This window comes from Crocodylus porosus, unplaced genomic scaffold, assembly GCF_001723895.1.
Source record: "Crocodylus porosus isolate Cpor-Errol unplaced genomic scaffold, CroPor_comp1, whole genome shotgun sequence".
Taxonomy (NCBI): domain Eukaryota; kingdom Metazoa; phylum Chordata; order Crocodylia; family Crocodylidae; genus Crocodylus; species Crocodylus porosus.
In genome coordinates, this window is record NW_017728934.1 from 3,059,731 (window position 1) to 3,113,506 (window position 53,776).

The 53,776-nt window shown below is 48.6% G+C and overlaps 1 protein-coding gene across 2 annotated transcripts; it reads left to right on the top strand.

The window, feature by feature from the left end:
* Positions 1 to 2,248: 2,248 nt before the first annotated feature.
* Positions 2,249 to 46,992, top strand: CUNH1orf106 (chromosome unknown C1orf106 homolog). 2 transcript variants are annotated; one of them, XM_019546305.1, is made up of 9 exons: positions 2,249 to 2,373; positions 22,396 to 22,546; positions 26,529 to 26,653; positions 27,107 to 27,229; positions 32,651 to 32,879; positions 35,356 to 35,409; positions 35,723 to 35,978; positions 41,775 to 42,495; positions 44,501 to 46,992. In XM_019546305.1, the coding sequence occupies exons 2-9, from the start codon at positions 22,492 to 22,494 to the stop codon at positions 44,591 to 44,593; spliced, it is 1,656 nt and encodes a 551-aa protein (XP_019401850.1). In that variant the 5' UTR covers positions 2,249 to 2,373; positions 22,396 to 22,491; the 3' UTR covers positions 44,594 to 46,992. The 2 variants fall into 2 exon arrangements, with proteins under 2 accessions (XP_019401850.1, XP_019401849.1); XM_019546304.1 differs by lacking the exon at positions 2,249 to 2,373 and adding an exon at positions 10,179 to 10,330.
* Positions 46,993 to 53,776: the final 6,784 nt, after the last annotated feature.

Here is a 53,776-nt window from a genome sequence, read left to right on the forward strand (position 1 = left end):
TGCCTATTGAGTATGCCAGCGGATGAGATGGCTCATGGTGTCTGACACCATCAGATGTTCCAGGGACATCAACGTGGAGTGCATTGCGAGCGAGTGCCAGTATGTGGACACCAGCAAACTACTGGCTGGAAGCAACTTGGAGGAAGCAGGCTGATTTCTTTTTCCCCACCTTCCTTCCCCCACAAACAGATCATGAGCTAAAACTGCTTCCCACCTGGACTGTCCATTGCCCCTGCAATTATACTCCACATGCTGCTGTTTGTACCTGCGTATGTATCCCTTAGAGCCCACAACCCTACAATAATGCAGCTTCCTTGCACAGGGCCTTTGTATCTTCTTCCCTCGGTAAGCATCATGCTTTCAGCCCCCTTATCCCTCACCCTAACTCATCCCCTACCTAAGTAGGCTGCATTCTCTCTGCATAACTTAGTTGCATCCTCCATGCACCCACCCAGTACTATGCAACTACCCTTCCCTGGGTCTGCTGTGTCTCCTTCCACCTCTTCAACTCTGTAACTTCCTACTAATATATACTAATAAACTAAATGTTGTATGTAGCCAGAGTCCTACTGCCCCCTTTTGTTGGCAATTATTGTTTTTATCAATGAGTTCCCTTGCACTCTCTTTGCTCAATAAAAGTTGTTTTTCTAACAGCCAGCTCTGCCCTGATTCCCTACTTGTCTTCAGCCCATCCTCATGCCCCCCACCTGCCCAGGCCCCAGGCAGTACCTGCCACCCCCTCCCCACAACCAAAAAGCATGAGTCCAAGCCCTGCCTTGAAGTCAGGTGAGCACATTGCAAATGACTGAAGCCTTCAGGCTACTGAAGTTTACTGAGTTTGGACAAGTAACAAGGAATGAACTGAGAATGTAAACCCCATATTGGGGCTTGGACTAAAGGACAGCAGTTGGGTTTGGTAGGGCCAGCACCTGGTTGCGTAGGGATGCTGGGGAGTGCACGCATTTATTGGAACGGGTGCATGGTTTCTTAATGTGGCTTAATGTGTGTGATGGAAAGTTTTATGCTAGACGGGTTGTGTATGTGTGTGTACTATAAAACATTACTAAGCTTATATTCAGGAAGCAAATGAAAGTAGGAAAGGGACAAAACCCTCAGCCACACCTGGGACTCCCAAAGCATTTGCCCACTGCAAGGCATGCTGGGCTGGGTGCTCACTCCCACCCTGGTGTCCAAGCCACTACAGTTCCCACCGTTGTGAAGGAATGAATTCCCCCCCCCAAAGGATTTGATTGAGGATGTGGGCACACATTGCAGAATCATGCTTATTACTGGAGCTGGGGTAGGAAGGGTTTTTCTCCCAGACTGATTGGCCCAGGCACTGGGGGTTTGCTTTCCTCTGCAGTGTAGAGAGCATAATCCTTTTCATAGAAGAGTCTTCATATGTTTCATAGACATTAGGGCTGGAAGAGACCTTGTAAGAACATCAGGTCTAGCCCCCTGCCCCAGGGGCGGGAAGCCAGCTAGGGACAAAACATCTCAGCAAGGTAAAAGTCCAAATGTTTCTTAAAAGTGTCCAGAGTAGGTGTTTGCATCACCTCGCAAAGTGGTAATTTCGAGATTCCTTTAACAATTGCCTGCAGAGGCAGCCCCTTCCACTGGTGTTTCTGGTAAGTTCTGGTTTTAACCCAGCTCCCTGCCTATTGCATTTTCTCAGTTACTAAGTAGCACACAGTTGAGCTGACTTTCCAAATAACTCATTAATTTGCCATTGTGTGTGCTGACTAGCTGGCAGATTCCAGCTAATCCATCACTAATAGAACATTAATAGCCAGCTGCCTTGCACACTTTCCTTGTGGGCTGAGCTGAAAAAAACTCTCTGATTCCTTTCTTTCCAGACTTTCACCCTGGGTCTCTCAGAAGAAAAGCAACCACAGGGGAGGCATTGTGCTGCTTGGAAGAAGTACTTCCAAGACTCAGTGAATTACCCTTTCCTAAGACTAGGGCTGGTGGGATCTGAGCAGGAAATGGGGACCAGGAGCAGGATCATTATTCTCTTCTCTGCTAAAAAAACAATACAGTGTTCAGAGTAACAACAAAAATCCAAGGCATGATACTCCACCCTGGCATGTTTTCTCCTTCGCAGTGCTACTTTAGTGAGGCTTGAACGAGTTTGAAAGCATACTAACCAGCATCTCCCCCTCTTTTCCTAAGGGATTGGTATGCCCCAGGGACAGATGTCTTTAGATCTTCAACCTTTGGGATGTAGCTAATGCCTAGTTAAATTAAGTAAGGGGGGAGCTTTGCAAAAGCAGCAGTGTGGGGTGATGGAAGCAGTGTAAATGAAATTCCTTGGGAGTGATTAAAAAAAAAAAAAGGCAGGAACCAGCTACAGGACTAGTTGCTTTTTAGCAGGTAAGTGAAAACAAACTTGAACTCTTTGTGAAATCTGATCTGCCTAAAAGTATCCTAGCAATTTGAACAGGAGACGTGTGCAGTGTGATCCCCTATAATTAAAGATGTTGCTGTTTGAACATGTTTTACTCAGCAGAAATTTGGTGGCCAAAAACAGTTGTTTGTTTGTTGTTGTTTTTTTTTGCAGTAGTAGTTTTTCCCCTGATGGTTTCCCTCCTAAGAGTCATGGAAATGTTTGTTGCTTGGTAAAAATATATCTTTGAAACGTTGTTCACCTAGCACCAGGGCTGGAAAAAGGAGGGAGAGGCAGATGAGACAAAGACAATGGGCCAGATTCTCAGCTGGTGGAGATGAGCTGAACTTCATTAGTTTGAATGGGGCTAGTCCAATTCACACTTTACGAATTCAGGCCAGATGGCTGGAAATTTCATATTGGCTACTTGCAGGAAGACATCCAATCAGAAAGAGGATTTTTTTATTTTATTCCTCTAAGATCACTTACATAAGGAGACTAGTTTGTTCTGTGCTGGCACACATGACCCCTGGGAAATTATTAGTTCGGGCCAACATGCTTGTCCTTTGCTCGCATTGTAAGAAGGGAGCAAGGATTGAAGGACTTATGAATGGTGCCAGTCTAATTTAAGTCCTTCAGCTCTGGCCTTTTAATTCGGTGCAGGAATGAAGTGAAGCATTACTCAGCTGTCTCGGCCTGAGACTTGGAAAGGCTCTGAACCTGGTTACTTCTTTGCAATGGATTTGTATAACTTCTCCTTTGTTTCTTGTTTTGTGGGTTAATGTGCATCACGTTTTAGGAATCCCAGGGCCAGGTCCCAAGCTGGTGTAAATCAGTTTGGTGTGGCTGGTGTTACTGGAGCTAAGCAAGCTTACTCCTGCAGAGGATTGTGACTGCAGTAGCATTTGAGAGCACTAGACAGGATGGAGACCTTATTGTAATAGCCCAGAACAAGAAAGCAACACAAAATTAGTCCCTCCCTGTTCTTACAGGCAAAGAATTACTAATCCTGAGGATGGGCCAGGCCTGCAATATTTTGATTTGAGTTTCAAATTCCAGGAAGATGCATTCTGGTCATTCACATTGAAGTCAATAGGGAGTAAATGCTATGGTTTTCAGTAGCAACTCTGAATCCACACCGATGTGACTGAGACCCAAATCTGAGTCAGTGAGTGGACCTCAGACAAAAAAAAGTCCAAGTGTGAATTTTGGAATCTGTGTTGGGACTCTGAAATTTTAGGAGTGAAGAGGACTGAAGCTATAGCTGGAGATCCAGGTATTAAAACTCTTAAAACTGAGATCAAGGCCTCTGCACTAGGCACTAAATATCCACACAATCATAGACAGTCCCTAACACAAAGAGCTCATGCTCCAAGACAAGAATGGGGGTGGAGAAAGGAAATACCACTAGCCACATACAACAGGTGGATAATAGGGTCAAAGAGAAATTCTGGGCAAAATCCTGTTTCACTTTACATGTCCCAGTGGCACTTACCCACAGTTATAAATGCCATTTTGGACACTTGCACACAATGTATAACTACTCCATGTGCACATGGCTATTAAGCATGCTCAGTAAGCTATATGCTGGCTAGCCAGGTAGGTGGACCCATGCACTCGCTCATAAATGAGTGCAAGTTCCCAAACTTTTGCTGGGTAAAACAACAGGTGTTAGGTGCTGGAGGGAGGGGGCCCCCATGCTTTAGCCCACTGCTAGAGGCACTCACCTGCGTTCTAGACCTGCTCATCCAAAGGAGGTTTAATCATCTCAGACTTCCCAGCACAATGCTCTAATTACCACACCACAGGAAAGTCACCTTCTAGACCTCCTTTTGCAGCTGGACCCCAGAAAGAAGGCACGTGCTTGAGGATGCATGGCTTAATGAGATGAGCCTGGCTTTAGCCTGAGCCACTGGTTCCAAACAGAGCAGTGCAAGGGCACCTCCTGAGCTGCAGGTTCTCTGAGCCCCTCTGGCTGGCACTGCTCTGTTCCTCCTCCTGGGATGGAGGCAGGAAATGGAAGCTGGAGAAGGGAGGGGGAGCCCAGGGACCCTGGTAGCAGCAGTAGAAGCAATGAAGGGAGAAGCACCTGGACTGGGAGCCATGAGTTAGCCTGTGGATCACATCCAGCCCACGAGTAGCTACCAGTTGGACAGATGTGACCTACAGGTTGGGTGGCTCTGTCTTGGAAAGTAATGGCACAGAGAAGGACTTGGGAATCATAGTAGGTAATCACCTACATGTGAATTCTCAGCCCATGCTGCAGTTAAAATGGTTAGTGCAATCACTGGATGCATAAAGGAGACTATCAAATAGACACGGAAAAGTGATCTTGCCTCTGGACACAGCAATGGCAAGACAATGACTCATGCAGTGCGTGCAATGCTGGTATCCACATTTGGAGAAGGATGTGGACTTACTGGAAAGATTTCAAAGGGAGAGGGCAAAAATGATTCAGAGGCTGGAATGCAAGCCCTGTGATATGAGCTTTAAGGCACTCACTTGGTGCATCTTACCAAACAAAAGATTGAGAGATGACTTACTTGATCACTGTGTGTAGTGGAAGTTATCTGATACTGGGGGCTTTGCAAAGGGTAACCTGATCCAGTGACTGGAAGCTGAAGTTGGGCAAACCCAACTTTGAAATAAGATGCACTTTCCTAGCAGTGCGGGTGTTTAAACATTGGAACTGCTTCCTTCGGGAAGTGGTGGACTCATCATTGCTTAGAGTCTTAAGATTAGATTAGGTGTTTTTCTAAAAGACGTGCTTTGATCCAAATTCTGGGGAAAAAAATCTGTGACCTGTGTATGTTTGGATGCAGGGGGACCAGGCTAGTCCCTTCTGGCCCTGGTGTATGTGAATCTGTTCCTGTGTTCGTCCTTTTCTTTCATAGGCTACAGAAAGAACAGAAGGGTTGTTAATGTGCTTTGTTTGAATGAAGACAATTACTCTAATGATCAGTTCTCATGCTTGAGGGCTTCAGCTGGTTACCTGCAGTTGTTTGGACTTTCTCCCCCTGTTGCACAGTTGGCAAGATGTATTCTGCTTGCTTGTTTTGTGTTCAGCATTCTTTGAAGCCTCAAGGATTAGCTGTGGCTGAAGACAGGGCATGGGGTGCTCTCCTGAATCCCATCCCCATATCTCAGCCACAGGACCAGCTTTCCTTTCCACTGGAGCTTAATGGTTCTCATCTGATTCTACCAAGATGTCCCTGTACGTTTCCCGTTAAACCTTCATTTGCAGCCTTCTCTGAACACAGTTAAGAAATTACCTCGCCTATACTCCTGACCCTTAATCCTGCACTGCTGTATCCAGAGAGTTGCTCAAACATACACCTCAATCCCTACCACCTGCCAACATACCCACGGAGTGACCGCTACAGGCAACTTAACCCTTACCCCAATAACATGCCTACAGTGTGCTCCCCCAACACCCTGGCTCTCACCACTATGCCCATAAACCCACAATGTAGTAGTGTTCAGATGGGGAGATTACTCAGGGATAGCGGGTGCGGTTGGTGTGCATGGGATATTTGGCAGGGTACAGCACATGCTAATGTTGAAACTTGGGATGCTTATGTGTAGTTTGAGGGTGTTTTGGGGGGGTTGACAGGCACAGACCTATAGAAAAGGGGGTATAGGCTTGGAAGGGATGTTGGGGGAAAGTGGGGGGGCAGGGGGTGGGGGAAGTAGGAAGAAGTTCCTTGTATTTGGCTATAAATGGTGGTTGGGAAGCATGGTTTAGATTGGCTGGAAGGTTGGTTTGCTTGTAAAGGGGTTTAGGCAGGGAAGAGGTGGTTGCGGAGGGAGGAGGGGAGTTTGAGTTCTCAAGTTTCAGGATGCTCTTAAGGGAATCCTATCCCAAGGTTATTTGTGTGTTTATATTGTCAGCTGCTCTGGGCCTTTTGGATAGGACAGGATGTAAATCAAATAAATAAATACATGTAGATGCAGGCACCCAGTTCTTGGGTCCAGCAAGCGACTTCTTTCAAATCTGCCTCCTTCAGCTGGACAAGACTCTGCCATTGAAGTCCTTCTCTTGGGCAAGAGCCCTGCTTTGATCCATCCCCTGTTGCCCAGGGGCTGGGCACTCTGCTACACCTCTGACAGAGGAAGGGGAGCTGGCATGGATGTGTCTGGCAGAGGAGCAGAAATACTGGGGCAGCAGTAGATTTTTCACTGCAAATCCTTATCCAGTACAGAGTATAAATGGGGAGTGCTACATGGATCAGTATAAGCCTGGGAAAACTGCATTCACAGTGAAGAAACTGGTACTGTTGAACAGTTCAGGGCCTATTAAGGTACTGTAGCATTTGTTTGCTGACAAAGGGTGAGTTGGGTGTGGTAGCTTAATCTTTTGTCCAAGGACATTTCTATTTTACAGGCTTGGAAATGGACTTGTAAAAGGCTATGACCTGCCTGGGGGGGCCATTGGCATATGATGATGCAATGAGGATCACAAAGCAAGGAAAAACACATTCACAATTGTATGTCCAGATTTTGCAGCCAGCTGTTTGCTTCAGGAGTCCCGTCAATGTGGAGTTGGCAGATGCACGGTGAGGTCCTGACGTTACGGGTCTGAAAGCTCTGCGGCAATCTGTTGACCTTCGTTAGTCTTTGCTGTCATTAGCCATGGGGTCCAAAGGACAGCTCTGCGTCATCGAGATGTAAACTCGTTATCCAGGGCGCATCATGAAGAGGCAGTCTACATTATACCCCACCTGCCTGAGGTCACCAAGTTTATCGGTGTCAAGAGGAGGAGGCCTGGCTCCCAGGGCTCTGCTCTGACCTTTGCCTGTACTATTAGCATATATAGTCTCAAATAAAAAGCCATATTTATGTGACCAAAGATCCAAGCTCTGCTGATGGATTGTCTCCATCCAACAATATTTCTTACTGTGATCAGGCAGCTCTTGAGTGTAGGCAATAGGGAACCCACTACTGAGCTGGTTTGAACTATGTCTTACCTGAAGGGGACAGGTTGTGGACAGGTGCCACACTGTCTTCACCCCATGACTTCTGTTTGTTCCCGTGCTATGGTGGGGCAGAGAGCACAGCCCTTCCCTGACAATCGGGTTAGGCTCTACTGACTCATCATGAGCCAAACAGGCCTAGGAGGCTGTAAAAGCAACAGCTGCCCAGCCCTAGCACTGTACGCAACATGCTGTTTATGGCACAGGGAAGATTAGCGCTGACATCAGCAGTGTTTAGCTGAGTCTCCTCTCCCTGGGTTTTGGTATCTTGGAGATCAACAGCCTCCGCCTGATCATTAGCAAACAAAAAACCAGTCCTATGTTTTCATTTGCTCTGTCTGCCAAACCTGTGTGCTGCACCTCTAACCTGGGCGTCATACATGACATACCTGTACTGCCCAAACCTCATGTAATTTGTCCACCCCTTGGGGAGGAAATCTCCTTTCGATATGTGCACTGACCATGGTGAGTGCTGAATGCATAATAACGAAGACCTGTGAGCTTGTTTCTCACCAAATGTGTCGGTGTGATGTGTCACTGTACCTAGGTTCTTGTCCATGAAAGACCTACCATAACACACCAGACTCAGGGTTAGTTTCCCAGGAGAGCTCTGCAGATTTGGTCACAGCGCTTTGGAAAATTCAGTCTTAGACTTACACAATTTCCGAGTGCTCATCTAAATTTTACCTGGCAAAAAACCCATCCCTAGGGGGTATTAGCTAGAGAGGGAGGAGGCCAACAACATTCCAGTGTTTTAGCCCCAGTAGCTGAATAGTTGGCCCTGCATTCAGGAAGTGGGAGACCCAGGTTTTAGCCCTCCCTCCTGGGAGATTAAACATAGAATCACACTGTATATCTTTGTGACTGCACACTGGAAGGGGTGAGACTAACCCAGTGAAGACAGCACAACACGGCCATCTGGGTTAGTGTCTTTATTTTGAGCAGGTACCAAAACTGAAAGGGAACCTGGTGCCTGTGGAGGCTTGCAAGGTTGCAACATCTAACAAAACCGTACTCTATACAATAGTTATTGAACCTCGCATCACAAGAACGTAGGACTGGAAGGGACTTCATGGGGTCATCTAGAGCAGGGCTGTCCAACTGGTGGCCTGGTGGGTTCCACATAACCCACAAGAGATTAATTTGAAGTCCCTGGTCTCCCTCTCCCTCTCCCTCTCCTGGCTTCCACTTTTTGCCCCTGCCCCCATGCTGTCAGGGGAGCCTGTAGTTGGGGAGCTGAGGGTGAAGCCAGGGCATCCATGAATGCAGTTCAGCAGGGAGTGCCTGCATAATGTGTGCCTGCAGCCCTTGGCCACTTAGAAGTTGGACTCCCCCCATTTAGGGTGTAGGCAAACGTGACTAGTTTAAATGCAGTTTAAACCCGAAGAGGACAGACATACCAGACCAGTAAACTGGTTTAAAGGTTCAAAACCCTACCTGGAAAAAATGTTCTGTTGAATCAGGCAACAGTAAACTGGCTGAGTGTTGTGTGTGGACACCCAAGTGGTGGAAGGAGCACCACAGGTCATCATAGTTCCCTGTCACAGCCCCTGTCTGGGGACTTATGCTGCATGGAGCTGCAGTGATTTCAAAGCGCTTCAGCCAGGAGATGCAGCAGGGGCTGTGTGTTTTCCCACTGTGGCAACTCTGCTTTTCTAAACAATTCAAGCCCCTTTATAGTTTCAAACATTACACTTGTCCTCACGCTGAGATTTGCAGAAGGTAAGGGACAGGGGAATTGAGCTTGGTAGTGTTACCTTGATTTACACTAAGATGAGAACAGAATCAGTAGAGCCACTTCAGTGTCACTGTGGTGAACAAGAGAGGAAGGCTGCCTGCTAGACTCGCTCCTGATGCGCTAGGTAAGTAAGAGGGGAAGCAGCCTTGCGATGCTTCCTAGACTGGTTCAGACCATTGATCCTTCCAGTCTGATATTCCCTTTGCAACGGTGGTCAATACTTGTTGCTTTAGCAGCAGCCATCTTCTCTGGCTAGTTATACCAGAGGTGGCCAGCTTGCCGCATGGATGCCACCAGTGGTGTGGGCAGCGTCTGTGTGTGGGATGTGGCAGATTGGGAAGGAGTCAGGCAGCAGTGGCAGATAGGGCTGGGAGCAGCAAGCAGAGCAGCAGATTGGGCAGAGAGCACAGGGCAGGAAGCAAAGCAGAAGACTGAGCAGGGGAAAGGGATCAAAGTGGCATTCAGAAAGGGTATGGGGCTAATTCGTGGCCCATCTGGCAAAGAGGTTGGCCCCCATGGAGTTATACAGTGGTGTATCTTTAAGAAAGGTAGCTGGGATTCATTCCTTTCTGCCCCCTCACCTCCCCGGTGATCACCTTATGCAATGCAGCCCGGGATCAGGTTACTCTTGCCATTGCTTGCACAATCTTAAGGATAGTATGTGTGTCTGAAATGCTCAGACCCTCTTATTTTGCGGGGTACGACACAGGTGGTATCGCTTATATTGTGACTTGTAAGTGTTACAAGTGCAGAATTTGGGCCCAGTTGGAGGTGCTGGCCTTGGGGTGATGTGCTGTTCTCAGTACTAGGATAACATGGCAGCTGTACACCTGGATTAGCCGGGCTGCTGCACCTGGGACATGTCGAGCATGGTGTAGGTTTCCTGCTACACGTGTGAGAGAACTTTTCTCTCTCTCTCCCTGCCCCCCACCCCTTTGCCTGGTATCAGGCTTGTGCTTTCCCTCTTGCTCCTGTAAGGCTTTGGCTGCGTCAGTCCTTGTGGGTGGGAAGGTGTTTTTCACCTGCCCCTCCCCTCTCATTCAAGTCGAAACAAGTAATACGTTTTCCTGACATAGCCAGAAAGAGAGTGAGGGGAGAGTCTGGGAGAAGGAAAGAGTTGACCGAGTAGAGAAGCAGAGGAGCGATCAGCACAAAACAACCTCCTGCCGCAATTGGATTTACGAACCAAAATCACTGCCTGCTGCCAGAGCCTCGCTGGATCGGGAAACCCAGGTAAGACAGTCTTTCTGCTTCTCAGAGGAGAGAAAGTGGGTTAGGAGGTTAAGGCACTGCATCCTGCTTGCTTGAGACACACCTGATCTGGCAGGGTGTAGGGCAGCCAGGAGGAGGACAAGAGAAAGGAAATGAATGGGAAGGGAAACAGAACTTTAATACAGACATTTTACTAAGCCCTGTAATTCTTCCAGGCCCATCTCTTGATATTGAACTGTGTTTTTGATGCATTTCTTCCCGCTGAGCATTGAAATGTCCCCCTGTGTTCAGCTGGGGCTGAGGTAAGGTGGAGAGAGTGAAAGGAAGAGGCGAAATGCAGCCTCCTTGTTTCCCAGAAACTTTTCATATGCAAGGAATGTTGTTCTGAACCATCCCTTGCATATACGCACGTTTTGGGGAAGGTCAAAATGAACAGCTTTTGGAACTGGCAGAGCAGTTGTAATGGGAAAGGGGATGGTTACACTTTTTTTTCCTGATACAGAGCAGCACTGCACTCTTAGTGACTGCTTGGGGCAATCTCCCTATTTATTTATGATAAGCAGCATTTGAGTAATGCTCAAATATACTGAATTCTCTGGCCAGATCCATCATACGCCACATATGAATAGAACTGTATGGCACTAGGTGAGTATCATTAATGCATCACCTTGGGAGATGATACCACCTGTTGTCCTTTCCTGGAAGACCTTCACTCCCCATAGCCTGTTCTTCATCTGTGTGTGAATAAAGAGGGTCTAGAACTGAATCATTCGGTGATGATTTTTATTTTTGGTTTTGTTTCTGCCAATCAAAATCCTTACAATAAGAGTTTGCCCTGATGCAGACCTGTCTCCTCTGGGTTTGTCTGTGCAATTGAGATTAGTTCTGAGTTCGGCGGCAGAGGTACCAGTGCTGAGAGGGGGGAAGTGAACTTTGAGTATAGAAATGGTGGGCCCCTCTGAACAATGTATGTCCAGCAGATAGTGAACAATAGGGGTGGACCGGTAACTACTGAGAGGGCAGTGCTGGCAGGGAAGCTACCAAAGTGATCATGGATTCAGATATTGCAGGAGGAGGTAGGAATAGAAGGAGGGATGCAGTGCCAGGCCTGTCATGAGTGGTGTTCCTGATGCATTCTGGGAGGCCTCAGAGGTTTAGGAGCCATAGGCCCTGGTGCTGTCACTTCATGTGGACTAGGAAATAAAACCGTGAACTAAGTGTTGGGAGGACTGGGCTCTTAATCCCAGCTCTAGCACTGGCATGCTGGGAGACCTTGGGCAAATCTCTTTTTCACTTTGTACATCAGTTTCCCTTCTGTGAAATAGGGATAATAATATCAGCTTCCTTGGTAGCATGCTTGGAGACCTGTGGGTGGGAAATGTTAATGTAAGGGTCGAAGGCTATTTACTGTGGAACAGTACAGGGGATGTTATTAATGTTACTGATATCCTGGCTCGCTTTCATGAGGTCTTGTCTCTTATTTAATGGAAGGCACTTCAGAGTCCCACTGTGTGAGTGGAGGTGTCCCTTTTTTGTTCCACTTGGGTTTCCTCGCAAGCTGTGTCTATGACCCCATTGCTGGGGTGCTGAGGAGGTGCACACGCAAAGGGGTCATTAGGCATCCTGCCCTGATGGGAAAGTCGACTGTACTCGGTCTGTTCTCATGACCAGGAGCCTTTTGGTGCCCTCACTGTCATTTGAATACATGTCTGAAAGGCATCCTGTCTCATCCCCACTTGCCTCTGCTGTGTTCCCCCTTCCTAACAGGATATGAATGTACAATCGGCTATACGTCACTTGGGCTGCTGCAGCTGATGAGCCACACCTGGTGTAGCTCTTTCAATGCGAGTAATAAGGAAGAAGAGTTTTAGTGTCCCGTGAATCCCTCCTGATTAACCTTTTATTGATGGTAGTCCATGGTAGCGGGTAGGTGATGCGTAGGCAGGAGTGGAGGGTAGATCACTACCCATCTCCATAGGTACTGGAGCTTGGGGGCTGCAGTGTTTGCAGGAGAACATTTGGCGCCCGTTCTCATGGGTAGCTCAGTATAAGAGGACCCAGGATCCTGGGGCTTTATGGTCACCATTCATTCGTGGTCAGACTGTTAGACCCTGACTCCATGCAGCGCCCAATGAGTAGGGAGACGACAGTCAACCAGAGGGCCACAGCAGTACCATGTTTTGTAGCTGTACCACGCCAGACTTTTCAAGGTGCTCAGCATTCAGTAAGCACTGACCTTACAAATTCTTCTGTTCACCCTTAGGACCACATTCCTGGGCAAGTGTTGTCTGTCTGCAAGGGGCTGACACATATCTTTGCATGTGTTTGTGCAAAGCAGAGAGCCTGGTACTGGGCTGGAGCTGGCCTGGAGAAGACTGTAGGCACTGGCTGGTGGTGGAGGTGTCTTTGAGTTGGCAAGTACCTTATGGAAGCAAAGGCAGCAGTTGACTCGGACAGTGGCTATTTGCTTCTTTTGATTTTTCGTTCGGGGGGGACATGGAACAGGGGCTTCTTGTCAGCTGTTGGCATGTCTGATGAAGTGATATGACGGGGTACAGTGCACAGTTTATTCCAGCAAAAAGTCAGGTTCCAAAGGGCTGAAGTAGCAATTTCCAATAAACTTCTTGGAGGGGATAGGGAGAGAAAGATGAAAATGTTATTATTAGTTCTATGATGACAGTAGCCAGAGGCCTCTGCTGAGATCAGGGGCATCAGTATGCTGGGTGCTGTACAAAGACACATCAGTGTGGTCTTGGTCCTGAAGAATGCCAGACCTATAGCCTGCCCTCCCCGTAGTGCACCCCACCTGTGCATCACCAAGCCCTGTACAGACATTAGTGAATTTTCCTTCCCAACCTCCCTGGTGAAGTGTGTCATTAGTTCTAGTCTTCAGATGGGGAAGTAGAAGCACAAGAACGTGACTGAGATCATTTGGTATCTGGCAGAGCTGAGAACCTAGATCATCTGAGTCTCAGACTCCTGTGATGGCCAGAAGCCTGTAACAGAAGAAAATTAGAAACCAACTAAATGGTTTGAGGCTCCAAGTAAGTGGCAAGGCCAAGTGAAACCCGGCAGGAACTCAGTGCCATTTCTTCTCATTAGTGACTTGGGATGAATGTTTTGCAGCAGACGTTTCCAATGACAAAGGGGAGATTCTGAAACACAAACTTTTTTGCATATTCCTATTGATTTCACCAACTTTACTCATGAAAGGGGGAAAGCAAAAAGAAATGCTCTGTAAAGAGAAACATTTTGTATCAACCTTTTTCAACTGAAATGTTTCCGTTTGAATTGGTGTTTTCCCTTCACTTCAAAAAAAAAAAAAAAAAAAAAAAAATTACAAACTGTGAATTCAAGATTAACCCAAATTAATATTTTGTTTGGTTCATTGACTTTTTTTTTGAAGAGTTCATTTTGGATCAGCCAGCCACAGGTTTTTTTGGTTTTTTTTTCCTTCAGTTTTTCAGAATTGTAGGTGCAGTGAAACATCAGGTATCCCCGCTGTTTTATGCAGCACCTAATCTTCTGTTCTTGCATCAACCCTAGCTTTCCTGAGCACCTCAATCAAGGCAGGATCTGGCCTGTATAGGACACAAATGAGCAGCTGATAGACGGCTGGTGAAATGAACTCTGTTTTCATTCATGAATTAATTGTGGCTGAAGCATTGTGAAACTGCCTTATGAAATTTTGCCTGGGTTTCTTGGGTACAAAAGCAAGGCATGAGGATTTCGTTGGGCCGGGGGAGGTGGCAGAAATAAAGGGAAAGGTTTCTTCCTACAAAAGGAAATGTCTCCCCCACAACTAAGTTGTTTTCCCTGCAGCTCCAGTCTTCGCCTCATATTAGGTTGGTTTATATCGTCCTCCTTTCCCAGTGCAGTATATAGGAGGCTGCAGATGCTGTAGATAGAAGCTAAATAAAAACTGGGCCCGGTGCCCAGTGAAACTGGCCCTTTCTTCAGCTGAACCTGGGCAGAAGCAAACAGTTTAGCTGGAAAGGGTTGTTTCTGTTCCTCCTGGGAGATTGCAGTAGTCCTCTCAGTGCTATTGGGGTATGTGCATAGAGGAACATGGCTATGATATCTTGGCTATGCCATGCATGTAGCAAGATGAATGTGGGATAAACCAGACAGAAGGGAGCTAGCTGGAGGATGGGGATATGCTAGAAAGAGGTGGACAGGATTCAAGGATGGGGATAAGGCTGGGAGAGAGGGCCAGGAGTAGAGGATGGAGGTGGATGGGGGAGTGGGTTAAAGGGGTTGAGCATGGATGTGACCTGTTAGCAGGAAAATAGAGAGCCCCCCCCCCCCATCACAAGCAGTGATTTAGAGCTGGGGGAGCTGGCCAGGGATGGAAGAGTCTGTGCCATGGCAGGGCGTGCTCAGTCATAGGGGCCAGGCAGTGCAGCCCCACACCCAGCATCTGGCGGACAAGAGCGGAGCAAACTGGTGCTCCCAGCCCCCCAGGGAGTCTCTGCCATGGCAGGTGCAGCTCTGCACCTAATAACATCTGAAGTGGGTGGAGAGTCAACTGGCTAAGTAGCAGCTCTGCAGAAAGGGACCTGGGGGTTGCAGTGAAAGCTGAATATGAGCCAACAGTGTGCCCTTAAGGCTAACGGCATACTGGGCTGCATTAGTAGGAGTGTTGCCAGCAGATGGAGGGAAGTGATTCTTCCCCTATATACGGCACTGGTGAAGCCACATCTGGAGTACTGCGTCCAGTTTTGGGCCTCTCACTACAGAAAAGATGTGGACAAATTGGAGAGAGTCCAGCAGAGGGCAATGAAAAGGTTCAGGGGCTGGGGGACATGACTTCTGAGGAGAGGTTGAGGGAACTGGGCTTATTTAGTCTGGAGAAGTGAAGACTGAGAGGGGATTTAATAGCAGCCTTTAACTACCTGAAGGGGGTTCAAAAGAGGATGGAGCAAGACCGTTCTCAGTGGTGACAGATAAGAGAATGTGGAGCAATGGTCTCAAGTTGCAGCAAGGGAGGTTTGGATATTAGGAAAAACTTTCTAACTAGGAGGGTGGTAAGACACTGGAACTGTTTACCCAGAGAGGTGGTGGACTCTCCATCTGTGGCGGTTTTAAAGACCTGGCTAGACAAAGCCTTGGCTGGGATGATCTAGTTGGGGATGGTCCTGCTTTGAGCAGCGTGTTGGACTAGGTGTGACCTCCTGAGCGCCCTTCCAGTCCTAATTTTCTGTGATTCTGTGGGCACCAGGTGCCACCCTCAGGGGACTGCTGGTGCCAGAGCTGGCACGGCCACAGCAAAAGTAGCAGCAGCAGCAGCTGCTGTCAGCGTGCAGAGAGCCCTGGCAGCTGAGACTTCCCTTGCTACCCCACCTTGGGCACTGAATGAGTCAGCGCCACCCAAGCACAAAGGGCAGAGCGCTGCATGTTGAGTGTTTCACAGTGTGGGGCCCCTGTGCTGGATAATGTTAGGGTATCTCCTACGCATGCTTTGCCAAGGGTTCGGGCAACCAGTTTGGAGCCCCATTTCCTAGGCTGGTGAACCGGTTTTGGAAGTCTCCATTTTTGAGGCCAAAACTAAGACACTTAAGCCTGACTTTTCACATCTGCTGTGCACTCAAAAGTCCAGGGCAAGTTAGGATGAGTTGCAGGGTCTACCACCCCTGGCATTCAGGCCCTGGCTGTCTGAATGCAGGCACCTGGAAACAGGCCCCTTGATTCCAAAGCTGCCCTTGGGGATTCGGCTGCTAGACTTCCTGCTCCTCATCCTGGATCATAGGAAAAACAGAGCTGAAAGGGACCTCATGAAGTCATACGGTCCAGTGCCCTGCTTAAGGCAGGATTGTCCCTGGTGATGAACCATCCCAGCCAAGTGTCTGTCCAACCTGTTCTTGACCATTTCCAGGGATGGAGATTTCCACAACTTCTCCATGTTGCCTGTTGCAATACTTGACCACTCTGACTCAGAAAGTTCCTCCTAATCTCCAAATTCCCTTTGCTGAGTCTGAGGCCATTGCTCCTAGTCCTGTCCCCTAAAAGCCAAAGAAAAGCCCATCTCCATCTTCTTTATAACCACTCTTCAGGTACTTGAAGACTGTTATCAACTCCCCTATCAGTCTTCTCTTCTAAGTAAACCTAGTTCTTTCAGCCTTTCCTCGTATGTCTTGCTTCCCAGGCCTGTAATCATTTTTGTTGCTCTCTGCTAGACGCCTGCCAGTCTGTCTATCCACATCTTTTTTGAAGTGTGAGGCCACTCCTCCAGGAGGTTAACTCTCAAATGCTGCAGTCTGGCAGGGGAGGTCATGCTTGAGCCCCTAAATTCTCTCTTGCTGACTTGTCAGTCTGCTTAGTACTTCCATGAGAGCCTGACTTTACCTTCCTTTTTATTATTCATGCCTCAGTCACTTCGGACTGTCTGGCTGGCTGTGACTCCTTTTGAGAGGGTGCGTGGGGGAGCAGGGCATCTGGAAAGCTGCAATCAGCCCTGCTGCTAGCATGAGAACAGGCAACTTCCCCCTTCTCACCCAGTGCTTTCACTGACCTTGGTTCCACCTTGCCTCTTGCATGCTCTGGGGACCTGCCTTTCCACCCAGCCTTCAGTTTGGTACTCTGGCAAAAGGTTGCTTTGCTCCTTTTGCTTTCCTCCCTGGTATTGTGACCATGAGCCTTCCAGCCACTGCATGTTCCCCTGGTATGTGTCCGCCTGTTGAAGACATTTCAGCTACTTGAGATGGTTTGCAGTGGTCAAACATACAGAGCCAATTCCCTCATCTCAAAAGGCAATGCACATGCATTGTGATGGCATGTGGTGCCTGTGTGAGCAAGACTGTTTAGGAGCAGGGCTTACAGGAAACCTGGCTTGGAGAACAAATGAAAAATAACAAGCAAATCCAGCCAGAGTAAAGTGACTGATTCTCCAACTACAAAAAAGTGTGAACAAACATTGTCACAAACCCATATGTGGGGGGACCACTGGAGCCCCGAGCAGTGGCGATGTGTAGGGGGTGCTCGTGCACCCGCTGAGAGCACTGGTGCACCCCCTGATGAGCCATGCTTTCCACTTAGGTGACAGGCAGAGGGGGAAGGTGGGAGTGCCAGTGCCCTCCCCTGTGAGCACCATCTGGGGAGTGGGGGCACCAGATGAAGTGCTGTGGCCACTTCTGGGAGCGCCGCAGCTGCTTCCCAGTCAGTGCAGTTGTCCCCCAGTCGCTGACTGGTCGCTGCCGGGGCACGATCCCCCCGACTAAGGTGGCACCAGTCACCCATTGCCTCGAGGTTCTCCCCACTGTGCTTCCACTCGCCTTAAGAAACAGACCTAAGACCTGAAAGAGCTCCCTATCTCTGCACCGCCATTCCTCTGGCCTTGTACGTGGATCCTGCAGCTGCAGTGATCCTGGAGCGGCCCTTGTATGTGGATCCTGCAGCTCCATCCTTGCATATGGATCCTGCAGCTGCTGTGCCCCACCCCTCTCTCACACTCACACACACACACACACAAACGCACACTTTTGGGTAATGGAAGAATAAATTATAGGTCCCTCTCTCCATGGAGAGGGCCAGGCTGGAATATCACCTCCCCAGAAGTCACTCCTTCTACAGGCAACCAAAAAGGAGACAAACAATAAAATGATTTATTATAAAAGCGGAACAAGCATAAGAAACCAGTAACCATAGGTTGAGATACAGGCAGAGATATAAGAGAAACCAACAAAAGCAAATACCAGAACATTAACTTGGTCGTACCCAACCCCTTAAATCCAAAGATGAAGTGCCTAGCTAGCTTCAGGGATCTAAAGGCAACCTCTGGTACTGACCATGCCCAACGGGGACCTCTCTCCACTTGGGTTACCCAGCCTCCTTGGCTGACGGGGGGTTATTATAAAAATATATCTCTATATATACATAAAGTTTTATATATCGCTACACTCCTAGTCACACACCAAAAGGGAAAACCATAATCCCATCACAAAATCCCCAGCCGCGCACCTGTACAAAGGCCCACTGGGCACCCAAAGCCATTACAATATGCGTGCCTGCACACCCACACACACAAGCCCTCCAGTCTCTCAGACCAGACACCACAGTCCCTTCATCCCCGCCCCAATGACGGGGTTGCAGACTCGGATCATCCATTGTCCGTGTCGCTTTGCCCCAGCTCCCGCTGGAGGACTTGCTGCTGCTGTCCTCAGATCGGGTCGTCTTTGCATCCTCTTCACTGTCACGGTCTGTTTCCCCGCTGTGGGGTGGTTCCTTGGCTAGGGGACGCGGGCAGAGCTCGGAAGGGCCCTTGTACCTGGGAAGACTGAAGACAAAAGCCAGGTTTAAGTACCTTTGCCAGTCTGGCCCTGAACATATGTCACCCCTTCATTTCTAGGGGCTCGTATTATGCCAGTCACTTCCTGCCTCCTCCCAAGGTGCTCATGTACCAAAGTAAAATCTCGCATCCTTTTTAGACATGCAGATTTGTTAATCTGATATGCAGCCTCTCCTGTATGACAGTTTGACCAGCTAGGTGCCATCACAAACCAAGTCAAATGCTAATTCTCAGCCATTTCCTCTTCTAAGTGTGAACAGTTGTGGGCTGTTATGTCAGATGCTGTAACAGACACAGATAAGAGAACAACAGAAGCAAACACAGCTTCACGCTACCTATTAGTAGAGACCAACCACCCCGATATTACACCTAATTTGGGAAATATCCATGGTGAAACCCCCAGAGTAACTTTGTCTCGGGGTACCTCAGTGACAACCGCAGACCCAGTTTTCACGTAGGTACGCTTCATTTCTCACACTTCTATTAAAGCTTCATTTCAAAGGGTTTATTAAAGCTTAATACATGAGAGAAGCATGTTGTAGGCATGAACAGTGTATGTTACTGTTACCAACTCATCAGTAATAGTTGGTAGGGATGGTTGTTGCAAGCAATTTACAGACCTATTGGACAAAAGATGAAACCCCTGTTAATTGTTTGTTGGCCTCTAGTGAGCCATTTAGAAAGGGAACGCTATCATAAATGATACGGTTTACGAGATGCAGACTGTATGTAACATGGTGACTGCAGTGATGTGACCCAGGAGCTCCTTTCCAGCTTGTGCTCTGCAGATAACTATCATAGTATGACCGAGCTTTCTGACATGGTGAGGAAATTTTGACTCGGTTACCTGAGGAGGGATATGAGGTATGTGTGTTCTTCAGTGGGTTTCCTTAATGCAGTGTTTCCCAACATTTTTCAGACTCAAGGCATCCTTCAGAAAATGCCAGGTCTTCATTTTTGCTTGTTTTTTGATTATGGAAAAATAATACAGCAATTTTGTTGTTGGGAAAAATGCAGAAAGCCCACAACAGGTCAGAATGTTTTTGATGTTGTGGATTCCTATTTCAAATCTCCGGGGTTATCTTCCGAATTATATTTGCACGCCTAACAGTGCGAACTCTGCAAAGCGCCTTGAGACGCCCTTAAAAGAATCTCATGGCATTGCAGGGAACTGCAGCCCCCTGGTTGGGAATCACTGCGCCAATGTGTCCTCAGATCCTTCCTTGCAAAGCAGGTTAGTGTCACTATGTCACAACTGAGGCTCAGAAAAGGAAAGTGTTGATACTTTGGCCATAAACCTTTTCCTGATCCACACCCTCAACCTATGCTGCTGAGAGGATTGGTTTTACCTGCTCTGTGCCGCCAGGGAATACCCACCACTCACTCCAGAGTGCCTTCAGTCTGCACTGCTGTGTCAGGGTGACATGAGCCAGACTTCACAGGGCTTGCAATCGTTGTGCTTGTGTTGAGATAGCAGCTGAAATCTCCAGTCCTGGACCAGGATCCTGCAGCAAACGATGCTGCACAAACACAGGATATCCAAATAGTCCCTGTCCCAGTGAGTCTACCCAGCCAGTTTCCCCTGCTGTTCCTGTAGGTCTTTCACTTGTCATTGTGGAAGACAAAACTGCTTTAAATAACAGGGCAATGTGGGTGTAAATGGCTGTCAAGGATGGGGTCTGAAACTAGTCTTAACTCACTTTTTGAAACTGCTCACCTGGTGAGAACTGAATGAATAAACCAAGGAAGTCTTGCCCGCTGCCACGCTGGTGGCTTGTGGTTTCCACTCAGAATGAGGCACACTGTCTGGCTTAGGTCTTTTTGAACCTAAAACTCAGAATGAAACCCAGTGGCTGTGATTCCCATGTGATCTGAAACTGAGAGGTCTGGGACCCTGTGAACCAACCCCCTGGAGCTGCAGGATGCAGCCTCACAGCTGTCAGCTGGGAGATGTCCTCAGCAGGTTTCCTCCTCCCCGTATCAGCTCAAAGAGTAAATATGTTAGATCCTTCTGCTCCGATGCCTCCCGTCTCCTGGATGTTTTCAGCACTGCAGACTGGCCAATGTCCATCATGAGCAGATACACTTAAGCTCTATCTAATTTAGGGGAACTGAGACTGAGTCAGATGGGGGGTGGAAACTGGGTTTTACAGCAATACTTCCTCCTTTAATAATCAACTGGGGTCATGCACACCGAGGCAAGGCTCATTGTGCACTGGGTTGGTATATCTACATGAGGACTTTGTACCAGTGGACCCATAGCAATGTAGTTAAATATGTTCACATTCTCCCCCTTTATGCATAAGAGTTTCTCTCCCCACTCCCAGGATAAACTCCAGACAGGAACTCTGGGTGACTTGTGCAATGGGCTGACTCATGCGGGGGCAGGGGAAGAAGCCTGGGTACGCAGGCTCAGCCCACACCAGGATTAGAGCCATTGCCCGGAGAGCAGCTGCAGGGTGAATAGCAAGGGGAGGGACAGGTGGCACTGCAGCAGGAACAGCCCTGCTGTCTGGGGACGCAGCTGGGCTCCTGCAGGGGAATTGCTGCTCACTGTGCAAGACTCCACTCAGCCAAACCGTCCCTGCCCGCCCAGGGTGGAGCTTGCTTGCTGTCTGTCTGCAGCTCCAGAAGGAACGGAGAACTGCAAGGCAGGGGAGAGGGGAGCGAGCAGGTCTAGCACTCTGCCAGGAGCTTGCAGATGGAGGAAGGGAAGCAGGGGGCACAGCTGTAAGAAAGAATAGGCCCGTGAGCCCCAATGATGCTCCCCTCCTGTGTCCCGAGTAGCCTTAGCCACCACCATTGACTCTCCCAGCTATCTGTGTGGTGAAACACTGGGAGCCCTTGTGGAAACCTGCTTGTCAGAGCTAACATAACTGGGACTTTGGGCTTTAAAAGGGCCAGGCCTGAGTGGAACCTGAATCTTGCCCCTTTCCCTCTTCCCAAGGATGCAGCTTTCCTCTCAAGCTCATCACTTGCAGCAATTGCCCGCAGGGGTCAAGGCAGCGAGGTCGGCTGCTGGGGGACCGTCTCCCCATTGGCAGGACTGGTCGCAGGAGGGGCACATGCCCCCACTGACAAAGGCGGCATGAGTTGCCCGTGCTAGGAATGGACTTTGGCTCCAATAAGTATGTGTTCTTAGTGATAAGTTAAGGGTGTAAACATTTCAGCTGAATGAAGGCCTTACGTGTGTATGTGTAGGCATGTGTGAGCCTGCAGTGTATTTACATGAATGGGTGTGTTTCTGAGAGAGTAAACAGTCACATTGGACTTAAACCATCAGTAGGAATACAATAGATCTACACAAGCAAGCACGTGCACTCACAATAGATGTCAAGCCTGTCGCATATCTTTGACACAAGCGTGTTTGGAAATCTGTATGTGCTTCCTAGAGATCTGAACCAGGGGTGTCAAATGTATGGTCCAGGCACAGGCTCTGTCTGGCCCATGGTGCCATATCACCCAGCCCACAGGGTTCCAGAGGGGCTGGGAATTCAGAGATGAGGTGAGCTGGGAGGTGAACGTCGGCAGCGGTGGGGGGGTAATATAGCCATCGCTGCCTATGCTGTCACTGTTAGGTCTGGGTTCAGCCAAGGAGGTTCCTTGCAGTCCAGGTCCAGTCTGCAAGCAGATCCAGCCTGGGAGCGCAGGTGAGTTTGACACGCCTGATCTACACAAATGAGTGTGTGTATTCACAGTAGAGTTATACAAACAAGTGTACGTCTGCATTCACAGTAGATTTATATGCATATACATGTGTGCGAAGCACTTGTGAGTCTTTCTTTCATCTTTGTTTAAGCAGGTGGAGCTCACGGTTGACCATACAACAGAAGCCTCCACAGGTCTTGGCTCAGTGCCCTATCTGTCCAAGTTACTTCCTGTTCTCCTGACCTTGACCATGGAAGGCAAAGATGAAATCAGTGACACAGACAGTGGGATCATACTACAGTCAGGTAAGTGACTCATGGTGGGAATTCCAGTGCCCTGCAGGAGGATGCAGTTGTGTTGTGCTCTGTCTGGAAGTGCAGTCCATCTTCTGGGAGCTCTGGGAGGAAGGTGCACAGGTAGAGGCTAGTGTATGTCTTTGGGGAAGTCTTTGGGAGTTCCCTTTCTAGCTACCAACTGGGGCTTGATTTCGCTGAGCAAGGCGCTGCTTTTCCAGGGGGATTTGGGGGCACCAAAGTGCCAGTACATCACCCACATGCTGTGCAGGATACTGTAGACATTTCTGAGCTAACTAGCTCAGGTCCCAACAGTCATCACAGCAGCTTGGAGCTCAGTGTTGACTGCTGTCATACGACTATTTGTACAGTTTCGCAGGTGGTTTTGTACAGCTTTGTTGCTGTTGCGGCTGTGGTTAGACTGTGTATCCTGTAGTCACGCAGTAGCTACAAGGCAGACATACTCATACTTGCCCAGTCATTGCAAGCCAACCTAAAACATTGCATGGGAACATCGTGTAGCTGACTTAGAAAAGCTTGTGTGGTTGCAGAAGGAAGACCAAAAGCCAGAATATCACCTCTCTTCTCCACCAGGATTGATATTTTAACTAGAAACCTCAGAAGTTATCAGTGATTTGGGCACATTGCCCAAGAATAAAATTTACAGCTCTAGGAACACAACCATATGGGGTGAGGAACTTTTCTGCACCTTTCCACGCTCTAGCCCCATTATCTCCAGCTCCCCCCGGCTGCTCAATCAGAGCTCTGTCCTATTGAGAAGCTGGCCTCAAAGGAAAATACTAGTGCAATGAAAGATGAGATGTCAGTCTCTCTTGCCCAGGGAGTCACAGCACTCCTTGCATCCCATCTGAAAACCCTTTTCTTACCCTAGCGGTTCATTTGTCTAGTAGTCTGTTAAACTCAGCAATGTTTTCACTCGCAACAATTCAGGCTCCCCACATTATCTGGGATGACCTGGGGCTGGTTACAGCCAACATAATCATTGCATACTCCAGCTAGGGAGCGTGCAGTGATCTCTGGTTGGAGGCTCTGGAGATGGACCATGCCAGCACCTTCACCTTATGCTGCTCACCTGGGTGCCGTGGAGAAGGAGCAGCACTCAGTTCACATGCTGATCAGGGAACCAGTACCTAGAGCTGTGGGGCTCAGCCCTTTTGGCAGGCGTATGACAAATTTGCCCTGTACCCCCCCCACCCCCCCATGTGCCACTCCCCTCCCCTCGCCCTGCCAGATTTACTGCTCTGCTTTCTGCTCCCAGTCTTCTCTACTGCTGTGCTGCTTGTCCCCTCCACAATCTGCCTGTGCCATGCACAGAGGCTGCCTGTGCTACTTCATAGTCTCTAGGGTTGGAAGGGACCTGAGCAGATCATCGAGTCCGACCCCCTGCCATGGCAGGAAAGATTACTGGGGTCAAATGACCCCAGCAAGGTGTACATCTAGCCATACTTGTGACACCCGTGCTGCAGGTCTGTTCCCTAAGGCATTGTGGGAAATATTTGAGCTGGCTGACAACTGGAATTTCTATCCCTAGAGACATGCCAATGCTTTTAAATGAGCTTTTCCTCTAAATGGAGATGGAAACACAAATCCTTGAGGTCTTATGTTTGTTCAGCAGGGGAGCAGCCTCTAGTAAACCATGGGAGATGTCTGGGGCTGGTAAGGGAGGCCCACCCAGGAGAGGCTTACCAAATTATAGGTACCCATCAGGCATTGCAGTAGCTCAGGCAGCCACAGATTAGGGTTGAACTGACTTGAAATGAAACATTTCCATTTGATTTTACAACCCGGATGTTTTGATTTGCGTCAGTCTGACTGAAAACAAAATGTTTCCTTTGATGCGCCAGAAAGCAAAGCAGAACTTTTCAAGACAATTGATTGTTACCCCCCAGCAACGCTGGATGTTGCATGAAGTGCCTCTTCCATGGAAAAAGGGGGAAAATTCCAGGCTTCCTTCATAAATGCACATCTGTAACGAGTGAGATGATGTGCTTAAAGAGTCTGATCCTACAAAAGGATCTGGTAATTATCAGGAAATGAAACTTGAGGGTAGTGGACATTTCCCTAGATTGGACCCTGAACCTATACCTTCATTTGAGAGCTCTGTGAGGCTGGGACCTGTCTTTGTGCCTGGTCAATGTGGTCCTGACTTCTGGTTCATGGTCCTTAGGTGTTATTGTAACAGAGACAATAGGTTATAGCACCCTTGGGTAACCTAGATTGTGCCAGGGTGCTAAATGTTAATGTTTATTAGGGTTGGGGCAGCAGCACAGAGCACCCTGTGGTGACTTGAGCATCTTCACAACAATTAGTCTGGGCAGAAGGTATCCAGGAACTGCACTGCATAATAGTACCTGACACGTTCAAAATGCTTATCAAAGTTGATTTAAACTACTCAGTTAAAACCTTGCAGTGGCCTTTTCTGCAAGTCATCTGTATTACTGTTTGATGGGGAAACTGAGGCACAGAGCAGGGAAGTAACTTGTCCCAGGCTGCAGAGTCACTTTTGGTGCCAGCATTGCTTTGCTCCTTCCCAGTGCAGTGGAAACTTCCATTCTTCTGTCTGCTGCATTACTCTGTGCCTCATCCTGTAGCCCTGGATCAGCTGCATGAAGGGAGGTGCCAGGTTAGGGCAGGAATAAGCTGCTCCTTCTCCTACAGGTTCAGGACTTCAGAGACTGCATGGGACATGGGGCCCTGAGTCCTAAAAGCCCCAAACTGTCACCTGTACTTAGGGCCTAGCTCAGGAGTGGGCAGTTATTTCTTCTGAAGGGCCACTTAACGAGTTTTGGTGAGCTGTCAAGAGCCACACACAAAAAGTCTTTTAAAAGATATCATTTTAACAAATTATAGATAGAAAACAGATCATATACTAAAAATCAGACATCTACTATAACATATTTTAATTCTGTTTCAAAAAAGATTTGTCCCAATGTATGTTTCTTTGAGTAGTATATATAGGGGTGATTGCATAATAGCTCAAAATAAAGTCTTACTCTTGTGTGTTGTGGGGATGTGGAGAGGGGTGTGGAGGGTGGGGAGTATAGGGGCGTGGGGTGGTGCATATGTGTGTGCAGTGGTGTGCATTTGTATGGGGGGGGGGCTTCCCATGTGCTATGCCCCAGGAGCCATCTGGGGGGAGGGGCAGCAGGGCAGGGGGGCATGCATCAGAGCTCTCTCAGGTCATGCCCTGCAACTGCTGTCCCCTGTCCCAACCCCATCCGTCCATCTCATGGTTGCCCCTGTGGCACTCTTCATGGGGCCAAGCTCTGCCTGCTTCCATGCAGGACAGCCCATGTTGAACACCCAGCCCCAGCCTTGGCCCCAGGCAGCACACAGCTTCCCAGAGGGGCTGCTCCCAGTGCAGCTGCAGCTGCCTGGGTATTGCTCAGCTATCCCTGCCTCCAGCGGCTCCTCCTCCTCCTCCTGCCCCTGCTGCACTGCTCTGGGCAGCAGGTAGTGCTGGAAAGTGATGGTGGTGGCCATGGGGACATGTGCAAGGCATCACACACCCAGCCAGCTGGGGGCAGAGGGGGAGGAGGGGAAGCTGCAGCCATGCATATCCTGCCCCAGCACACATTCCCAGCTCCTGCCCCAGCGCACATCCCAACAGCCACTGCCACCGCTTCCCAGTGCTACTTGCTGCCTGGAGTGGCGTAGTAGGGGCAGGAGGAGGATGAGCCACTGGAGGCGAGGGAAGCCTGGCAGGACCCAGGCGGTTGCAGCCGCGCTGGGAGCAGCCACACCGGGAAGCGGTAAACAGTGGCCAAAGCCATCAGGGGGCACAAGCGGGAGTGTAGTGTGGACTGCCCTGGGCTGGATACAATTGATTGGTGGGCACCCACCCACAAGCCAGATACAATCAGCTGGTGGGCCAAATCCAGCCCATGGGCCATATTTTGCCCACCCCTGGTTTATCCCCATTATCACCAGCTTCCTCTGGCTGTTCAATCAGTGCTCATTTTGTCCCCAACAGGCCAGGTAAGCCCTGTGTCACCCCTGAAGGACCTGACCAAGGCAGTGCACAAGCAGCAGAAGGCACTGGAGGCACACCTGGAGGCCTGCCTGCAGGAGCTGAGAAAGCTCTGCCTGCGTGAGGCGGTAAGGGACCCTCATCACTGGTGCAATCACATGGGCTTCTTGGAGATGACTTGGCTATGGCTAGGTGTAGAGAAACTAGGAGCTCTGCTGAAAATCACACTGCCTGGCCATGGGAGATGCAAGGATGGGGATGGGCATTTCTAGCCAGACCCAAGTCACATGTTCCCCCTGCCCACTGACTGCAGCCTCTCCTCGGGAGCCCCAGTGGCTGGAGTCAGGTCCAGCAGGAGCACTGTAGGGTTAAACAAGGGGTGGAATATCCCAGACAGGGTGGCAAGTGCTCAGCAGGTCGTGCATGAGGGACCGACTGCCAGTGCTATGTCACCACTGGCTGGAATCACCTTCTTGTTGAGAAGCTTCTCCATTCATCCCAAGGAAAGTGATACCCATGATGTAACTCCTACATTCACTAGAAGATGCCTGTGCCACTCTCACTGCCCTTTCCCCACACAGGAGCTAACTGGGATGCTGCCACAGGAGTACCCTCTGAAACCAGGAGAAAAGCCCCCAAAGGTGCGTCAGAGGATTGGCACTGCCTTCAAACTGGATGAGAAGACCATTGTCTCACAAGGAGCAGTAAGGGCCTGGCTTGTACTACAAAGAGATCCTCTCTCTCAGTTGGTGTTTGGTGCAGGGGGGGCGCAGGTAGACCAACACTGCAGGGCAGGCTGCCTAAAATAAGTGTGGAGGTTCTTAAAATTCATATGACAGTCACCAGTCCTATTACTGACCCTAGTTGGTGGGCACCAGTCCAGAGCTGGCAGGTTCACAGCACAAGAACCGCCACTTGTGCCATTGTTGGTTTCTTTAGCATAAAGGCTACAGAGGCACTGGATCCATAGGGAAGAGACCATTCCAGGCCAGGGTGAAGCACCACAAAGATGGAAACAAATTCCCCTGGTGTTGTCCATCTTGTACCTGTTGTATGAAGGGAGAACAGGGATGTCCAGGGTTGCCTACCCCATCAGCGCGAAGAAAAGAGATTTATGGCTTTAGCTTTGGCTAGGTTCAGAGAAGCTGTAGGAGCTGTCCTGGACATTGGGTTTCTTGGCGGTGGGAGATAAAAGGTTGTGGAGGAGCATTGCCTTAGTCTGTCCCACCCAACTCTGTCCATCTCTCCGTAGCCATTTGTGAAGGAAGCAAGCCCAGCACTGAGAGCTAGCTCCAGGTAAAAGGAGAGAAGAATAGCCCTGCTAAAGGGTCTTCTTGGGTGCATCTGCCATGCAATTAGCATACAAAAATAAATGCTGGCACAGTTCGTGTTGGAGTTAATGGCTCCCGGGCACAGTGTCTATACATGTGCCCAGGACCACACCAGTTTGAGCTAGGGTGGAGCAGCCCCAGGCTGGCAGCAGGCTCGGGGGGTCATTCCCATCTCCAGGTTGTGGTGTCAGGTGACAGATAGGGATGACTGAGGCATGAGAGTGCCCAAAGAGTAGAGCTTTGTGGCTAGGCCCTGGCCCCCTGTTGCCTGAGCTGACCAGGTGCAAGTTAGGCCCAGGTCAGCATTTACACTTGTGCTTCGGTGAAGATATTTTTGCTGTGATAAGATAGTACTTGTCCCCGACACTACCGTCTTATGGTGGTGAAACGTAGTTTGCTGCACTCCTGTAGCACCGCACATGTTGAATGTGACAATTTACACTGCAGCAAATTAATCTACTGAGCCATTAAGCACACATGTAGATGCATCCCTTAATGCTTGGTTTATAGAAGGGCTCATTAACATGCAATGTTCTCCACTTCTTTCTATCTCCTGAAGCTCATTTACCCAACCAACCCAGCTGAGATGGCATGTCTGACCCCAGTAGGAAGCAGCTTAAGGCATGGTGCTGAGGATGGTACTGCTTATTCTCTCTGTGAGTAGTGCAGGGTTGAGGCATAGGTGAGGATTGTATTTGCTGCTGATCTGAGACCTTGCTTGATCCCTGCGCTGCCAGCATACCCAATCTTTATCTATGTGGTACCTTAGTAGAAGCCCCTTCACTTTCTGTTGTGGGCAAGGAGGGTATTTCCTTCACAATCCCTCTACCTGGGAAACCCCATATTGGAGCCATCATCTGGTCAGCACTAGGGGCCTAGACCAAACTCTCTCCAGAGCCTGACTCAGGTTCTGAAGCTGCCTGCTTCCCAGGCCAGATTATGCTGCATATGTAGCACCTCTACCTCTGCCAGGCTCAGGAGATGAGAGAGCAGGGCTAGGAAACAAATCATCCTCTCCTGTGCAGCTGCCATGCAAAGCCACAGTCACTGTGAGTAGTCAGGGTCTATATTCTGTGGGTCCATCTCAAATGCCAATAATGCTGATGCTTCCATTGATAGCATGTGGCATGCACGTATGCTGAGCTGTCCAGTGTGCCCCTATTCCTGGACCCTTGTTTGCAATGTCAAGGACAGTTTGGAATCTGGCTCCAGTAGCTCACAGATAATTCCTAGATGTGAAAGCCACCGCAAACCATTAGAGAAGAAGGATGGTCTAGTGTTAGAGCACCAGACTATGCTGAGAGGTCCTGAGTCCAATCCCTCCTCTGCCACAGACTTCCTGGGTGACCCTGAAAAATACCGCAGAGAATCTGAGCCTAACTGACTTGAGGACCTGGTTGTCAAGGGATGACTAGGATGTGGGTGGTCACTTGGAGCTTGATACTAAGTTTTGCAAGCCAGGGAGCCTGGACCAGGCACGGTCAAGAGGTAAAAGCAGGGGTCTGGACTGCAGCCACAAGCCAGGGGGTCAGGAGCCAGTAGTCAGGAAGCAGGGACGCAGGCTGGAGTTAGGGATTAGGAACTTGGAACCAGTGGACAAGAACCTGGAACATGGGTTCAAACCAGGCCAGGAGCCAAGCAAAGAAGCATCTCTCCTGTTGAGTAGTCTACCGAGTACTGAAAGGGCAGATGCTTATAAGCAGGCAGGCACACTCATTCAGGTAATCCAGGCTAGCTGGGGGTTAATTAGCCTGCCTGCTGCCCTGACATTAACAACTCCCTTTTGGAAGGGAGGATGTATAGGAGCATCCAAATCATTGGGAGTTAGGTGGCAAATCCTGTTTGAGGAGCTTGCCCTTTGCCTCTCTAGGTTTGATCTCCCTTTTTGTACAACAGAGATCGGGGCACTGCTCTGCCTCCCAGGAAGCACCACCACGATAGGGGCAAGAGAGGCTCCTCTGATACATCATGGCGATCTTCAGTCAGCCTTGCAGAGGGAAGGAATTATTTTTTCCCCTATTACATTGGTACTTAATTCAGACCCGTGCTCCAAGACTTCATCTGGGTCTTCCAGTTTGGGGGATTCCTCTTTCCCTCTGTGTGCCTGAATAGTAGTTTCCATGCATGGGAGTAGTATTTTTGGTTCTTACACACTTGTCGCAATTCAGTTCCCCCTACACTGTGGACATATAAGCATACACATGTAGACTGACCATGTGTGGGGCCCAAATATGGGCATGTACACTCAGGTCATGAAAATGTAGCTTCCCCATTGGGAACAAGGGTCTAACCTAGATCCCAGGATTTCCCCCATCTAGGGGACCAGGCACCTTACTGAGCCACATCCCTTCTAGCTTGCTCGCCTGATCCAGCAACCACATATCACCCTCTCCTAGGTGTCCAGGGAGCCAGCTTCAGAAAGGGCACAGCAAAAGGTCCTGGACAATGCCTAACTTCTGGTGTGGTGGTGTAACAAGCCGTTATTGCAATGGTGTTGGGACGTTGGGATGCCCCTCAGCCTCAGGCCTTGGTCCGCTGTTCTTCTGCTTGTTGAGTGAAGACAGAGTAGGTTTCACCCTTCAGATAACTCCTTATCCCAGCAAACCTCCACTTTATCTGCCCCAGACCAGATCTTGCAGCTCCAGCAGAGGAAGTTTGCCAGCTTTGGGGGCATATGCCCTTTAGTTTGAAAAATATGGTAGGTCCTCACTCCTGTAGGAGTGAAATGCCTGTAGCTGTAATTGCTCTGAAACCACACCTACTGTAGACAATTAGTAAGGTGTGTAAAACAGCAAAAAAGATTTATGGCACAAGCGACATAAATCATACAAACAAGTTTAACTGGAAGTTGGGAAAACAGAATGCCAGAAATGAACAGAAAGTTTACCTTGCTCTGCTTTTTTTCTTACTAGAAAGCAATCCTTTTCCTCTGCCCAAGAAACAGTTGTCCTGTCCTTCTTATGCCAACTCCTTTGATTTTCTTCTGTAACTAAACCAGATTATGGAGCTCTGCTTCATTCTCCTGCTGCTGAGTGTGGTCTTTTCCCCTACTCCCTGCTCTAGGCTGCAGAGCTCTTGTGATTGCCCAGCAATCTGGGGGCAGAGATGCTCCTGGGCTGCCAGCTGTTGCTCCTTAGAGATCACTCCAGGCATCGCTACTTCAAGATCATCCCTGACCAATGCGTGTTTAAACTGTTCTTGAAAACCTCCAATGATGGAGAGTCCCACAGCTTCCCTAGGCAGTCTATGCCACTGCCTCACTATTCTAACCATGAAGAAGTTTGTCCTGCTATCCAGTTGAAACATATTTTGCTGCAGCCTCTCGCTATTTGGTCCACAGCCTGCTCTCTGCAGGAGAAAAGGTGTTTTCCCTCCTCCATAAAGCAGTCCTGGGGGCTGGAGTCACCCAGGCGCTAAGGCACACAGTTGTATAGCCTAGAAAGGTTGCAAGGTTGACACCATAGCAGAAGTGCTCATGGCGTGACCCTGTCAGATTGCAATGAATCTGCAAATTATACTAAATACCATGTCACAAGGACATGAAAAAGAAACAAAAGCATAACAGGCCTTTAGATGTTTGAAGGCAGCCATTATGTCCCTTCCTAATTACCTTTTCTGTAAGATGAACATATCTAGTTCTTTCAACCTTTCCTCATGTGACTTGTTTTCCAAACCCTTAATCATTTTTATTGCCTGCCTCTGGGCCCACTCTAACTTAACACTGAAAGTTATATCACCTTTCTGGCTGATTGAGTTGTATAGCAATCTCAAATGTAAACTCTCAGAGATTCATTTCCCTTTTGCAAGCCAGGGTTCCTCTATTGTCTGGTCTGGAGATATTCCTGATGTTTGCTGTAGCAACCACTTCATTGAACGATTCACGTCATATCTTAAATATAGAAAATAGAGTCACATCGAATAGCATAGTTCATACAAACATACACATGATAACCCTGAACATAGTTTAGCACTAGCTGTAAATAGAGAAAAATAGAAATTCCCAAATAGAGTATGGGAAAATATCTAGGCATGACACAAGTTGAAGTCCTAACATCAGTCCTGTGTTTGACTGGATCTCTGAGAGGTGTTAGAGCACTGTGCTGCAAAACTGAAAGATGGTTAAAAAATCTCTGGATAAGGGAGGGGAAGATGTGGAGGGAGTCACGGTCCCCAGCTTCCTGGGCAAGTGCCCAAACCACTCGTATATTCATGCTAAAAGATAGGAGGCCGTCTTGTCTTTCCTGGAGGTATGCATGTAAGTGGCATGTCTATGTCTGGCCAGGATGTTGTCTTCTGCACATGCTCATGTGTCCACAGTCCAGGGTGTGCTTAACTGCCAAAAAACACCACTTCTGTAGACAGAAAACTCACGCTGAGGTGCACAAAAGGAAATAGATTTGTAATTACCAGATGTTCTTGCCTCTTCACTCTGGATTGTTTAACCGGGATACAGATGATCACCAGAAATGACCTCTCCTCTTTTGAATTGCTGGAGCATGGAAGGCAAGTGGATCATCTTCACAGCCTTTGAAATCGTAGAAAGCCCAGCTGGGTGGCAGTGTTATAAATGGGGTAGAAGTGAGGTGCAGCAAGCTGGTTTTAGAAGCGCTCAGCTGGCTATCCCACCAGGACACTAGAATTCAGGGGTATTGAAACCTAGCTGGTTCCTGTTCAATCCCAATTGACTGGACACTGTAAAAATGAGTTGTTTTCTCTTGGCCTTGAGCATTTTGGGGTGGAGGGTAAACTTGCAGGCTCTGTTCCATGGATTGTATCTCCCTTCACTCTGCACAGGACCCTCTGAGCAGGCTAGAGAGAGACCTGTCTCTGCAGATGCAAATCGTGCAGGCTGCTCATCACCTCTTCAGGGAGGAGAACATTAGCAAGCAAATCAAGAAGCGGAGGAAGAGCGCTGTGCTGAAGGAGGAGAGGAAGATGAAAGAGCTGGAGAATGCCCTCAATGAATGCCGTCTAATGGCCGGACAGAAGCCCATGCCCAAGGCCAGCACCACAACCACTGAGGGTGAGCCATGTGCATCTGCAGCTCTCAGCATACTGCTCAGTGAAAACCTTCTCAGCTTTAGAGAGTGGACATGTAAGCCATTTGGGCAGCTCCATATGGTTGGCCAGAGATCAGCTCCTGTCTGACTTGCCTAGCACCCAAAGAGCAGCTTGGCCCTATGTCGAGCCGTGCCACTGACCAGGCTGTCCTGGGAGCTGGCACTGAGTGCCTCCACCTGCCGTAGGGTTTGTCCTGCCCACCCCCAGGTCAAGCAGAGCCCTTACCCCCAGGTAAGCAGAATGTGTCCCATAGCTGCAGCCTGCCCCAGTGGGCAAGAAATGACACCTGTAACTCCATAACAGCATGCACTAAGCTGTGCAGGGAATGCACTTAGGCTTGCAGGGGCTGACCAATGGATGAGCCCTCCCAAGGTCAATCTACAGCTCCCCCTTACATGGACTTCCATGTTGCCTTACACATCTTGCCCCTGGCTTGGTCACACTGCCCACGGACAGTCACACATACCAGGTTTAGAAGGGCTTAGCAGTAGATACGAGGAAGGGAAGCACGGATTATCTGGTCCCTGCAATGTGGGGGTCCCTCCAGGGCTCCTGAAGTTAAGATGTCCCGAGCATTCGATCTTACTACCTTTATGTTAGCTGATCACAAAATAGCTACCAGCTATAAGGCTTTCCCTCAGTTTGTGGCAGCATATTCTAGAATTAAACTATTCTAGCTAAAAGGCAAAGGCCTTGGGGTGAGTGAGTGGGGAAATGGGCCATCAAGCTTTCCCTATAACTAATGAAGATGCTCCCTACAGTGTCCTTAGCTGGGAATTCTGGTTTTATCTTGTTAATTCTGTTACCCGTCCCACTTTTTCTTGAGGGCGAACACGCTCTCCTCCAGCTTCACGTTACCGCCTAGAGTTTCTTTTCTCCAAAACTTATGGTTTCTCCTCTAGGACTGCCATAGCCTGTCTGTCTCCATCAAAATTTCCCTTGTGTTACCCCAGTGAAGGGCTGTGGTCAAGGCCAAAGACAGCAGTGTGCTTAATTAATTAATTAATTAATAATATTTTATATTTTTACTGGGCCTCAAACCTCTTTGCATACATTAATCCAGGGGTTCTCAACCGGGGATACATGTATCCCTGGGGGTACTTGGAAAGGTGCTAGGGAGTACATGTGGGCAGGCAGGGATGGAGCACCTCCACCCTGTGCCACCGCCTCCCAAAGGGCAAGGGCAGTGGCTCCCGTCTGCATGCCACACAAGCACCGCCCAGCTGGCTGGACATGGGGAGTGGGGAGCGGGGAGCTTGCATGCGGCAACGGCCACCATCATTCACCACCCCGCACCACCACGTGCAAGCCCCACCCCTGCTCTGCATCCGGCTGCTGCCACCAGAAGGGGGGTACACTCCATAAAAAAGGTTGAAAACTCCTGCATTAATTGGTTAAAACTTCACAACAGCCCTGGGAGGCAGCTAGCTATGTGGAGATTTCTGTGGCTGAGAGGTATATACAGATATTTTGAAGCATGTCCGAAATGCAGCCTCCTCTTGGGTAAGGGACAGAATGCGACAACGAATAACCAGCAACAAAGAATAGTCTCCAAGTGAAACCAAAGAGTCTGGGATGGGTTGGAAGGATGGAGTTTACACTGGAATTTGGTCTGTGATGCAGATGAAAAGGAATTTTTGTATCTACTCATCTTGTTCACAGTTTTGCAGTGTCCTCTCTACCAGACAGCTGGGCAGATCAGAGGCAGCTGCAAATGCACAGACTCATCTCAAAGGAGAGAAGGGGAATTCTAGATGCCATGACCCTCTTACCATCATGTCCCCTTAGATAGGTCAGCCAGAGTGCCTGCAGGGAATGGATAAGAGAGAAAGCGCTGCTAGGGAGAAGACAGTTTTGTCTAGGCTCTCTGGTCTGGCATTTTCCGGGGGGCATTCTGAGTAAATGCTTGGAGGTGGGGCTGAGCTTCCCCCATCATGAAGAATGTAAGCTGTGGGCAGCTGAAGTTGGAAGTGTATAAGAGATACCTCTTCTTCATAAATTTTCTCACTGTGTCTCGCCTCTTCCTCTTGGGGACATGCAGCCACTTCCTTTCTAGCACATGAGAAACTTTGGGAGAAGTGTTTCAAATACACCTGAGGGGCTTAGGAGTACATGCAGCATGGGTGACTGGTGCCTCCCAAGTCTGGGGGGGGCACCAGATCACCAATGCGGGGGTTCCCCCAGTGGCTGATCGCCGAGCCAGCAGCAAAACCAGAAGTGCACTTCTGGTTTTGCAGCCGGCACTTCCAGGGGGTGCGCAGCTGATCTCAGGGGGTGCACATGCACCTGCTACATGTCACCAATGCATGCATGCATGTAGTTTTGATGCTCAGGGGGTTCTACACTCCTAAACTCAGAGTCCTTATCCAGATCTCTTCTCCAGCACAGTCTTTTCTCCTTCTCTCATCTGTGTCGCTTCCCCTATTTTTTCTATCTAGAGCTGAGCATATCAGATGATCGCTCCTTGTTGGACACCAACCTGCAGGAAGAAGGTAAGGTATTGACATGATGCTGTAGCCAGTGAGAGCCACTAAATCAGTGGGGGCTGAATGGGTAGAGCAAAGCGTGGCGTGCTCCTGAGATGCTGCATGGGTGGTGTGTGGCCTAAATCTGAGTTGTCTGCTTCATGCCCACTGGAAGCCCTGATCTGAGTGCTATTTGATTTGAGCAGAACCATGCAACTACAGGAGTGACCTTCCGGGCCATAACAGGACTGGAGCTCAGACCTGCAAGGAGGGGACATGTTTTACTATGCAGTTTTCACTGTCTTGGCCTATGATGGCATAACATATCATTCCCTTTCAGAGTACTGCCATGCTCCAAATCATCAGGCTGTCCCAGAACTCCTGGTGCCAGTTGAACCAGGCACCCCCAACAGCACCCTGGCTCTGCCCTCCTGTTTGGCCCATCCCAAGAAACACAAGGGGCCACAGCCCGCGTGCTGTGAAATAGCAGGGCTGGAACGCACGCCTATCCAGAACAGCCCATGGAAAGAGACCAGCCTTGATAAGCCCTATGAGAAGCCCAAGAAGCCATCTTTGGAGTCTAGCAATGTATCAAGGTATAGGTCATATATGATACCACCCCTCTCACCCCTATCTCTACTTCGGGGGTCCTGCCATCCAGTCTGTATTTGGATCTTGAGGATAAGACTGGGAACATACCTGTGTAAAGGAAAGAAACAGTTTGGCTTCCTAAGGTAGAGAGTTAAAAAACCAGGTGGTCAGTGTGGTCCCATAGGCAGCACCGTTCCCTCTGAGCTGAGCTAGCGTTAGGGTGGCCCCTGTGCACCTCTCAGCCGAGTTCAGGAACTGAGGTCATAGAGATTTACGCTGAGTATAAATCCTTTGGCACTCATTCTGAGAGCATTGTCTTTATACCGCGTATCCTGGCCAGATTCCAGCTAATCGTGGCGTTTTTGCTTGGTTGTGGTGCTCTTCATTCCTTGTACTAAAATGTTGTGGTCTGTGCTGCTGCTTTCCATGGGTGCACAGCCCGGTATTTGGCCTTCTCTCCCACATCTCCTGATGAAGGTAGCATCTTCCTTACACTGGTCTTATTCAGTTTGAGTTGTTTTATAAACCCATGCTAAGCAGGAGTTTCTATGAACACCTTACTGGGCTGAACATCTTTTCCATTTTCTCTTCCTTTCCTTTCTTTGCCTTTCCTTCCTTTTATTTCTTATAGGGAATGTGATATCCTTGGGTGGAGCACTGGTGCTAGGAACTGAACCTTTGATTTCTGAATCTAAAAAGCACATGCCTATATTGCCAGGCCTAAAGGAGCCAGCTGTTTTAACCTGAAGGCTGTAGCACTCCTAAGGCTCTGCGAGTCTGACCTTTGTGGACAGCCAAAAAGTCTGTCTACACTGCAGCCACTGCCTCATCCATAGAAGCACTAGGTTCAGGTTAGATGAGGACAGAGTCCTACCTCTCAGCTCTCACATACCCAACCTCATACAGAGTGACTCTGGATCTGAGGCCCAGCATGGGTTCACTGCCCAAGTATTTACCTGGCTTCTCAGATTAGTTTTGGTTGCTTGCATTGAGCGCCACGCTTCCTCAGCTACACCGCCAGTCTTAGATATGATAAAGCTGGCTTGGGGATGTCTGCACCTACTGCAGTGACATCATACCCAGAGCCACACTGCTTGAGAGTGGTTTAATGACAGAAGGGGACAGGGGCTCTGTCCTCATCTAACTGGAATTCAGTCCTACTCTGTTACCAGGTGAGGAATCATGCCAGTATTGGGAGACGCTGGCTGTCAGCTGTCCCACATCTGTCTCTGCTTTCTGTGTTTCTCCCCTGCATCCTAGCTTTAATGCTCTTCCCAGTCCATGTGCCCAGCCGTGCAATTCAAAGGATGTCCAAAATGCCCCTATACTCACTGTCCCCAACTATGCACAGGCCTGGGTCCAGGACTCTGGCAGGCAGGAGGGGGTAGTCTCAGTTCATAAAGTGATACATAGAGACAGGATTGGCATCAGAGGCAGAACTGAGCTAGGTAGACGGGGAATCAGATAACTAGGCCTGTCTAGAGCAAAAGAAATCAGTGGGATCTAGTGGGTTCAGCACTGGACTTGGAATCAGCCAGCTAGAGTTCTGTTCCCAGCTCTGGCACTGGCATGCTGGGTGACCTTAGCCAAATCACTTCCCATCCTTCTGCACCAGTTTTCACTAGGGGTGCACAGATAAAGATTTTCTTGGCCAATATCGATAGCCAATGATTAACCAACTAATTATATCGGCCGATGCTGATCTAATAACCGATATTTAGTAATAGTGCAAGGCATTTTAAACTATTAATATGAATAAACCTTTTTTTGGGTTTGTTTTGCATTTATAACACACATGTATCTACATACTCTGGCCCTCGATGAGGGTGGCAGTGATTGCCTTATTCTCACGCACGTCACACCTTCGCCTATGGCTCCTACCCTCTCCCCATGCAGCCTGTGCTGCCATCCTGGGCAAGCAGGGCAGACATTTGAGCGAACAGCAGTACTGGACACATTTAGAGCCCCAGAGCATGCTGCTGCCTCAACACCAGTGGCCCTGTGCAGCACAGCTCCTACAGCTGCGGGGAAGAAGCCCCTTTTGCAAAGGCACCAAGTGGTGTGGGATGCCCCTTGCATGGCACATTACCTTTCCTGCACACAGCCCAGCATCTCCACAGCAGTCCCAGCACTCAGACCCTGGCCATGGCAGCTGCAGCAGCAGCTGGAGGCAGCAGTGGTCCCTTTGTTGCTGAGTGCGGTGCCCTGTAACTGCTCCCAGGTGCCCCCTCCCGCTGCTCACTGGGACCTGCTCACTGTAGTTTGCCTTGGGCTCAGATCAGCAGTGGGATCTAGGGACTGGACTTCACTCACTGGAGTGCTCTGGGCACATGGCCTTAATTATTAGCCACAATGATCAAAAAAAAGCCAATAGCTGAAAACGTTGTTTCTCTCTTTATTGGTGCAGGTCCAATAGCCAACTGATATAAGGGTGCACCCTAGTTTTTGCCCCTCCACCTCTCACTTCTGTGTGCAGACTGTGAGCTCTCAGGGGCAGCAGCTCTATCCAGCACCCAGTACAATGCAGCCCTGATTCTGGTTGCCAGCCTTGGTTTCTACTTTAATAGGAATAAAGGCTTGTCTGCACAGGAACACTCAGAGAACTTAATATGAATGAACTACAAGTGTGACTTCTAATAGATAAATAATTAGTCAAGTAAACTAAATCAAATTAAATCCACTCTGATACTGAATGGCAGTGTCTATGGGCATCTATGCATGTACTCTGGGTGGAGGGGGAGAGGGTTTTTTTTAATTAGAGCGGCTCTAATGAAAGCACTCACAGCATCGCATGTATTCAGTTTTCCATGCTTCAGAATGGTGGCGGGGGCACTTGAACTAGAGCCTGTTGGACGAGCTTTAGTTAAAGTGCCCCGCCACTATTTTGAAGCTCGGGAATGCTGAATAGATGTGATGTGGAGGCTGCTGGAGCATGTTAATTAGCACGTTCCAGCAGACTTGATTAGTCATACCAGAGCAGACATCTGGCACATGTTTAGGTTCCCTGTGTGAGGATGTAATGCAGTTTAAGTAATGCACTTTAAAAGTTGATTCAGACCCTTTTTCCTGAGTGTCTTATGTAAGCCCTAACAGAGGTGATAACACTGAGATCCTGGGAGAAATACAAATGGTGTGCATTTTACATACAATGAGATGGGGGAGCACAGGAAAGAGTGTGGGACAGCAGGTGACTGTATGGATCTGAGTGGAGCACTGTCTTAGGAAAGGGAAGAAAAGCGAGATGCTGTAACTACATGAGCCTGACTTAAATCCTAGAACCTGTGATTTTTAGGACTCCAGTAACTTTTCTAACCTTGTAGTGTCCAGCAGTGGGATGTTCTGTCCTTCCTGAACCACTTTCTCTCAAGCTTTCATACCACTGAGCTAACTCCATGCACTAAACAGCTGTTGGGTGAAGGATGCTCTCCTTCAACATACTGGAAACCTTCCACATTTAATCATTAGCAATAGTCAGGTCCTTAAAGGACTCTACAGGGTCCCTGACACTTCTTTATTTTCAGAAAATATGCTCTGCCTAGAGAAGGGATTTTGGCTTCAATCCATTACTTCTATTTTTTCATTTTTGTGTCTGATTGGTTTTGGCTTGGGATAGAATAGGATGTCAGTGTAGGAGGTTACAGGATTTAGGGATATAAAGTGCAAGGGGGAGTCACTGGAGTTCAAAGGTAAGGGCTGTAGTGTTGGTGTTAAAGGGTACAAGGAGGTGCCAGTGTTGTTTGGGATGTCAGTGTGGAGGCTTAAGGGTAAGAGCCAGCATTGAAGATTAAGAGGGGAAGAGGGAGTCACTGAGATTTGGGGGTAGGAAGTCCCATTGGGTTTTGGTTGATGGTTTTGGGGCATAGGAATAGAAAGCACTCAGTGTTGCAGTTTGGGGTCTAATTGTCAGGGTTTAGTGTTCTGAGCGGGTATCAGTGTTGGTGTTAATCATAGAATCAATGAGTCGGGAGGGACCTGGACAGATCATTGAGTCCAACCCCCGCCGTGGGCAGGAAGGAGCACTGGGGGTGGGAGGGGTCATAAGACCCCAGCCAGGTGCCTATCCAGTCTCCTCTTGAAGATTTCCAGGGAAGGTGAGAACACCACCTCTCTGGGAAGCCGATTCCAGGCTCTGGCCACCCTTACAGTGAAGTAGTTCTTCCTAATATCTAACCTAAACCTATCCTCCCTCCGCTTGTGGCCATTGTTCCTGGTGACTCCAAGGGGGGCCCCGGTGAACAGACTTTCCCCGAGTCCCTGCTGGGGGCCCCTGATAAGGTTGTAGGCAGCCACAAGATCCCCCCTCTGTCTCCTCTTGCGGAGACTGAAGAGATTCAGGTCCCTCAGCCTCTCCTCACAGGGCTGGCCACGGAGGCCCCCAACCATACGAGTGGCCTCCTCTGGACCCTCTCCAGGTACTCCACGTCCTTCTTGAAGTGCGGCGCCCAGGACTGGACACAGGACTCCAGCTGCGGCCTGACCAGCGCCGCATAGAGGGGGAACAAGACCTCTCTGGACCTGTTAGTGATGCCCCTGTTGATGCAGGACAGGGTGCGGGTGGCTCTGCCTATTACTTCGTCGCAATGGCAACTCATGTTCATCCTGGAGTCAGTCCTGACTCCAAGATCCCTCTCTGCCTCTGTGCTGCCGAGAGGGGCAGCCCCTAACCTATAACCATAATGCTGGCTCCCTCGCCCCAGGTGCAGCACCCTGCACTTGTCCTTGTTGAACCGCATCCTGTTCAGATCTGCCCACTTCTCCAACCTCTCCAGGTCTGCCTGGATGCGGTCCCTGCCTGCCGGTGTATTCACTTTACCCCACAGCTTGGTGTCAGCAGCGAACTTGAACAGGGTGCTCTCCACAGCCTTGTCCAGGTTGCTAATGAAGATATTGAACAGCACCGGCCCAAGGACCGAGCCCTGGGGGACTCCGGTGCCCACATAAAGGGGATGTTTGTGGCCATCTAAAACCTCTTCTAGCAGGGCACAGGTTCCTCCCTGAAGGGTTGAAATTAAAATTAATAGTAGAAGGATGATCTTTGGGGTGTCAGTATCAGGGTTTCTGACCTGGCACTGATGTTGTGAGCTTCATTCATGAAATGGAAAGGCTTTTTCCAAGAGGACATTTCTCTGGCTTTCCAGTGACTTTTCATCCTGTTCTCTGCTCATTTTCAGTATCAAGCTTGTACTGTACGATTATGGAAAAGATGAATTTAACATATCTCATGAAAAACAAACCCACCACCTCTCCCCATGTCATAGGAACCAAGGCCAAAGGGGGAACGGTATGAAATGGGAGGTCTTGTGGGTACAATGCTGATGGATACAAGTGGTACTAAGGGGACTGGAAGTTTGTGTGCTTGGAATCGCTCATAAAACCTTCTAGTGTGTGTTGTCTGGGCTGCTCATTTCCTAAGTGTGAATAGTTTTCTGGGATTTTTGACGGTGCTCCTTTCAGCCTGGCAGGGATGGGAGCCTAGCAGCCTAGTAAGAAGCCTTGCTGCCTCCAGAGGCATGAGTGAGAGCACCACTCCCGACTTGTGCAAGGGCTGTTTCCAGTTGTAAGCGGCTGTGTGATCATCATTTAGGCTGGGGAGTTTAAGGTAACTGGATGCAATGCTGGCTACATCCCTCCCTTGTGCACCATGGATTAATCATGTTAGGCAGATGGACCATTAGGCATGGGCAGGTCCTTGATTTGCTTTCAGCCTGAAATTCTAGGAGGGAAGGGGAAAGGGCATAGTTAGTTCTTCATTCATTGCCTGTGCTGTGAGTGGTCTCTAAATGGATTCCTCTTGTCCACAGAGTGGAGGCATGCCAGGACTATGTGGAACCCCGTGGAAGAAGCATGCTACCAAGGAGGCGCCCTACGTACTACACCATCACTGTCCCCAGCTACTGCTTTCCCCTGCCTAAGCCCAGCGTGGTCTCCAACCCCACCTATCACTCCAGCTCTGACGACAGCAACTCAGACGTCTCCAGCATTTCATATGCCACCTCTCCTGGTAGCAGCAGCCCTGACATCTTCCTGAGGCCAGTGCCCCCACCAGCTATTGAGCAGCCCTCTCCAACATTAAGGGGCCAGATTGTTGACAGGCCTGGAGCAGTGTATTACTACCAGACCTCCCAGCAGCTACTGCTGCCTCCTTGCTGCATCCCAACCATGGAGTATGTATCTGAGAGCCACATGGTGGCTGCAAGGGAGTTCAGCTGCAGCCGCCCTTCCCTGGGCACCGGTGGGCCACCTCTGTTTTCCTATGAGGAGGACAGGGTGCCCATGCGCTACCAAAGACTGGTGCCCTCCCAGAGCAGGATTGTACGCACCCCATCCCTCAAGGACTATGCTACAGCCAGAGGCCGGACACTTTCCAAATCAGCTGTGACGGAGGAGCTGAAGTCATGGCATGAACGCACCAGGCTGAGGAACTCACGGCCCCATTCGCTGGACAGGCAGGGGACTTTTCGAATGTGCAGTGGGCCAGGCGGGGAGCTGTATGCCTTGCGATCCCCCATGCAGCGAGTTCAGGTAGAGCACCCTGGGGAGCAAGAGCCAATGCAGAGAGCAGTGCTCTACCAGGGACACTGCATGACGAGGGGAAATAGTGGAACTTCGTACCACACTAGCTTCTCATTTGATGGGGGGGGGAAGTAACTATCCTGGATTTTCCAGGACATCCCCAAATTTCAGGGCTGTGTCTTGGTGTCCCCAAGGCTCCCTGAAAAAGGTTCTTCATCCTTGCATGTGATAAACTGGTCCCAGATCAGTGCCAGGCAGTGTCCTGAGCTGGGCCAAAACTGTGTCCCCCCAAATTCTGCTCCCTGAAAATTGGTCATTTTACCTAGCACATTGCAGAAGCTTGGGGTGCCTTGCCCTCAGGTGCCCAATGAATATGAGCTGGCAGGAATGGGGGAAGGTGGAAGCGGGGGAATGCAGGAATGGATTGTGCGTTAGGCTCTGCCAACTCAAGTTAAAATTTCTACAGATTAAATAGGCTTGTGAGTCTTGTTCTAATCCCTAGAAGTAATGATGTCCACATCACGCTACTGGCAGACACAGAACTGTGAGTGAAGGGAGTCCCAAAGTGTGAAAGAGCAAGAAGGTTCGGATGGAAGGGCATGGCACAGCTATAAGGGGGAAGCTACTAGTATACTGCCTGTTAAACTGTGGTTGCCTTAGCCACTACTCTGCACCCTTGCTATCATGTGTAGGAGCAGCAAAGCATGGAGAATGGAAGTGATTTAGCCCCAGGCCTCCTGACCTCCTGTGTCCCCATGTGCTGTTTACCTTGTAATTAAATGGTTAGCAATTACCAGGCATGGGATCAGCCTTGAGAGGATAGTAACTCACAGCCTCTGTTAACGACAGCCTCTAGCACAGTAAATTCATCCTAATTTGATTGGTAAACAGTAGTGATCCTGGCTTGGTATTTATGGCTTTGCTGAGAGAGTCGGATCTTTGTTTCCAGGGTCAAGGCATAAAAAAAGAGTCACAAACATGTAGAACTGAGACCATCAGCTAATGACTACTGTTGGTCACTCTTGCATTGGAGCAAAACGCAGGCGCCAGACCATCTCTCCTATGAATTTACTCCAGTGTATCATTTCCGTGTATTCTCTGCTCTGTAAAGAAATGATGCTAGTAAAATATTTGTGACAGAATGGTGTTCAGGCCAAGATTTGTGACACTTGCATGTAGAATAGCAGCATCGTATACTGCCTTAGCTAGATCGTAGATCTAGGTGGTGTAAATCAGCATCACTGGCTCTAGTGGAGCTATGAAGAGTTACGTCAGTTGGGGGTTTGGCCCATTGACTCCAATGACACCACTCCAGTTTAGATCAACCCAGACTCTGGACCTATACCTTTAAGGCTACTTTAATAATATTGTAATGTATTTGAGCACACATTTGAAATATCCGTGCAGTGTCTTTAACTAATTATTTAACACAGAAACCCTTCCAAAACTTGCATCTCTTCTTCTGCAATCTCTTGCAGTCAAGGATGATTGTTTTCTATATTTGTGGGTCTGAAGATGGCTGAGGAGGCCAATCTGGGATCGACAAACCCTATTGCAAGATCCAGGATCAACGATTTCTGTTGCAAAAAACGTGCATCTATACCTGTGCAGAAGAGGGAACTAGTTAATACAGATCAGAGGTGGCTCCACCAATGCCCTTAAATCCTAACTGTACTCCCATTTTGAACCTCCAGGTTCCCTTCCTATGTACAGTTCTGTGAGACATCATCCCTTTCAGGGATTAGAACAAGACTCACGTGCTTTATTTGTGGGGTTTTTTAAATTTAGGTCTCCAAATTCACTAGCTTGAAGTTGTCACTTTTAATGTAGCCTCTTGTGGTGCCCTCCAGTGCCTTTTGGGTGGAATGAGACAGGGTGTGGGATCCTGTTATGCCAGCTGCAGTATAGATGCCTACGTGGGGCAGGCATTGTGCATTGATCTCTAGACCTGATGTACAGGATGACTGTGCCTTTTCCAGTGCCATTAAGCAGCTCTTTCCTTTGCCCTGTGCAGGTCCCTCAGATCCATATCCTGAAGCGGTCCCCTGAGGGAGCCCCCGTGCAAGTCTACGTGCCTGAAAATGGTGAGATCATCACTCAAGTCTAGAGCCAGCACTGCATCTGCTGCCACCCTGCCCAGCTGACTGCCTTCCTTGCCAGGGTATCCCCAGACTTCCTGCCTGAGAGAGTGCCAGGCAGTCCGAGGCACTGAGCTCCTCAGTCTGCCACCCTCTAAGCTTCTTGGGATGATCGGACAGCCATCTGCAAGCCATATATTTGTACCGAGACAGAGGCGTGGGCACTTCCTGCCTTTGTCCCCCATTACCCCTGGAGGACACCACTGTGGGAACAGAGTCCAGACCACACTAATCCCAACTGTGTCCTTCAAGCACAGCTGTCATTTGAAAGGCCTGGATTCATTTTGGCATATTGTTACCCTCTGTGCTCTTCTTTGGACTGAGGGGCAAACGGAGAGCTGTTGCGTACGCTCCCCACTGTGTCTTCTTTTCACTCTCATCCTATTTATTTATCTATCTGTGGAGAAGCATGAGAAGTGAGCTCCCTTTGGACACACTGTCCTTTCTGTGTCTTTTGAGGAAGGGTTGATCCAGGAACAGTGTGCAGGCAAGACAAGTTTTGAAGCCTTCATTTGGATCTTAGAGGCAAAGGGACCCGCTAGATTTCTTAGCAGAGTAACAGAGAGCAAGTTGTGCACATGGTGACAAAGACCTTTGCTTTGGAAGGACAAGGGGCAACAGGTCCATCTGATCCCTGGGTAATGATTGGCTACAAATGCAAGGGACTGCACTAAATGGCTCCAGAGGCTTTCCTGGTATTTATCCCCACGGAGACCACTGTATTTGGTTTGTGGATGTGTTTCAGCTGATAAGATTATCAGCAGTTTTGCACTGAGACCTTGCAAGTATTACCCTGGTGATGGTGTTTTGCTAGGACATAGGCTGCTGCCCAAATGGTACAGGATCATTTAGAGTGTGCCAGGATTCGGGCAAGTGCTGATAAATTCTTCCTCTTAATTGCTTCTGCAAAGCAACTGCTAGTTTGCAGACCATGGTGCAAACAGTGCATCCCCGCAGAATGCAGCAGGAGTGAGCCAGCCTGTTGGTATGTCTGCATGTAGGGGGAATGAAAGGAAAAATGAGCTGGCTGCTAGTCTCTCTGCATTCCTACGAACCACTCCAACTCTCTCATTGAAGAGGAGCCACAAATCTTGCCATCTTCCAAGGCTTTATATATTCTTTTCAGTTTTATGGAAAAATGTCCTTATGACCAGGATACCTACCAAGCTTTGTGGGCAGCAGCTGATAGTAGATGAAGTTTACAATTTCACTTTATCTAGGGACTTGCGTCAGTCCCTGCAAAGCCGGTGCCTTCCAAGACTTTGTGGATTTAACCTCAGAATACCCCTGGGGGACAAGAAAATGGTATCCTCACTTTACACACGTGGAACTGAGGCAGAAAGTAGTTGAGATGACTTGATTAAGGTTGTGCAAGAAGATCTGTTGTGGAGTCAAGAACAGAACCCCGTCCTGTCAACTACCTGCTGAGCGCCTTAGCCGCAAGACCATCCCTAAAAGGGAAATGCACTGTGAGCAGAGGGAATGGGGTTGTTTCTGGATCTTTGAGTAATCCAGAAAGCTGCTGACTTTGCTCACAGTGGCTTTTCATAGTGCTGGCAAGAAGTCTAAGCTTCTGAGATCCAATGGACAACTGGCATTTGCTGTCTCTGTGGCTGGTCAGGTGCTTTTCACTAGGACTGGTTTACCATGGAGTGTCAAAAGCATCTAATAGAAACATGCCCAGGTTTAATAAGCCAGTTGTCTTGGAGCAGTCAGCTGGGCTCTTCCTTGCAACTTCTCCAGATGTCCATGAGCATTAATCACCTAGGTCAGTGTTTCCTGAACTCTGGGGCAGGCCCCACAGGCAGGAGGAGGGGAAAGGGCTTGGGGAGGGGGTGAATATTCCTATAAAGGTGCATGCAAATCATGGTGACAATCAGCTGTGCCCTTCCCCATTCTTCAGCTACTCTTGTGCCTACTTCAACCAGCAATGCCCCTTCCCCTTGCTGCCAGGTCTCATGGCCAATTGCTGCCATTTCCCCCCACCGGTGAAGGGCATCAGCAGCAGTTTGGAACTGGTGGTAAAGGAAACAGCAGCAAGAGAAGTGGTGGCTGCAGCTGAAATAGGGAGGTGAGAGGTCTGGGAAACACTGAGGCAGGGTATAGACAGATGTAATAACTTCAGTATCAGAGGATACCAGTATAAGCTGTTATCCTGCTACTGCTACACTTGCATAATTCCATGGTGATACGAGTTTAACCCTGTTTCATTCAAGGTCAAAGTCAAGGTAATTTAGTGTAATTATATCACTACAGGATCATGCAGCTGTGAAAGTGACAGTATAATAGCTGATACACACTTCAAAGCAGCAGCCTCCCTTCCTTTTTAAAACAGGTAAAAGATGTATTTGCCCACACCCCTAAACAGTTTCACAGTAGGCAGGGTCAGAAGGGACCTGAGCAGATTATCAATCTGACCCCCTACCATGGTAGGAAAGAGAACTGGGGTCAAATGAGCCCGGCAAGGTGTTCATCCAGCCTCCTCTTAGGAGGGTAGAAGCCAGCACCAGTTCAGTTCTGCAGCCCTCACCCCTATTTAGTCTAAGTGCCTTTCAGTCCTCTTCCATCTCACAGGCAGAGAACTGAAGCCCATGTACATTAAACAGTTTGCTCAGGAAAACTGGAGCAAAGTCAGAAATCGAGCCCATATCACCAGAGTCCCAGCCTAGTAACTTGTCCTCCCTACCAGCCTTCCCTACTTATGCAGCTATCCTTATTTCCTGTTATACTCCCCTTTTTGCTCACTGTTCTGTGTCTCTTATGATTGCCCATGTGTCTTCCTTTTATTTCTCTGGTAGGCTAGAGATGTTAACCTACTAACGATGCTAACAGAATTAGTAGTTACTTTTTATATATGGTATCCGTGGCACATGCTTTCTTTATATTAACTTATTTGTAATAATGTACAGTATTTGGTACCCAATCTATGAATGTGTATTCAATTACAAAGGGTCAATTTTGTTCTGGATTTCATTCCAAAATATCTTCATTAATAAAGTCTGTAATTTGGATTTGCATGGCTTACTTTTGACCCAACAGATTCCATCTCATACTTAGAGATTCCTTTGGAAAGGTTTTGTCCCAGCCCATGCTTTCAGGCAAAGCTGACACAGCAGTCTTGCTAAAGCTAGGGAAGTAATTAACTGGGGCAAGAGAGAAACTGCACCTGCAGTTATCAAGCACAGGATATCACTTTACACATGTGGAACTAAGTAAGTAAACACAGGGATAATTGGCCATGTTAATCTTCAGCCAAGACAGAACAGAGTAGCACAGAGGCTGGCTAAACAAGCAGGAACATTCCCCTATGCTTGGACTTTAGTATAGTTACAGGGCATGGAGTCTTATTTTCCCCAAAGCGTCCTCCCAGCTGTGCCAGAGACTCCAAGAAGATCTTTGAGTGTTATGTGGGCAGCAAAATCAATACTAATATGGGTAGCAGACTAAAAAGCCTAAAGCGGTCGCACCTTTTGCAAAGAGAAGAGGAAGCTGAACTGAGATTATTTCTCACTGAACAGGTACTGGTGATTTTTCAGCTTTTTTTTCCTTCCCATGATTCCATTCTACAACAAAAAAGTGTTGGGAGTCCTCTGGAGATTAGAGAAATGCCTGTTCAAGTAAGAGTTCTGTTTGATATTATGTAGTTACTATGCGACTTGTATCACAGGATGCCTTTTTATGGGTGTGCAATCCTTTCTTTGGAGTAGATACAATAGAGAGTCATTAAACTTAATGACTAGTCTCTGGACTGAAGCATAGATATGCTAAGGAGGGTGGGTGGAGCTGGGAAAAGTTATCCTCCAGCTTGTCTGTGGGGGGCTCAGAGAGTAGGGAGAAAAAAACAGCAGCAGGACAAAGGAATCGGGTATTGCAAGGAGTCCTATACATTCAGGAGATTCACTCAGACAGGAACAGAAATTCTGGGCAAGAGAGGGAAGGGGATGCGCTTTAGCTCTGGGCCCAACCAAGATCCAAGAGGGCCAAAGTTGGTAGGACTCCATAAGTCAGAGCCATAGACAATGCATAGGGGCGTTACAGGGGGCACAAGAGTGCTGGTGCCCCCCCTGACAGTGAGTGCTCCAGCTGGAAGGGGAGGCACAGAGAGTGCTTGTGCCCCCCCCCTAAAATTGGCTCTGGTGGTGGAAGTGCCAGTGGTGGAAGCGCTGGCACTTCCACCACTGTGCCGCATGCAGAAGTGCTGGCACTTTCGGTGCCACTGTGGGGGAGACTGCTGGGGCACTCCCTCTGGTTGCCAGCTGGTCACTAGGGACCACCCCCCAGTCATGTCCTGCTGGTACTCCCCCAAATATGGGAGGCATGATATGGTCAGAGCCCAAGCCATGGACAGCCCAGAAGGATCCTGGGTCACCTCGGCCCAAAGAAGTCTGTAAAACAGTAAAGGAGCTGAGGCAAGGGATTATATTATTTATTATTTTTGTCTAGATCTGTACATTTCTTTTGCTACTAAGTGCAGAACAATGGTGTTTTGGAACCCTGTGCAAAGCCTGAATGTTATGTGTTGCATCTATCATACGCCCCTAGAGAGACAAACTAAAACAGATATTTCCTACCTCCTGTGGGGTTTTGAGTTTCAGCAGCTGCTGGAAAGGCTTCTGGAAAAGGTGCCTATTTATTTATTTTTTAGATTTATATATGTCAACCTTCTCAAACCAGGCTCAGGATGGATTACAATAAAAGATACAAAAAATGTAGAAACAGAATGAGATATTAAAATAAAGAACATACAAGTTTTCTTAGGATGGTGTTATTTCAGGGTCTAAACAATAGATCTGGGGATCTCTTTGTCAAGAGGGCTGCCAAACACAAGGTTCACAGCCAGATTGCTTTGCCTCGAGGCCCAAAGTTAGTGACTGTGGTTATACTCCTGCCAGTCCCAGCAGCCTAAGGCAACAAAGGACTCAGGGCTTGGACCTGGTCCCAATAGTCTTTTCAACCGAGAGAGTGCGGAAAAGGTACATTATAGATTGTTCTAGCTATGAAGAAAAGAAATGTGACTGAGAAATGTGAAACCTATTTGTGAACCCCTGCAAGCCATGAGCCTCCAGTCTAAGGACTCCCAGTGCAAATCATCTGCTCTGAACGCATTTGAAAACAGAAAGGCAAACATCAGAAAAACAAGTTGGCTTTCCGATTTGTGATAACCACCAGTCAAAAATTCAGATGCTAGGGTGGGGAAAGGATCCTGATGGGAAAGTTTTGCAGTGGAAGACAGCAATTGGTTCTACCACTTTGCTTGATTCAGTCAATCCCACTCAGCCCTGATTATTAATATGTTTATGTTTTCAGAAGTAGCCTCCTTTTCAGCATGTTTCTGCTTTTGGGAACCCAACCTGGCACACTGTCAGTCTTTTCTTCTCTCTCCTTGGAGTTGATGGGATGTGCGGGGACTTGGTCCCTCTGGCCATCCAGCCACTCGCAGCCAGATTGGAAGCTATATACAATAATGGTAGTTGACCAAATATCCCACAACCAAAGATAACCATAAGTTCTTCTGACTGAATACCTGTCATTTGGAGAGACACGGACAGCTAATTAAAGAAGGCATACCCTATAGACAGAATCACTGATAGTATAGCTCTAAGGCTATTATTATATAACCTATACCCCTGCATGCCTACAACCTATACCCCTGCAGATATCCTTAGATTCTATGGATATGAACATATATTCACTCCTGCTGGTTCCTGAGGATGCCCTGAAACCATGGCACAGGTGTCACATCTTATGCCTTTTTATCTTTTCTAGTGTGAAATCATGCAATCCTCCAGCTGTTAAACTGGACTCTGCACTCCCAAAGCCAGTGTCTTGACTATGCTCATGTAACAGGCCCGACTGGCTTCAATGCCTGTGATTCTTTCCTCTGGGAGCTTGAGAGTAGCAACGAGTATACAGACCAGATAGTTGTTTCAAACCAAAGCATTATTTAGTATTTTGCAGTAGTAACAAAACATTTAGAGAGGAAAAAGGAATTGTAAAAACAAGAACGATCTAAATACTTATACACTTTATATGACCAATGATATACCACCATCCAGATCTCTTGACGGTAACGCAGACAGATATAGTTTTCTTCAGACAGACAGAAGATGCCCATTAAGTCTTCATCCTGACTCCCTAATCATATACTGTGTATAACAACTGCAGAGAGCAAGAGATCCTCTCTGGCCTGCCCAAATTTCTTTGTTATTTTCACTTCTGGCTTTTTACCCTTTGATGAACTAGTTTTGCAGGTTGGCTGGGGAGAAAGTAAAATCTTCAAAACTAACAGTAGGGCACTGTCCTCTAGCAGCTCTGAAGTGTTTGTTTAGGGCAAAGTTATCTTGGGCAATGTTTTTGCATCCCTACTCCTATCAAACTGATCTAAAGTATACAAAATGATATCATAAACTGCTATAATCTGGTCACCACAGCATTCGTGGACAATTAGGGAGTAACTTCAGTTCTATTCAAGGGGCATAGGGTTGATTTTAACCAGCTACACTGAGGTAAAGCTATGGGACACTTTGTATCCCCTAAGATTGTACAGAGTTAACTTTCCATGCAACTACATACCTATTTTGCAGTTTTGACAGAAATGCTAAACCTTTCTTCCCCGTGGTTCAGGTCAGGTTTTACAGCCCCCACTGAAACTTGTGCTTTTGTGGCTCCACTGCTATTGGCCGCAAGCTAGCTAGATTGCAATCCTGCCTCTGGATTGCTGTGCAGCACTAGTCCAAGGAAGGCAGAGGGGGTTATGCAGGAGGAGGCATGGCAGAACAGGGGCATGAATGTTAATGTGGAGGAACCATGGGGGCTCTGGAGAGACTGGGCATTTAAAGCTGATAAATAGAAGGAAGCTAACATCCCAAACCTTGGTTGGGAAGTGGGCAGGGACCATGGGGCAATGAGGATGTCCCATTCCTCCAAAGGTCCTTGCTGCTGGTAATGGTCTGTGCTTCTGCCAGCTGTTACGGCAGATAACTTTCCAATAAGGGGTGTCTACCATGTCTCAGAACCTGAAAAGCTCCACTCTCAGGGTGAGACAGCACGGCATGCATGGGGGAAAGAAGAAAGCCCAGATGTGGTACTGTTTTAGCTTGCTTTCTTCCTTCAAGCTTGACAGCTGTGTTTCTGGTTGGCTCCTCATACCAGTTCCCTCTTCCCTGAACTCAGATGGTGGTGGGGAACCTTCCACAAACAGACCAGGCTCCGGAGTATTTGTTCAATGTGCTGGTGGCTTACATGCAGCTCTGGCTTCTCAAATCCTCCTGCTGGCAAACTTAGGCAAAGCAGCACATGGTCCCTGGTCCGCCACTGCTGAGCACCAATTTCTTTCACATGTGCACGGATCCACAGGCATCTCCCTTGCAAGATTTTGGGCCCAAGGATAGAGCAGGATGGGTAACCCTAGCTGAATCTCAGCTCTGCCACCCCCTACAGTACAGTTCTACCTGGTGGAGGTGCTTTTTTCTGTACTTCTTTTTAAACCAATTGGATCAAGGATTTTGAGTTTTGTGGGACACCTGCTTTTGGATCTGAGGCTGAACTAGGCAATCTGAATAGCAGGGTAAAGAGCTCAGTTCTGTGCAAACAGCCACCCATAGGACCAGAGCCCAGGGCATAGCAACTTCCAGCTTGTGGAACAAACATAGTTCCTATACCCTCTCACTGGTTTCTATGCTATGAAGACACCACTTTATTTATCCAGCTTTGACCTAAAAGGACAGTCCTCTCCCAAATTCACGCCATCTGCTTTAATGCTCGTGATCCCCCATAATGACACTCTCTGTTAAATACTGTGGGCTTCTGCAGGTTATACAGAGCTGAATATTCTCAGCATCTTGCAAGATAAAGCCTTAAATGAGTAACTGGTGTCATTTGTGTTTCGCAATTTGAAGAACTCAGATGAGAATTTCCTTCATTTATGTTCTGAGCTAATGTTGAAGTGTTGCCATTAAATGAGTTTCCAGTAGAAATGTTGGCAAGAAGGCTGCTGTTGTGAATGTCCCTGTGGTACAGTGCACTGTGGTAAAGATACTCCAGTTATAATGTTCTCTGTAAATTATGTCTGTAGGTTGGGATCCTGTTGGCTCAGACTCCGTAGGGGCCAGGTGGTGACCGCACTGGTCTAGAGACAAAAGGAATCAAAACTCGTGGCAGAGGAACATCTTTTATTAGAGCAACTAGGCAGGCAAGGTTCTTTGGGTAGATGAGATATCTTTTATCAGACCAGCTGAGTAGTTGGAAAAAAGTTCTTAGCAAGCTTTTGGGTGCAGTCACCCTTCTTCAGGCACGGGGAGTCTCTGCTGGGCTGAGACTCCAAGGAATGAGAGATGCTAAAAGCGGGGCAGGATGTCAGTGAGAAGGTAAATAGGGAGAAATTAGAAAGACAAAAGCAGAGAGGGGAGGGGAAAGGCTAAAGGGAGACATTACAGTGATAGACTACAAGGTGGAAAAGAGGCTGTCTGTGAAGAAAGAAATAGCTGGAGATCAGGGACACAGGAATAGGAGAAGCTCAAAGCGTGAGAGGATGTAGTGAAAATATAACTAGGTAGAGTGCAGAAACAAAAAGGGAGGGGGAAACAGGGGCGGGGGGAAGGCCAGAGGGAAATATTACAGAGGTAATAAAACAGGGTAAGAAAGAGGCTCTCAAAGAAGAAGGAAATAGCAGGAAATCAGGGAGACAAAAGAAAGAAAAGGAGGGGATGGGAGGGGAGAAAAGAGGAACATTAGAGGTCAGGCCAGGCAGGCACCTGTTGATCAGATGTCAGGCAGCGAAAAGAGGTTTCTTCCGTCTCTGCAATGTCTCCCTTTAGCCGTTGCTCCCCCTGCTCCCTCCCCCTCCCTTCTCTGCTTTACCTTTTGTCTTTCTAATCTCTACCGATCTACCTTCTCACCGACCTCCTGCCACACTTAGCGTCGCTCAGTCCTTGGGAGTCTCAGACCAGCAGCGGCTCCCCGTGCCTGAAGAAGGGCGGCTGCGCCCCAGAGTTTGCCAAGAACTTCTCCCCAACAACTCAGGTGGTCTAATAAAAGAGATCACATCTACCCAAAGAGCCTTGCCTGCCTGTGTCCTTAGACCAACACGGCGACAACCAAGAACCCAGCATTACAGCGAGTAGTTTCTGCACAAGCACGTCTGTACAGGGGCT

Coding starts and splice junctions, on each gene's coding strand:
- CUNH1orf106 (XM_019546305.1), top strand. CDS start 22,492: ATGGAAGGCAAAGATGAAATCAGTGACACAGACAGTGGGATCATACTA. Junction 35,410..35,722: donor CACCAACCTGCAGGAAGAAG/GTAAGGTATTGA, acceptor ATTCCCTTTCAG/AGTACTGCCATGCTCCAAAT. Junction 42,496..44,500: donor CCCCCATGCAGCGAGTTCAG/GTAGAGCACCCT, acceptor TGCCCTGTGCAG/GTCCCTCAGATCCATATCCT.